At 34.1% G+C, this 72,089-nt stretch overlaps 3 protein-coding genes, 2 long non-coding RNA genes and 1 pseudogene across 12 annotated transcripts; all 6 read left to right on the top strand.

Annotated features, from left to right (window-relative positions):
- Nucleotides 1-2,865: 2,865 nt before the first annotated feature.
- Nucleotides 2,866-3,537, top strand: LOC145071713 (uncharacterized). Its single transcript, XR_013690726.1, has 2 exons — nucleotides 2,866-3,079; nucleotides 3,147-3,537. It is a non-coding gene; the product is annotated as an uncharacterized LOC145071713 (long non-coding RNA).
- A 4,191-nt stretch (nucleotides 3,538-7,728) lies between these two features.
- LOC145100342 (uncharacterized) lies at nucleotides 7,729-12,079 on the top strand. Its single transcript, XR_013704983.1, has 3 exons — nucleotides 7,729-9,893; nucleotides 10,375-11,291; nucleotides 11,703-12,079. It is a non-coding gene; the product is annotated as an uncharacterized LOC145100342 (long non-coding RNA).
- Nucleotides 12,080-12,710: 631 nt separating this feature from the next.
- LOC145100322 (disease resistance-like protein CSA1) lies at nucleotides 12,711-19,322 on the top strand. Of its 2 annotated transcripts, XM_079037648.1 has the most exons (7): nucleotides 12,711-13,386; nucleotides 14,106-15,231; nucleotides 15,312-15,634; nucleotides 15,709-16,599; nucleotides 16,685-17,252; nucleotides 17,507-17,572; nucleotides 18,913-19,052. In XM_079037648.1, exons 3-6 carry the CDS (start codon nucleotides 15,497-15,499, stop codon nucleotides 17,569-17,571), a joined length of 1,662 nt encoding a protein of 553 aa, XP_078893774.1. In that variant the 5' UTR covers nucleotides 12,711-13,386; nucleotides 14,106-15,231; nucleotides 15,312-15,496; the 3' UTR covers nucleotide 17,572; nucleotides 18,913-19,052. The 2 variants fall into 2 exon arrangements, with proteins under 2 accessions (XP_078893774.1, XP_078893767.1); XM_079037641.1 differs by lacking the exon at nucleotides 17,507-17,572 and having other exon boundaries at nucleotides 14,099-15,231; nucleotides 18,913-19,322.
- On the top strand, nucleotides 13,166-15,485 carry LOC145063199 (disease resistance protein RUN1-like). Its single transcript, XM_079010787.1, has 3 exons — nucleotides 13,166-13,386; nucleotides 14,106-15,147; nucleotides 15,312-15,485. The coding sequence occupies exons 1-3, from the start codon at nucleotides 13,166-13,168 to the stop codon at nucleotides 15,483-15,485; spliced, it is 1,437 nt and encodes a 478-aa protein (XP_078866913.1).
- Nucleotides 19,323-31,853: 12,531 nt separating the features above from the next.
- LOC145100278 (disease resistance protein RUN1-like) lies at nucleotides 31,854-39,669 on the top strand. 7 transcript variants are annotated; one of them, XR_013704950.1, is made up of 10 exons: nucleotides 31,855-32,034; nucleotides 32,916-33,588; nucleotides 34,376-35,504; nucleotides 35,600-35,923; nucleotides 36,000-36,887; nucleotides 36,973-37,603; nucleotides 37,741-37,806; nucleotides 38,609-38,822; nucleotides 39,343-39,405; nucleotides 39,520-39,669. XR_013704950.1 is itself a non-coding variant. In XM_079037622.1 (8 exons), exons 2-7 carry the CDS (start codon nucleotides 33,056-33,058, stop codon nucleotides 37,803-37,805), a joined length of 3,570 nt encoding a protein of 1,189 aa, XP_078893748.1. In that variant the 5' UTR covers nucleotides 31,854-32,034; nucleotides 32,916-33,055; the 3' UTR covers nucleotide 37,806; nucleotides 39,343-39,447. The 7 variants fall into 7 exon arrangements, 4 of the variants coding, with proteins under 4 accessions (XP_078893748.1, XP_078893754.1, XP_078893742.1 ...); XR_013704947.1 differs by having other exon boundaries at nucleotides 38,609-39,019; XR_013704960.1 differs by lacking the exon at nucleotides 38,609-38,822 and having other exon boundaries at nucleotides 31,854-32,034.
- A 1,577-nt stretch (nucleotides 39,670-41,246) lies between these two features.
- On the top strand, nucleotides 41,247-68,938 carry LOC145063190 (triose phosphate/phosphate translocator, chloroplastic-like; annotated as a pseudogene).
- The last annotated feature ends 3,151 nt before the right edge of the window (nucleotides 68,939-72,089 follow it).

Here is a 72,089-nt window from a genome sequence, read left to right as displayed (position 1 = left end):
ACATTCTAATATATTCTTATACATCCAAACTTAAATACAAATTCATAGATATTCTTACAGACTAAAAATATTATACATTTTAATATAATTATACATATTTTAAAAGAATATCAACAAAAATGAATAAAATTCTTAAAAAATAACAACATTCTTAAATTGTGAGTATGATCAAACTTTATTCATTATTCAAGTTATTCCGATTAGGCCTTCAAGTTATTCCTCCATTCATTCCTATCACAAATACAACAAAAAAGTAAAATACATTCTGACAAAATACATTATGGTAGAATACATATAATTTATTCTGGCAGAATACATTCTGACAAAATTATTAAAATACATTCAAAACTATCATATTTACTGCTAATGTAATTTTAGATTGCAAATATACAATAACAAGGGACAATAGAAATTTGAATTCAAAATCACAAACCAAAACAAAATAAACACCATAAAGTTGAATAACATTATGTGAGAATGCTTTTATAACATGCATTACTCGTTAGTATAACCATTTAAGCAAATATACTTGTTTTTAACAAACAAAGTACATTTATCGTTCGCCATGCTTTCTTTCTTTTCCATTTCATAATGAAAAAAATATTTCATTCTATGAGAATATAAAATATTATATAAAACATGTGTTGCTAGTAATTCTGACAGAATGTATACTGCATGGTTAGATTCTTAAATTCTCTTTCAGACATTTCAACAAACACTTGTTAGACATTACCATATAACAAATCGAACCTATAAAATATTACCGTATCCATACTACAAAAAACATTTTCGCAAATCCACATAACGTTAAACAAAAACAATTATAATGTTTGTTTGAAACTATTGATATTAAATTGATACGCTGTTGAAAACAAATTAACTATTATTGTTAATTTCATTTATTGTATGAACTATTTCTAAAATGATGAAGATGCATCAACACTTTCTTGATGTATCATATAAACCAAATTCATTATTATATTATAAGAATCCAGTTGCACATAACGAGGATTGAACAATTAAAATTCCTATACTAATGGTAAAATCAAAATCGCATATCAATATATACCTAACAAATTACATTCTTATACCCACATACAAAAAAAAATCGAATTTGAGAAGAATTAGAGAAGAATTTATAACAAAAACATATTTTCTGAATTAATTTTGTTTTAACATAAAAAAATAGACTTACTGTTGATGTGTTAATTCTTAATCGATTTGTTTGGAGATGGAGACCAGAGACGATCGAAGATGGAGCGGCTGTCATCAAAAATCACCAGGGAGATATAGTCGTAGCCAGCAATTGAACATAAAGAATGTAGACGTGATTTAGGGTGGCGTTGAATATGATTCTTGCCTTTTTAAATAATGGATGTGAATTAAAAATAATTATTAGTTTCCTAATTTATAGGATATAATTATTAATTTAATTTACCAATTTACTATACTACCCTTATTTATTTAATTAATGATTTAAAATTTTTTTGAATTCTTTTTGGTTCTTACAAGCACACAATAGTTGCTAAAACATTTGAACCTAGATCTCTCTCTTTCTCTTTCTTTCTTTCTCTCTCTCTCTCTCTCTATATATATATATATATATATATATATATATATATATATATATATATATATATATATATATATATATAGAGAGAGAGAGAGAGAGAGAGAAAAAAAAAAGAGAACCTAAAATAAAGGATATTGCATTCAAATAATATATAAAAAAGAATCATATATATAACTGATAGTCGCAATATTGATTTACATAAAATGTTATATAAATTCATTTGAGTTTGGGTTTTTACCAATTGGTGGTTTTGACCTTCAAACTAGGTGCGGATAACAACACCCAAAAGTAAGAAAATAATTTATAATTTCTTTTTGTTGAAAAAAAGTTTAAAAAATCTATAATAAATTATAAAAGAAATTGCCAAAAAAAGTAAATTTTCAAAGAAAACCAATGTTTAAAGTTATATAAAATTAAAGATAGAAAAAAAAAGATTTTGTAAAAGCATAAAAAATATCATAAATAAATGCATAGAAACAAAGATGTGAAAAAGTAATTTGGTAAAACAAACTTGTAAAAAAAACAAAATTGTAATAAAATATATAAAAATAAGTAAAATGTATTTAATTGAAAAAAAAAAAAACAAAGGTTTAAAATACATATATCAAAAATCTAAAATTAAAATTTGTAATTTTTCATTAAAAAAATTGTACTAATATCATAAAAACAAACAAAAGTCGTAAAAGTAAATGAAAGTTATTACCAATAAGAAGTTGTAGGTATAAAATTCTTAAAATAAAATAAAATGGGATCTAAAATCTAAAAAAAAAAAAAAAAAAAATTAAGGACTTCCATCTGGGTTTCGGTATTAAATCTTAAAAAATGTTAAAAATCGGGTTAAACCTATAAAAACGACATTGTACAACCAAAATTCGTGAATAAATTAAAATTTTAAGGTGAAAATGTAAAAAACTACTTATGACACCTGGATCCTGATCTGGGCCGGATATATGGGGCGGGTAAAATCCAAATACAACCCATGTAAAAAAAAATGGACGTACACTATGAAAAGAAAAGAGAAAAAGTCGAACATGTGCCCCATTATAAAACAGAATCCACAAGCACCTTACGATTCAGTTAGGATAAAGCAGCTAACGCCACTCTTCATAATATATTGGGAAAATGACCTTTGAGGGTAATAAAGTATTCGTCTTGTATTCATTAGGTCCCTTATCTTTTTTTTGTCTTTATTATACCATTGAACTTATAATCCCTGTTCACCAAAACCCTTGATACCGGTTGTTGTAGGTTACTACTTACGTGGATATTACGTGGCATTATGTGCCATAAACTGGGCTTATTAATTGGAAAGTTACAGTACTGCATCGTTCTTGCCCGTTCTTGCCCTAGATCGACATGTCTTCTTCTTCTTCTTCTATTTCTTCCAAACGAAATTTTGAATTTCAACCTGAAAACCCTTGTTACTGTGGGTTGCCATCTCGTGTACGAACTTCACGAACTAAAGACAATCCAGGAAAAAAATTCAGATTGTGCCCAAACTCCATGGTAAAGCAATTGTTTTTTACTTTTCGTTTAATCTTCTTTCTTTAACCAATTTGTTACTTTTTTCAAGAATGAAGGACCAAAATGCAAGTTCTGGGAATGGTTGGAGCCTGAAACCCCTGAAAATGAAGTCAATTCTGGGAAGGACAAAAAAGAACCGTGCAATTTAACCCTCAAAGTTTCTATATTGGAAAACGAGATCAGCATATGTAAGATGAAGATGGAACAAGAAAATTTGGTTGTTAGACAAGAGTTTGAAAAACTCAAATGGAAGCTATTTACTCATAAAGTTGTGATGATTGTGTTGTTTCTGTTGTTTGTGTTTAAGAAGTAGTTTAGCCCTTAATTTAACCCTTAGTTTAGCTGTATTCAAAGACTAAATGTAATCCTTAATGTTGTAATTTGTTTGATGTATTATGACTAAATCTTTTTGATTAATGATAGTTTGATGTTTTGAGTGCTTTCCAAGAAGTATTAATTTGTTTAAAAGGTTAATGAATTGGACATGATGCATGGGTAAAATGGTCCAGATTAAATTTGGCAGTGAATTGTTATTGTGTTGATGTGATCCAAGGGTAAAATGGTCCAGATTAAATTTGGCAGTCAATTGTTATTGTGTTGATGTGATCCAAGGGTAAAATGGTCCAGATTAAATTTGGCAGTCAATTGTTATTGTGTTGATGTGATCCAAGGGTAAAATGGTCCAGATTAACCACATTGGATACATCAAACATTTCTTAATGTATTAAGACCAAATCTTGGCATTAATCAATTGTTAATGTCTTGATGTGATCCAAGGGTAAAATGGTCCATATTAAATTTGGCAGTAATCAATTGTCAATGTGTTGATGTGATCCAAGGGTAATATGGTCCAGATTAACAACAACAACAACACCAAACTTTGCTTAATGTAGTAATACTAAATTTACTTGATTTATGATAGATAATATAAGATTAAACAATCTATATGCAAATAACCGTACACCAAAGCATATAGATAAAAGACAAAGTTGTAATATTCCATCAGCATGTGCACTATTACAAAAGCTGTGCCCACAGTTGTCCTAATATGTCAAAAGATGTGCCATGTGCCATGATTCTTAAATTTTTCCCAATTACATATTTATAAGACTAAAAGTTTGTCTTTCCAAATAAAATCATTCCAACACCATTGGGTTGTGTCCAGTGCTTCCTTCTTTCTTCAAAACCTTCCTTCTCAACCCTATCTTGGTAATTCTTTCTGAGTATTTTCGTATCCTCTGTCTAGTTGCAACTGGTTGAGCAGGGACATCAACATCTGGATGTGGATCATCTACTTGAACTGGATCCACTGGAGGAGCTGGTACATCAACTGGATCCATTGGATCTGCTTGAACTGGATCCACTGGAGGAGCTGGTACATCAACTGGATCCATTGGATCTGCTTGAACTGGTTCAACATGTGGAGCTGGTACTTGAAGTGGATCCACTGGATCTTCTTGAACTGGTTCAACATGTGGAGCTGGTACTTGAAGTGGATCCACTGGATCTTCTTGAACTGGTTCAACATGTGGAGCTGGTACTTGAATTGGATCTACCGGATCTGCTTGAACTGGATCAACCTGTGGAGCTGGTACTTGAACTGGATCCACTGGATTTGCTTGAACTGGATCCACTTGAACTGGTTCCACTTTACCTGCTATACAAATATGTAGCTAATGAGTTGGATGTTCCATTTAAATTATATTGTTTTAATAGCATACCTTTCTCTTTTTTACATTTTTTAGGTTTCTTGTTTTTTGGCCTTGAAGTGGATGCTACATCTGCTGGTCTAGTAGGACATGTTGATCTATTGTGGCCCCTTTCTCTACAAATAGTGCATCTATTAACTGAACCTGCTTTTGAGATAGTATGCCTTGTTTTCCCCTTGCTTTCCATCTCAGATTGATCTTTTTTCCTTTTAAGGGTTGGCCTTCCTGGTAACCTTCTTTTTTGAGGAGGCAATGGCTTCATGTAGGGAGCTTCAGGCCACATGGAACTACCATTAAGTGGGTTAATGGTATGGTTGTAACAAGTCAAGAACATGGCTGTATGGAACCATGGTGCAACATAATCCTCTGCATTCCTGTTAAGGTATGAAATGGCTGCCACTGCATGCACACATGGGATACCTGATACTTGCCAAGATCTACATCCACATGTGTTGTTGTTAAGGTCCACAGCATATCCATCATTTCCAATCCTAACTTCATATTGTTGTATCCCAGATGGTATAACACCCCAAAATCTGCCCAAAAAAATAAGAAGTTCTATTAATCTTATATATGAGACATATAATATTAATATAATAGAAGTTATATCATACCTTTGCTGTTTCTTTAGCTTTGATATCTTCAACCTTATAGATGGACATATTTTTAAATTCCCCCAACTTTGTCCCTCTTGCAACATTTTATACATCCTCTCCATTGCATAAATCCTTATCTCTTCCAACATGGTGATGAGTGGCCTTTTCCTAGCAAGATCAATAATGGAGTTGAAACTTTCTGATATGCCATTCTCATAAGCATCACAAGCCCTGTCCACTTCAAAGAATGCCCTGCACCAACTTTTAGGGTCCCTTTCCATGAGGTGTTCATAAGCCAAAGGGTCAATTTTTTTTATGGAATTCATTTCTGCCTCAAATTTTGGTTGAGTAGTACTAGCAGCTGCTGCCCAAAACAACTTCCTATATTGTTCACCTTTGAATCTTTTCTTGAAGTTAGCATATATGTGCCTAGCACATTGTCTATGCTCTGCTGCTGGAACCCTTTCTTTGACAGCCTCTATTAATCCCTGAAAGAAAGCATGAAATAGATGACATAACAAAAACATTCAACTTAAACAAAACAAAACAGAAATATACCTTGTGTTGGTCTGATATGAGGGTCAATCCATGACCAATTCCCATTTCAATGTCATCCAGAAGGAGGTCAAGAAACCACTTCCATGTTTCCTTATTTTCAACTTCCACCACAGCCCATGCAATAGGGAAGATGTGGTTGTTTGCATCCCTACCCATAGCTGCTAACAGTTGGCCTCTACATATACCCTTTAAAAAACAACCATCTACCCCTATTACCCTCCTACATGCTGCAATCCAACCATCCTTCACACCCTTAAAACAAACATACATTTTAGAAAAGTAGGTTGTGGAATCAGGCATGACATTCACATCTATCTTTACTGTTGAACCAGGATTTGTCCTCATTATTTCTTCTCCATAACTCCATACTTTACCATAATGTTCCATCAAACTACCCTCTATCTCATCCAAAGCATATCTCTTAGCATTTCTACATTGAGTGACACTAACAATCAAGTTAAACTTTGTACTCACTTTGGCCTTCATTTTCCTTATGCTCATTTTAGGGTTCTTCACAAGTTGATTCTTAAAATGCATTCCAATCCATTTATATGTTACAATGGAACCAAGTTTGAAGACTCTTGAACAGTTATGTTCATCAACTAATGACTTAATTTGGAAAGACCTTTCACTGCTCATCCAGGAAGCCCACAGTCTAAAAGGACAAGAGGGGTTCTTGTTCTCTTTACAACATCTCACTAATAACCTCTGACTATCATTTTTCTCAAAATAAAGGTTGTACCCATTCTTCACTGCATAGTTAGTCAAACAATTTTTCAATTCCATGGGGTTAGAGAATCTCATACCTAGAATTGGCACCATTTTGTCCCATTTCTGGTTCTCATTATGGATAGGGTACACTGGTTTGTCATCTCCATTCTTGGTTTCAACCTCATCAGTTTCAGCCTCATCATCTATATCCTTACACATACCTGACACCCGATGTAAGAATTCATCACCAATAGTCTTGTCAAGAGAAGGAATGTAATCATCTGCTTCATGCTCATATGGAACATCATCAGAAAGTTGTGAATCTATATCATCATCCAGGTCTTCCTCAGAATAATGCCCTTCATCATCTTCCATTACTTCCATATCAGCCCAATCAAGTACAGGTTCATTTTCGTGGTCTATATACACATTCATTCTTAGACCGGCTTCATCACTATAACCCGTTTCAATAAACTCAAAGTAGTCAGCATCATTCCTAATTCTCCTAATACCCTCTGCCAATGGTTCATTTCTAGTGCAATAATATACATTATCACAACTGCCTTCAATCAACTTTGCAATGAACAAGTTAAAGTCTTTGAAATCCATTGCACCAAAATCGACATCACGGATTGAAACAACAACAGCGTTCAAGTACACTAATGGTTTTCGTGCGAATAAACCATTATAATGTATATAAACTGTTAAATACTTACTTTGTTTGGAATCGGAGGCCATCTTCTTCACTATAACACTCGCATTCACCAGTTCTCTTCAATTTCCTAACCGTATGCTTCGATTGAACTTTTTCTTCCCTCAATTAAAACGAACCCTAACTGTAAGGTGAAAGAGAAACGGTAATTAAATGTGTTCTAATTCCACGTAATAAGACATGTCATCTCTAATTAAATGTGGTAACCGGTAAAACAGGTGATAACCGGTATCAAGGGTTTTGGTGAACAGGGATTATAAGTTCAATGGTATAATAAAGACAAAAAAAAGATAAGGGACCTAATGAATACATGACGAATACTTTATTACCCTCAAAGGTCATTTTCCCTAATATATTATGAAAAATCGTTGACTTCCTTTCTAGTCGCCGTTGGTTTGTCTTGTATCATCGCCGCTTCAAACCTCTTTGTTATCGCGTAGGCAGGTAACTATGAAAGCACATTTTACGTCTCATATATACTCATCTTCTAATAACCCTAAATTGTCTGTCTGCTGATGTTCCCATTGTGCAAAGCTTTCTGAACTGTTGAAGCCAGATTGTACGACATCTCAGTTTTCGTGAAGTACTTTTGGGTGTTGAAGCAGATCCTAAATCAGTGAAGTTATGGTCAAATTATTTGCAAATAAGTTGGATTAGTTTTTTGTTTTGAGCTACAGTAAGGGATTTCTTTGTCGATTTAACACCTACAATCTTGGAAGCTTTTTAGACTTTATCCGATTTCGAGTGATCCATTCAGTTTTGGTCTGTTTGATTTCTATTTCTGGGACTCCGGTAAAGATACTTTTTAGATCCACCACTGCTTTCAGATGCAATTATTTTGGACATTTTCTGGTTTGAAACTGAATGCTTAGAAATGGTGTGGCGTCTTAGTTTAAAAAATATATTATTTTAAAAAAGCTCATTAATGCTGTTGCTAGATCTTGTGATAAATAATCAAAAGTTTGAAAAGCTTTGTCTTGCGAAGTCTGGGATCTATAAGCAATCATGTCAATAAACTTATTCTTTTTGGTTTTAATAACTTCAATTTTTTATTTTAAAATATAAGGTTCTATTGTTGAGATTTAATTGTTTGACGAGACTTAAGTTGATGCAAAAGCATATTAATTCATACAACAAAGTACGAGGTGCATCTGTTTGGTTTATTAAACACTTCAGTTTTTATTTTGACAACTAGCTATAAGGTACTTTTATGGAGGTTTAAGCTGTTTGATGAGAATTAAGTTTAAGATATTAATAATTTTTATTTTATGTAGAATATAGAGCACTACAAGAAAAATCATGAATAGCTATGGAAAAGTGCTACGGAATCAAATTTTGTAGCTATTTTGCTACGTAATATACTACGAAATGATTTTCCGTAGATTTTTTGTTACAGAAATTTCTACGAAATAAAATTCTGTTACAAACTTAAAACTAATTACGAAAAATTGTTACAAAATTGTAATCCGTAGGTAGTTTGTTACCGAATTTGCTACGAAATTAAAATACATAGCTATTTTGCTACGAAAATTACTACAAATCTAAATTCCGTAGCTATTTTGCTACATAATAATATTCTGTAGCTATTTTGCTATAAAATTTAGTTACGAAAATGAATCTCATAGGTATTTTGCTACAGAATGAAATTCCATAGCTATTATGCTTCGGAATTTTGCTACGGAACTGATTTCATAGCTATTTTGCTACGGTGAAAAAATTCATAGCTTTTTTGTTACAAAAACTTCTACGGAACTAAATTATGTAGCTACTTTGCTACGAAATGAAACTTCGTAGCTATTTTACCTTTAATATATATTTTTTAATATTTTCGTTCAAGTTTTTTTTTTCATTTTAAAAAATAAAAAACACACTTTATATTAACCATAACCCCATCTATTTAAACAAGTAAATAATACTAAAAAATATTTATTATTTTATTAACGAGCCTAAGAGACCATTTTCTCTATTTATTGTTTTATTAATGAGCCTAAGAGCCCATTTTCTCTCCTTTTTGGAACTTCGTTTTAGATTGGGAAAATACACCCTGTATTCATATTAAGGGAAGGGTGAATGGGTAAAATCACTTGACCTCATTTTGCACTCGGTTGCGAAGCTATTCAATGAGGTTTACCCGATCAAACCTCTGACCTGCGGTCGATCGCCTCTCTCCCTCTTTCGACCACCGCCGTCTGGCTATTCCAACGAGCAGAAACACCGAATCCATCCTCATTATGTTCAATTTGGATTTTGAAGGTAAAAGATAAACCCTATCATTATTACCTTTTCAGTCTCTCCTTCAAATCTGAGACTTTGATCTTTTAAAATCCTTTTTCAATCCTTCAAATTCACACCTTAAATTTCGCTGTCTGTCTCCATTTACACCATTATCGATCGTACTTCACTCCTCTTGTTTGCTCTGACATTTGCCACCTGCTCCGTTAATCATGTTTGCTGTGTATTGTTCTACTCATCTTCGCCATTTTTTTCTCGATCGCCTTCGTCCCTACCAGGTAATCTTCTTCTCTGTTCTGTTTGCTTCTTAAAACCTACATAATTCACCACTAAGACCTACGTGAACCTCGAGGACCGACTCGAGTTCATTCATGTCGGTTTCTATTAAATTATTGCTTCCAATAGTACTACTTATGTCCTCTGTCTGAGATTTTCGTTGTAGAGGACCTAATTTCTTTGATTTCTTGAAAGTTTGCCCACAAGACCAGGAATTTTGTTAGAGTTTGACATAATAGGTATAGTAGTTGGATTCCATTATATGTTTATCTCTAGAGACATTACAAGATGATCATGCTCTCTGTAATGACTTAAATGATTTGTGTTGTGTCAGTGGTTGTTTGTGATGCGAGTACAATGATATGATCAATATATATCTCAGTTTATGTTTTGAGTATGTGTGTATGGTTGTGTGTGGTTTGAGTGCTTTTGTGTATGTGTATGTGTGTGCTGGAATTGACATTACTTTTCCTGTTTGTAAAGGCTTGGAGTTCTTTGAAGCATTATACAAGATTTTAACTATAACTCTACCTTTAATTTCAGGTATCTGATTATTTTAGAAAACACTTGATTTTTTTAGCTTGATTATTTTGCAGTTTGATCTCTTCTCTTTTCTCCATTCCAATTTTTTGCCTCTCACCTCTTACATCTTAATCATATAATAAGCCTCTCTAACTTCAGGTAAATCTGATTCACATAAGTAGTTATGCATAAAAAACATGCCTATATGTATACATATGGCAAAATATTCCTGATTCTATGAAGTATTATATAATTCTAGTTCCAATTTTCTTTTGTAGATTTAATTAACTGTTGAAACCCAATGAAAATTTCGAACAAATAAAAGGTGATCACTACTTCTTTTTTTTTTTTTTTTATCAAAATCAAGCTCAATCAAAAGTAAATAAGGAAATAGAGAAAATGGTAATTATTTTGTCTAGAAAAGTTAAAAAATGAAACAAAACGTTAAGTAAAGGATATGTTGTTATTTGAGATTTGACATATTTTGATATAGATCCTAATATGGTAGTTAAAAGGGAAAATGAATCAAAGCTGCTAGAGGATTATTCTGGAAGAAGTAATAAGGGCAAATCTGGAAAATGGCTAAGATATGTTATAGAGAGAGAGAGAGAGTAATAAATATGTAGGAATGATTTCATTTGTAGGCATTCAGATATTTTGGTGACAGTGATACTCTTGTATCGGCTCAAAGCCTTGTGGCTGTGAGAGAGGGGTGTCCTCTGGAACAATATTGTTTATCCTTCCCTTTACATATATCAACTGGATTGATGATTAGTTCCGTTTATGTAGATGGTTGATCCCATAAAATTTATGCTCCACTCAACTTCTTGAGACAAATTTTCTTAGCTTAGGTTCCAATCCACTCCACTTTACTCCAGGTGATAACAAAACCATCCTTTGTTTTCTACAAATGACAGTTTTACCCTTATGTCTAAGGTTAAATAAATGACAAAATTACCACATTATTTATTGATACTTTTCTTATCAAGATATTTTTACATTGGAAAATCGACCCCATTATAGCATTGTACTTTATCTTTTATACATACTAGGACATTATACTTCAAAAAATAGTTCCATTTTGAGTTTTAAAGAGGCTAATCCTAAAATTAAGTTGAAGTTAGTCCTTTATCACTAAAGTATTTGGATTTTGGATAAGAAAACATCGTTTGTTTCCAATTTATTACTAATTGTTAAATAACAATTTTACCCTTATGTTTTAATCTTTTTTTCTTATCAAAATATTCTACTTGGAATAATCTAACCAAATTATAACATTATACTTTCAGCTTTTGTATTTAGATCAGATTGCTACAATTGGGTAAAATTTTAAAGTAAAAAGTAGGAAGCTTAAAATAGTGCCGATAACGAGCGTGCCAAGACAAATGTTGAGATTGAAAAATTGAAGATGTTAGTTGAGACGCAACCAAACAATATGATGCTCAACAAAAATATGAGGATGCTCAACAAAAGAATGTGGAGTTTCAATAGAAAAATGTGGATGTTCAATCAAAATTTGAACAACTTGCACAACCAATGAATGTGATAGAATATTATGTATCGAATAGCATTTTATGTTAAATTTGTGGCGAATTTTGATTTTGAAATATGTATCATTTGACTTACTAGATATTTGTTTTAGCTTGTATAGAAATACTCTGTTACTTTTGGTTTTATATTAATTGTATTTTTATAAATTAATATAAATAATCGAATTAAATAACTGAATTATATCTAATACTGGTACGAAATAATTGCTACGGAATTTATTATAGAAAAATCGCTATAGAATTTGCTATGGAAACATTGCTACAAAAATTGCTACGGAAAAATCGCTATGGAATTTGCTATGTGAAAATAGCTATGGAATTGGTTACGGAAACATTGCTACGGAATTTATTACGGAAACATTGCTACGGAATTTGCTACGAAAACATTGCTATGGAATTTGCTACCGAAACATTGCTACGGAATTTGCTACGGAAACATTGCTACGGAATTTATTACGAAAACACTGCTACGAAATTTGCTACCGAAACATTGGTACGGAATTTGCTACAAAAATGCTATGGAACTCAAATTGCTACGAAATAGATGTCGTAGAAACCGCCATAGTAAAATTGCTACGGAATTATAATTTCGTAGCTAGACATTTTGCTACAAGAAATATAGTTACGGAGTCTAATTAGAAATTTACGTAGCAAATTCTGTAGTTATTTAGCTTTAGCTACGGAATTTTAGCTTTTTACTACGGAATTTTTCCGTAGCTAAATTCAAATTTTCTTGTAGTGGAGGGACATTATGTATGGGGATCTTGGATTGAGGCACAATTAAGGAAAGTGTGGGATCCAAAAGCTTCAGAACACAATATTTACTTTCTGATGATGTCTGGAGGAAACTGAGTTTCAGAGGTTATTGGGTAGGGTGAAGGCTCCTCATAATGTTTGAGCTCCATGAAATTTCAGAAGGATCTTCATCTTCTTCATCAACTCATGGTCGTGGATATGATGTATTTTTAAGTTTTAGAGGTGTCGACACTCGTAATAGTTTCACTAGTCACCTTTATAATGCTCTCATGCATGCCAATATCACTACCTTCTTGGATGATGAAGAGATTGAAGCAGGGGAAGATCTGAAACCAGAATCGGAGAGTGCAATTTAATCATCCAAGGCTTCTGTTATCGTGTTGTCCAGGAACTATGCTGCTTCAACATGGTGTCTTGATGATTTGGTTATCATCCTCGAGCAACGTATGAAATCCGATCATGTTGTGATCCGTATCTTTTATCATGTTGAGCCCACCCATGTTAGAAAGCAACAGAGTAGCTTTGGAGATGCAATGGATAGGCATAGACAGAAGATGGAGGCAGAGACAGATGAAAATAAAAAATGTCAATGGGCTCAAAAGATGGACCGATGGAGTAATGCACTTAGAGAAGTTGCTGATTTAAAAGGAAAGGATGCAAATGGCAGGTAACCACTTTCTAACCCATATTTTCTTACTCCTTTTATATTGATAAATTAGCACATGGAATTCAATAGCATCTTTTCCATATGCATTTCAATACATTTCTCCATAATCATCAAATAGTTATATTTTTGATGTATTTAAATTTGGATAAATCTTAAAGCAATGCTTGAAGTTGATTCTTGATTTTTCAATTATGTGATTAAATAAGTTAATTCATATAGGCAGGCGAATCATTTTGCTAATTATAACACATTTGTTATGCATTTATTATTTATCATTAATAAATTTATTTAGATAATCCATTTTAATTATTTTTATATGCTTTTAATTAATAAACCAAATTTTATATGGTTGTAATTTTTTTTTTTTCACTTTTTTATATCATTCTACCTTTAAATCAGATGATATGTTATTATGATAAACAAATGTTCTTCCTTGTCAGTAGTAAAAGTTAGCTTATAAATATTCACTTAGATTCATGCTAAACCACGTTGATATATTTAAGTGTGAGGGTTTTGTAAAAACACAATGAGCTATGACCTGGTCTTATATGGTTAGAAGTTCATATATGATGATAGTTATGATGTAATTAATTTAATAAAAAAAAAACAGCTTAATATGATATAATATTGATTTGTATCTTTGGAAAAATCTAAATCTCCAATATGGCATATTAGCTTTTTGGATTGTCTTTTGTGGTTCTTACTAAATAAGATGTCAGGCAAGAGGCGGCGTTAATTGAAGAAACTGTTAAGGACATATTCCGTAGATTACATATATCCTCAGGGTTTCCACTGCCACAACTTATTGGGATGAACAATTCCATTAAATTCGGCACTTCATGGTTGAAAGAGGCATCATCACATACAACAGATATACTCACTATTTTGGGTATGGGTGGTATCGGGAAGACATCGTTAGCCAAATATGTCTATACGTTACATTCTCATGAATTTGACACAAGTTGCTTCATTGAAGATATTAGTAGGAGATGTGATGGAAAGTATAATGGGATGATTGATGTACAGAAACAACTCTATGATGATATTTCAAAACCAAGTTCAGTTCAAGTTCATGATGTTTCCATATACACATCAAAGATAGAGAGTGCATTAGCTCGCAAAAAGGTGTTCCTAGTTCTTGATGATATTGGTAGTCTCGACCAGTTGGATGCGTTACTTGGAAACAAAGGTTTGCATCCAGGAAGTAAAGTCATAATAACTACAACGGATGCATGGTTGCCAAGAAGTTGTGAATTATTCAAATTGAATGGTAAACTAATGCACACAAAGTACTTTCTTGATGGCTTATTAGAGACCGAATCACAAAAGCTTCTGTGTTATCATGCGTTTATGTGCAACGATCCCAAGGAAGGTTACGAAGAGGCATCAAAAAAGTTAGTGAAGTATTGTGAAGGACATCCAATGGCTCTTAAAGTTTTGGGTAGGTCTCTTCATAATCGAGATATAACTTATTGGGAGGGGTACATAGACATGCTAAAGAAAGAAAATAATTCTCCTATAAATAATGTCTTGAAAATGTGCTTTGACTCTTTGCCATCAGACAATGATAAGGAGTTGTTTAAGCATATTTCTTGTTTTTTTGTGGGAATGAATATAGATGTTACTGTAGAAATATTAGAGGCATGTTCCTTAGAAACAAGAACTGGGATCACGAATCTCATCGACAAATGCCTTCTTAGTATTACATGGAATAAAGAATTGGCGATGCATCAATTGGTTCAAGAGATGGGAAGATTTATGGTACGTGAAGAATCACATTACAATCCATGGGAAAGAAGTTGATTATGGGGTCACGAGTCATTCAACGTGTTGAAACAAAAAAAGGTAAGATGCCATGCATTTTGTATTTCTACATACATGTTTATTGCATTTTAAAATTATTTTTGCATATCCTTTCTTTTTAGGGTACGGAAAATGTTCTAGGCCTCACCCTAGACATGGGAATGCTTGAGAAAGAGAAGTTACATGGATCACTTGAGTTGAAAACAGATGCATTGAGTAAGATGGATAGGCTAATCTGCTACAACTCAATTATGTGCAAATTAATGGGTCTTACAAGAAGTTTCCAAAAGAATTAAGATGGTTGTGCATGCATGGGTTCCCTTTGAAGTCTATACCTTCAGACTTACCGATGGAGAATTTGGTTGCTCTTGACATGTCATATAGCAACATTGAATCATTTGGCATTTATTATTGGTATCCACACCAACTTCCTAAGAGACTAAAGGTAACTTATCCCTATTTACCTCTTCTATGTTAAATTGATAAATTCACTACTATTCTAACTTTTCTCAATTTCAGCAATGGATTGGATCGTTCTCAAAAGACAAAAGGATGCTTGGATCGTTGAAGATTCTTAATTTAAGTTTTTGTGAACAGCTTTGTAGTCTTGGTGGCTTTGACCATCTCCCTAAACTTGAGAGGTTAATACTTAGAGGTTGCATTGGTTTGCATAATGTCTGTGAATCAATTGAGCAATGTCTTGAACTTGTTTTCGTTGATCTGAGCTACTGCAGCAAGCTTCAAAAAATTCCAAGGATCATAGGCATGTTAAAGAAGGTTGAAACACTATTGCTAGTTGGTTGTAATCTTGGTGAATCTCAAATCGGGATTGTAGATATAGATACAATAACTTGTTCATCTTCCATTCCATCTACCGTTCCGGAGGCTATACCAAGTTATTCAAAGTTCTTTACAATCTATTTACCGACATCTTTAGTAAGCTTGTCACTTGTAAATAACAATTTGTCCATTGAATCCTTTCCCATGAACTTTAGTTGCCTATCCATGTTAGAGGAATTATATTTGGATGAGAATCCTATAGTTTCTATGCCCCGTTGTGTGAGAAGCCTTCCTAGGCTAGAGAAACTTAGTATGGCAAATTGTAATATGCTGATGTCAGTCGAGCATCCTCCACATACACTAACATATTTGAACCTCTATTCACGTAAGCCTATGTTGCAAAAAGTTGTATTTGATCCTGAAATGTCCCCACTTCAGCTGCTCTCAATAGACTGTGATATCATAGCACTTTCATCGTCTGAGGTTCAAGGCGTGGTGAAAATCCAAGCAATAGCAGGTGTTCAGGAAAAGGTATTACGTAGTTTGGGCTGGAATAGGCCAGACTTCCTTAACAAAAGGCATGTGGTAATTGCGACACGCTTGAGAAAAAAGGAAGAATCTGAAATCCAGGTTTGATTTAGATAGTTATTTGTCATTGTGTGAATATGGATATATTATTAATGTAGCAATTTGTGAATGTGGTTGTATGTGGCAGATGTATTATGAATTTGGAATATTCAGCACAATTTATGTAGGCATAGAGATGCCGAGTTGGATTACAGATAGAAGCATGGGGCCATCAATATCATTTACCATTCCATCATCTCCTAGCAACCTCACAGGACTGAATTTCTGCTGTGTGCTGACGTCTCAGAGGATCAGATCTGTAAAGGAGGTGGTCATTTATTTGCCAGTGATCATAATTAGTAATATAACAAAGAACCGCACATGGGTATACCATCACTACCTTGAAAGGATATTTCTTCGTAGAAATTGTTTGATGTTTGTAAGCCATTGGATGTTTGGGATGAATGAGATGGAATTTGGTGACCATTTGAATGATGCAGTTACAAAGGAGTGTGGGGTGAGTTTTGTGTATGATGATGGGGAAGAAGAAGAAGACGATGTGTTGGGTTATTACAAGTCATGGAATCACATCATTGGTGGAGATCTTACAGGGTTTCAGTTAACAACAGGAGAATACATCCTAAGCAACTATCTAATTCTGCAGCCTTTGTTTTTAAAAAATTTTTATGTTCGTACAGCAGGTGCCACCTTTAAAGGTAAATTGTCATTCATATGTATTGCTTTTTACTTAAAGCTAACAATAAGTAAACGGTAGTGATTTTAGTGATATATATTTCAAGATTTGATTTTATGCAATCGTTCTGAAATCTTTTATCTATTTCTTTTCGGTAGACGAGCCAGTGTACTTCAGGGTAATAGTAATCGTGGCCACCAAATTCTATGATAAATAATTCATGTTTTGATTTTCTGCAAATCATTGTCAAATCTCTAATCTATTTCTTTTCATTAGATAAACAAGTGCACTTCAGAGCTTTCTCTCAAAGAAAGTCTGGCAAACTGGAGGATGGCCCCTAAGGTACTTTTATATCCCAAAAACAAATGTGACAAGCTCATTTCTAATATGTATTCTGTTAGTTATGTTTCTATATATTTTTTTAATGACAATGGTGGTACTTTAAATTTTATTTTTTTTATTGTCCCAAAGAGTTGCTATTTCTTGCGTTTAGACCTTAGCCAAGTGAATATGTAAACTTTTATGTGTTACTGTTAATGATTTAATAAAGAATACTGTCGTCCTTGTGTTAGCATCTGGATAAAAGAGATTCGGTACTTCTTTATGCAAAATTGTCACAGAGTATCTGTTCTGCCTGAGCTTGTCATCTTACATGATCTTGTTTTGTTCTCTCAACCAGATTTGCTTTAGGGTTTAGGGTCCAAATGCGCTTATAGATCTTGTTTATTCTCAAAGTTAATAGGCATTTTCTGCTTTATCTTGTTTTACTTTGGCACTTCCATCAACTATTCACTGAAAGAACATTATAATTTAGCTTACCATATATGTTACGGTTAAATGCAAGAAAAAGCAAGGTACTTTAATTTATGTGTATTTTAGCATTGTGCACTCATTTCTTCCAATTAAAACACCATACTTTTTTTATATTAAGACCTTGTATCTTGAAAATATACCAATTTTTATTATTACATCACACTTTGAAAATTCTACCCTTTTATACCACTGAGATATGCTTTGTATTTGATAACATTGGTATGATTTGGTTCATTTTTCAAATTACCATGGTGTAATAGGAAATAATAAGTAGGATTCTATGATAACAAATCGGTGAAAGTACGTTTCTCTTTCTTTCATTTTACCCTATTTTTACCTGGAAGTTCCAGATAAGATGGGGACTAAGGTGCATGCTACCATATATGAAAACTTAACATCGACTTGTACTGCAAAAATATGGGAAACATAACAAAAAAAAGACAATGTAAGAAGAGGTTGCATGGGGGGAAATTCACTTACTGGTATGTTAATAAATTAAGTAAACAATAAAAGTAAGGTTAAATGCGAGAAATAACAACAATCTTTCATTTATTTGTGTATTGTTGCATCCTACTTTCGTTTCTTTCTATCACATTTAAAAATCTACCGAGTATAGCTTGTACTTTTGTTGATCTTAATTGGATAGATTTTTCAAAGTATAGCAGTGAAAATTGATAAATGTTGTAAATGGAAGAAATGAAAGTTGCTTTGTAATTTGGATGGTGTTGCTTAATGCCTAAACATTGAATTCTACCAGTTATATCAGTGAAAATTGCTTTGAGATTGGATGAAACTGCTATATATGGAATTTGTTTCATTGTTGTGGTTTTCCTTTCTAAATTTTACATTAATTCCGTTCTTTTCTACAGGATTCAATCAAGCTCCAGCTTCAAATGAATTTGCTTCCAGACCCTTTATTCATATGACACCTCCAATGATGAGAAACGCCTACCAATCCCATCAGTGCTCCCACAATGCAGGGTTCTCACTAATGTGTCAAATGTTCCACCCTTTTATAATTGTTTTACTTTCAGTATATGTTGGCAGTAGTATTACTGATGAAAGTGAACAATTGGTCCATATGGCTTGTGAATTGTGAGGTATGGTCCTGGCTCTACCACACAAACACAAATGAATATTGATATTTATGCTTATTGGGAATCACATGTCATGCGTGGTAGATATTTTTTATGATTATTGTATTTAGATAGAAAAATGTAATTTACTTGTATATGATATAAATAAAATATTATTGTTACAATCATTAGCTAAAATAAATTTTCAAAGACAAAATTGCAAAAATGGTCCCTGTGGTTTGTCAATTTCTGTTGGTAAGGTCCAAAAAAAAGTTTATTAGCAAAAAAGGTTCTTATTTGATGGTTTTGTTGCGGTTTTGGTCCCAACCTCGTTAAGTTTAACAGCATGGCTGTTAACTTTTGGAAAATGACGAATTTACCCTTGGGACCATTTCTGCAGTTTTATATTTTTACCAAACCAAAAGGACCAATTATGCAATTTTTCTTTTTCATTTTATTGAATTATTATATATTAATTATTTTAGTTACTTTTTTCTTTTTAACCTTTTTCTTGTTGTATTATTTTTATTGGATTATTATATATTAATAAATATTATTTTTAATCTATAATATTTATATATTTATAAATATTACTTTGTTATTATTAACTTTTTTAATTATTTTTTTTGAATTTATTCTTTATTGTATTAATTCTTTTTTATTGGATTATTATATATTAATAAATATTATTTTTAACATATAATATTTATCTATTAGTAAGTGTTAGTTTTTTAGATTATGAAATTCATTTAATTAATTTTTTTTAAAAATTTTTTTAGTTCGTTAATTCTTTTGATTGGTTTATTATATATTAATAAATATTATTTTTAATATATTATAATTATATATTAATAAATATTACTTTTATTATTTTTTTTAATTGATTTTTTTTAAATATCTTCTTTATTGTATTATTTCTTTTTATTGGATTATTATATATTAACAAATATTATTTTTAGTGTACAATATTTATCTATTAGTAAGTGTTACTTTATTGGATTATTAATTTCATTTAATTAATTTTTTTATTTTTTATTGCATTAGTTCTTTTTATTGGATTATTAAGTTAAATTTATTATTTTTATTTATAATAAATAATATTTATTTAATTGTTTTTATTTTATTTTAATTTCTTTGTTTATTGTTTTAATTAAAGATATCGAACACTTTGTGTTAGCTCCTCCATTCGTTGCATTTTACCACCTTGCGTCATCGTATCATCTCGTTGGAAATCATCGATCATCGACTACAGTCAGCCATTCTCGATGAAAACTACACCAGTTGACTACCCACAAAATGTAAAATAAACCCTAGAAAACATACTTCCTCCATCCGACCATTCATTAAAAATACCACCATCGATGATGACAATGTTAGGTCTAGGGTTTTCAAACCACCATAGCCACTATAGGTGGTGACAAAGTTGTAAAACTCGTTTCGGTACTCGTTCAACCGACCGCCGAGTAGCAAATACTCAGATTTGGTAATTCATACAAAAATATTTTTAGGGAAATTATATATGTCAAAATCATAAGTTTATTGAAATAAATAACAAATTTAGATATATGTGAATACACAAAAACTAAAATACACACGATAATCTTACTTCGTGAATAATTACTGAACTTATATATTTATATATATAGTAATAGAGTTGGAGACGGTCCAATAGTGGTTTGTTGTGACTGAGTGATGGTGGTTGTGTTGTCCAAAATATGTTATCTTCCAAATATTTAAAATAAATTAGAGAATGTGGGGTGGGTATGACTTATTGGTATTTTTATTTGAAACAATATAGAAAGAAATTTAAAAAAAATAAAAAACAATTAAAAAAATATTATTTATTATAAATAAAAATAATAAATTTAAATTAATAATCCAATAAAAAGAATAATGCAATAAATAAAATTAATATATATATATATATATATATATATATATATATATATATATATATATAACTAATAATCCAATAAAGTAACACTTACTAACAGATAAATATTATATGCTAAAAATAATACTTTTTTAATATATATAATAAAAAAGAATTAATGCAAAAAAAATCAGTTAAAAAAATTAATAATAAAAAATGTAATATTTATTAATATATAAATATAATATATTAAAAATAATATTTATTAATATATAATAATCCAATTAAAACAAATAACAAAAAAATTAAAAATTAATTAAATGAATTTAATAATCTAATAAAAAACACTTACTAATAGATAAATATAATACTATATATTAAAAATAATATTTATTAATATATAATAATCCAACAAAAAGAATTAATACAATAAAAAAGAAATTCAGAAAAATTATTAAAATTAATTAATAATAAACAAAGTAATATATATATATATATATATATATATATATATATATATATATATTAAAAATAATATTTATTAATATATAATAAATCAATAAAAAAAAAAAGAATACAATAAGTAAAAAGTTAAAAAGAAAAAAGTAATTCAATTATTTAATATTTCAATAAAATGTGAAAGAATAATTGCATAATTGGTCCTTGTAGTTTGGTAAAAAGATAAAAGTGCAGAAATAGTCCCAAGGGTATATCCATCATTTGCCAAAAGTTAACAACCATGCTGTTAAACTTAACGAAGTAAGAACCAAAACCACAACAAAATCATCAATTAGGGACCTTTTTTGCTAATAAACTTTTTTTTGAATTTTACCCACATAAATTGACAAACCACAGGGGCCATTTTTGCAATTTTGTCATTTTCAAAAGAAGCAAAACTTTAAATAGATAGAAAAATGTAGAGTATGCGACAGAGTTGGTCCTGTGTTCTACTCAAAATTGCAAGTTTGGTCCCTTTTTTTAAAAGCTGGTAAAATATGATCCAACCATTCAACTTAAACTGAACTCAACACAAAATTAATGGGTTGGGTTGGAACTTTCAACCTGTTTAAGTTAACCAACTTCTTTAGTTAAATGAGATGGTTTGCGGTTCAATATTATAACATGATTTCAATCTGCTAAGCCATTTTTTTGTATGATAAGTACTATTATTTATTTTATTTCTGGGAAAAATGAATATAATTATAAAATAATGACAAAATTACAAAAATGGTCTACCAAATGTTAGAAACTTAGTCCCTGCTAATTTTTTTTGATGAAAATGGTCTCTGTGTTTTGCAAAAGTTGCACGTATGACCTTTTTTAGTAGCATCGTCAATATTCGACCATTAGGCCATATCACATGCCTCCCACTTGTGGCTATTTTTGTCATTTCAGGGACCATTTTTGAAGTTTGTTTAAAAAAGACAATTAAATGGCCAAAGGAAGGGAGCTAGAACACATAACCTCCACCCCCTTAAATTACCACGCCTTAACCAATTGAACTGAATACTCACTTGATTCATTTTTTTCCTAAAACTAATTTATATAATAACAAAATGTTAAACATAAACAATAAATAAATTACAAAAAATATTTTTTTACATAATTTTTTTTAAATAATACAAAATGTATTTTAGCGCATTATAAAAAAAAGTTTTTTATTATATGTATTTTTATGTTTTATTTTACGTAAAATATTTTTTTATGTCTTTAAAAATACATTTTCTTATGATATGTTATTACGTTATATTGGAAGGCAAAATCGGCCGAATATGTTTTTGGTTTGGTCCAATTGGTTTTCTAAAAACCGTTTTTCGCTTATATGTATTTAAAAAAACATAAAATACCTATTTGGTTATATATCTTATTTAAAATACGTATTTCATCTTAATCGCAAGTTCTAAATTATATGGTTAAAATGTAGATCGAAAAAAATAATGATACATAACTTTTTGAAGTAACAATAATTAACACTACTTTTGACATAAAAAAAACCATATAAATTATCATGATTAGTGTTAATTATCAATCATCAATCGGCCGAGCCATTTTTTCTGTATAATAAGTATTATTATTATTTATTTTATGTTTAGAAAAGATGAATACACATAACCATATACAACTTTATATACCCAACCATAAAATTACGTAGTTTTGGCTTAATATTAAAACCGCTGCTTTTTTTACGGAATCTAAAAATTAGAACTTCAGTATGCTTTCGATCCCTTCTTCTTCCTCACGACTCGCATCCCCGACGGAGAATAGTGAACGAAGAATGGCTCCTAGTGTAACGCCTGTAGATTAGAGCTAGTCAATTTAGAGACGATAACCATCAGAAAAACGACTTTTTGATAGAAGATTATTTAGAATGAATAATCTTAACTAAAGTTGTAGTATATGTCACAAGGTTTCCGTGCATATAAAGAACGCTGAAATCCGAGTTATAACGAAGAAGTTATGACCTGTCGAAGTTTCGCAACAGAACCGACACGATGCTGAATGAAGTAAAAAGTGAATTTACATTAGATTGATATTTAGCCTTAGCAATCTAAACAAAAGTCGTAGAGTTCGTTGAACCATGGGGTGCATAAAAAGAACGTCCGAATTTGACTTCGTATGAGGAAGTTATGATTTTTCTAAGTTTCGACTTAGCGGTATGCAGCCCGAATACTCGATTTGAGATCAAGCGGTTTTTAGCCGAACCAATCTAAACGAGAATCGGAGATCTTGTTGATAGTAATCCAACGGTAAAAAGACAGACGAAAACGGACGTTGGATAAAGAAGTTGTGAATTTATAACGGAGTTTTCCTATCCCGGCCTACTAAAAATAATATAATAAAAATAAAGTCAAAATTAGCCAATGGAGTCTAAATGAAAGTTGTAGAGCATAATCTCACCTACGCGTGGATATAAAGAACGTCGAAAACGGAGCTCGTATGCGAAAGTTATGAATTTTTGAAGATCGTGGCACGCATACCAAAGCTTATCCGAAGCGTACGCCCAAAGTAACCAAGATTACGCCCAGCGTACTTGGAAATTAAGCCCAGCGTAATCCCAGACCCAACAGCCTATAAATAGAAACCGAGATCAGCCATTTTCTTTGCTCATTTTATTTCTTCTCTCTAGTTTTTGCCTCGATTTGCATGTCAATTATATCCCTAAGCCTCGGTAACATTCCCGAGCCCCGAAGCAAGTTCCGAAGTCCCAAAGATCCCGAGAAGTGAGATTTCCAAGCCGAATCTACCCGCGAGAGGCCCGGTTTTTGTGAAGATCTTCCAGATCTACCCAAGAATACTACTTCTACAAGTCGTAGTGTTGTCTGATCATCTTCTGATCAAATAAGTGTATAGTTACTTTCGTCTTACACATAGATATGAAGTATTTTATAAAATATGTACTATGTGTATATATATTGTTGTTTATATGTGTGAGTGTGTGGATACTTTTTTCTAACACATAAATATAAAGTATTTGTTATGAAATACATGTTATGTGTTTATATACTGTTGTTTATTCGAGATAAGTGTGGAATAGATGTTTTAGTTGTTTTTAAATGAGTTAAACTGTATATGTATTTTTATATCTACTAATATGTTGGGTAGAACATGGGTAGATGAGATAGTTGGTATGTGATAAAATGATGAGGTAAATGATGAGGTATGTAAGATGATTAAGAATGATATTGGTAGATGCACCAATTAGAGAATATCGTAATACTAGCAGATGCGCTTAAGAATAATATTGGTAGATGCACCAAATAGAGAATGTCATAATACTAGCAGATACGCTTATAGGGTAATCATGTCAGATGCGCTTATAGGATAATGTCGGCATATGTGCCTAAAAGAGAATGTCATTAACCTGGCAGCCGCGCCTCATAGTGTATGACGTAATCCTGGCAGAGGCGCTTAAAGGATGATGTTGGTAGATGCGCCTTATGTAGCAATGGATTTTGTGTCAAATCCTTAGGTCAATCCTTAGGAATGAATGAATGAATGATAGTTGAATTCTTAAGGTAAAACCTTGAGAAATAAAGAAGATAATGGGGATAGGTAATTGGGTTGATTGTTTGATGGTTGAATATAATAATTATGTTATTGTGGGTCGAAAACCCTACATGCTCACCAGGCTCCCAAGCCTGACCCACTCAGTTTTCTTTGTATCACAGGTATCAATACGAAGACATATTTCACTGAGAGATTAAAGGAGATGTAAATCATTAGTGTAAATAAATGTAAGTTCTGTTTATACTTATGTGTCTGTATCAGAACGTGACATCCCGAGATTTTGTTATAAAATGAAAATACTTTTCTTTAAGAAATGCTTTGATAAATTCTTAATCATATTTTGTTTTGGGGACAAACTCCGCAACAATTTTCTTTAAACGATTACTCTGATTTTAAAAACAAAGTATAAACAAATCGGTCTTTTCCGAAGTCCCGAAGATCCCAAGAAGTGAGATTTCCAATCCGAAGCTCTGCCCACGAAAGGCCCGGTTTTTGTGAAGATCTTCTCGATCTACCCAAGTATACTACTTCTATAAGTCGTAGTGTTGTCTGATCATCTTCTGATCAAGTGAGTGTATAGTCACTTTCGTCTTACACATAGATATGAAGTATTTTTTTTAAATATGTACTATGTATATATATATATATATATATATATATATTGTTGTTTATATGTGTGAGTGTGTGGTTACTTTCTTCTAACACATAAATATGAAGTATTTGCTATGAAATACATGCTATGTGTTTATATACTGTTGTTCATTCGAGATAAGTGTGGAATAGATGTTTTATATGGTTTTTAAATGAGTTAAACTGTATATGTATTTTATATCTACTAATATGTTGGGTAGATGAGATAGTTGGTATGTGATAAAGTGATGAGGTATGTAAGATGATTAAGAATGATATTGGTAGATGCACCAATTAGAGAATATCGTAATACTAGTAGATACGCTTAAGAATAATATTGGTAGATGCACCAAATAGAGAATGTAATAATACTAGCAGATACACTTATAGGATAATCCTGTCAGATGCGCTTATAGGATAATCCTGTCAGATGCGCTTATAGGATAATGTCGGCAGATGTGCCTAAAAGAGAATGTCATTAACCTGGCAGCCGCGCCTCATAGTGTAGGACGTAATCCTGACAGAGGTGCTTAAAGGATGATGTTGGTAGATGCGCCTTATGTAGCAATGGATTTTGTGTCAATTCCTTAGGTCAATCCTTAGAAATGAATGAATGAATGATAGTTGAATTCTTAGGGTAAAACCTTAAGAAATAAAGAAGATAATGGGGATAGGTAATTGGGTTGATTGTTTGATGGTTGAATATAATAATTATATTAATGTGGGTCGAAAACCCTACATGCTCACCAGGCTCCCAAGCCTGACCCACTCAGTTTTCTTTGTATCACAGGTATCAATACGAAGACATATTTCACTGAGAGATTAAAGGAGATGTAAATCATTAGTGTAAATAAATGTAAGTTCTGTTTATACTTATGTGTATGTATCGGAACATGACATCCCGAGATTTTGTTATAAAATAAAAATACTTTTCTTTAAGAAATGCTTTGATAAATTCTTATCATATTTTGTTTTGGGGACAAACTCCGCAACAATTTTCTTTAAACGATTACTCTGATTTTAAAAACAAAGCGTAAACAAATCGGTCTTTTCTGGCCGTGAAATTGGGGATGTCACACCCAGCATCGACGGAGTCTCTAAGAAAATTTGATTAAAACCCTAGCTTACTTTTCTTGATGTTATATGCATTCGTTCATGGTCAATCCACAATTATCGAAATCAATTTTAGCAGAACTGAGAAGAATTCCACTATCGACAGGGTCTATGTGAAAAAACTTATGGTTTTGTACCCCTTTATTGGTTCAGTAGAGCATTATCAATGATTTCCTCAGGTAATGCTGACAACCGGTTTGTGTCTCAACCCACTTTTCATCAAAGTTTTGATTTTGTAAATTTGAGTTTCTATGATTCAATTTTGTTTTGGATCCCAAATGGATTTTCTTAAAAGTTGTTCGATTCTTTCATAATCGATGTCATCCTTGATTCTTAATAAGTTTAATTCATCTGGGTATTTGGTCTTATTGCCAAAAATTGGTAAGTACTAAGGGCCATATAATGCCTAAGAATAAGTTTCAATCTCAGATAAGGAATTTGAAGACAAGAAAGATGCATCCATGGATATAATTTCTGTTGGAGATGAATGTTCAAGGAAAAAAGTTATTGCTAAAACAATAGCTTCACATGTTTGAGAGATTGACCAGAAAGCAAGAAAGTTTTGAAAATAGTGAATATGATGATAAAAGGAAGTTGTATAGCCTCATGTCTTTCGTTAATTATTCAGGAGATATCAATATCTCCCAAAGAAGGCTAACGATATTTACAAGCTAATGGTGAGTTTTTTTTTTCAACTTAAATTCTTTTAAAGACTTCATTCTTATGATTTATGACTTTTGGGTAGTCCTTTTATAGTATGATAATGATCAGGATGCAACAGTGGAGTGATTTGCTGATTGTTCAGATCATAGGAGACCTTGAAGGCCCTCTTAATTGGGATGGAATGATAATCATAGAAACTTGGCTCTTTCTTTGGTGTATTTTTGTAGTTTATTGGCATACTGTTTTGTTTAATTTGTATAGGAAAATAGCAAAATATGTATAGGAAAAATAAGGAACTTTTGTTGAGTTGTAGAAAGTATCCCCTTTTATCATTATCAGTTAAAGATTAGACTTTTTTTACACAAAAATCCATGTACTTAATTACACATTTTGAGAAAAATAACAATTGATCATATTTTTTAGGGAAATTTTTAGAGAAATCACAATATTTTGATAAAAGTTTTGTGTTAGTCATAAATTGTTTTTTTAATAAAAAAAACCCATGTTCAACAGCTCATCTGCACATGTGGCATGTCAAGCTGGAAGAGATGTTGATGTGGTATGAATTATGACGTAGCAGAAAATGTGACATGCCATGTTAGCCCAATTCACAACCTTCATAAAAAAACAATATTTTTCATTAAAAAAATCAAACTTTAAAAATACATAAATTTGTCTTATGGTTATCTATTCCTTTATAAATTACATTTATTTTGGTTATCTTGATTATTAAATAAGGTTGCTGAAATTAGAATATAAATCATTTAATTTTCTTATTACAAGTTGTGAAAAAAATCAAAGAAAATAAAGACTGTTTTAATAAAAAAGCAACACAGAACAATAAAAAAAGCAACAAGTAAAACCACGCTTTCAACAAATTGTCGTCAGTAACAAATATGTCACATGGTGGTGTTTTTCATCGGTTATGATGCCCACTAGAAAGGTCGATGTCATTTCACAATCCATATTGTCCATTCTAATAACTATGAAAACTTGTATCTAAAATTTTTTATAGTCGCATGGAAAAAGTATCACTAAAAGTATTCTACAGCGGCACAAAAAGATATGTCAATAAATGTCATTTATGTGTAGTGATATGGCTAAAGTAGTTAGGTTTTTTTTTTTTTTTTTTTCGTGATTGATTCATTAGTTTATGTTCTATATGGTACCCATCACTAAATAATTACTATTAGATACAAAATTCAATTAGTTATAAGTGTTCATTCGAAAGTCAAAAAGTGCATTTCTATTTAGGACTAAAATTTTGTCTTTAAAAAGTTTATCATCCAAAGGATAAATTTGTGTAGTTGTATTAATGACTAAAATTCAGTTCCTAAATTTTTTCATACATAATCAAAACTAGTACAAGTCTATCAACGGCTGAACTTAATCCCTAATGTGTTACTCTATTCGAGAATAAAATTCAATCCATAATGTGTTTCACACCAAGCGTAAACTAGCATAAACAAATAAGGGACTAAATTTTACTCTCAAATAATTTTGGTTAGTCTCTCATGTTTCACACATTCAAATCAGTCCTAGATAGTATCCGAGACTAATTTATCAGTCTCAGATGAATGGTATCCAAGACTGATTAATCAGTTTCTGATATTTTAGTCACAAAAGCACATTTTTCTTGTAGTGCCTAAACACCATAATTTACGCACCGTCTAAATTTCTCAGAAACCCTAACGTAAGAAACCATAATTTAGAAATGTTTTACTTTGAAAGAGATTTTGACTAAAAGGGCAATTTGGTCATTTAGAAGAATTTCATGAATTAATTAGGTGTAACTTCATGAACCGACAACAGAAAAACTATTTACTAATAATGGAAAATCATTAAAAATGACACATGAAACAAAGATGTAGAAAACAGGAAAATAATGATAAAAATGGAAATACAAAAAAAATATAAGAATTTGATCTCATAATTTTTTTTTTTTTTTTGTGAAAACGATTTCGTTAAAAATAAAGTTGCAAAATATAAAAGAGTTTGTAAACCAAATTTTTGGGAAAAGAAAAGAAACAAAATATATAGTAATATTCTTTTTGTCTAAATTAAAAGAAAATAAACAATACTTGGATCAAATTTGAAATAGAAACTACAAATTGGGTCATAATTGTAATTAAAAAATGTTGAATGACACCAAATATGAAACAAAATATAGGCATGGGATGAAATATGCAAAATTTAGAAGTTGGGTGAGGCAAAAGATAAAGCAGGTTGGATTAGAACTTGTGTTGTCACTTTTATGATAAAATAGATATAACACTTGCAAAGTATTCATTTAATTTATCTTCCACAAAACAATAAATATAAACAAAATCGTAATTAATAAAATAGTATTAAAAATATTACTCATTTTGTCTATCAACCTTGATAATTGTATATCTTACTAGAATGTGCGTTGGGTGAAATTATAATATTAGTATTAGGTTTAATTATATAGATATATAGACAAAGATTATAAAGTAATTTCCATAAGGTGGCTTTGGCTATATACAATATGGAAATAGTTGTGATTTTTTAATTGAGCTTGTATAATCTTATATATCGACTCTATGCTAAATTGTAAACTTCTTTTAAACATGCACAAAACAAAGATATAAAAAATTATAAAAGAACTAAATTAACGAATAAAAAATCTTGTAAAAAGCAGTTTTGAAAACAAAGTTGAAAAAAGATTATATTTCTAGAAAGAAAATGTTGTGGAAAGGTAAAAAAAATAATTTATAATTTCTTTTTGTTAAAATGAAATTTCAAAAAAATCAATAATAAATTATAAAATAGATCGGAAAAAAAAGTAATTTTCCAAAGAAAACCAATGTTTATAGTTACATAAAATTAAAGTTGAAAAAAAAGATTTTGTAAAAGCATAAAAAATATTATTAATAAATGCATAAAACAAAGATGTAAAACAGTAATTTGGTAAATCAACACATGTTCATACACTTTGTATTTGATAAATTGATTTTCTTGCACCGGATGCGGTGGAGATTCTTAGTAGAGTACAACAAATCATGTATAGCAATGTTATATCTCTAAATCTATAGATGTAGTCTTCAAAAGAATTAGCTTTACCATACAAAAAGGTTTAGTGGCGCACCATGTTGCCCTTTTGCATTCTCATTCGTTGTACGATGATAACTAAGATGTATTAATTACACATGAAAAAAAATATTATGTTTTAATGTAAAACAAACTTGTAAAAAAACAAAATTGTAATAAAATATATAAAAACATGTAAAATGTATTTATTTGAAAAAAACAAAGGTTTAAAATACATATACAAAAAATATGAAATTAAACTTTGGAATTTTTCTTTAAATAAATTGTACTAATATCATAAAAACAAACAAAAGTGTTAAAAGTAAATGAAAGTTATTACCAATCAAAAAAATTGAAGTTGTAGATACAAAATTTTTACAATAAAATAAAATTGGATCTAAAATCTAAAAAAAGAAATTTAAGGACTTCGAACCCGTTCGGATATTAAATCATAAAAAATGTTAAAAATCAGTTAAACCTATAATAACAACATTGTAAAACCAAAATTCGTGAATGAATTTAAATTTTAAGGTGAAGATGTAAAAAATTACTTAGGGATCAAAGTCAACTGTTTTATATGGAGAGCAATGCAAAGGAAGATTCCATCCACGGTGGCATTGAAATGCAAAGGGGTTGATATAGAAAATGATAACTGTGGCGCTTGTGTTAACAGATTGGAATGCTCTGATTATATCCTGGTACAATGTCCATTCGCATGTGAAGTCAGGAAGATTATTTTCAATTGGTGTGGTTTACAACAGGTTGAATTCTCATCAGTTGGAGAATTAATCATTTTTGCAGAAAATTGGGGAAGCAACCCAAGAAAGGCGATAAGATTCCTCAACATATGTCATGGCCTAATCTGGAACCTCTGGAAACTTAGGAATGAGCGGGTGTTCAATGGAGTATTTCATACTCCCATTTATGGTGCAGGGGCAATTAAGTCGATGGTGTACTTCTGGACAAAGTGCAGGGGCAATGAAGGAATAGGTGATTGAGATAATTGGACCACGTCTCCATTTACACTTTAAGTTCATAATAATATATATCATTCCATGTATGTTTCTGCTTCGACCTTGTACTTCCGTTCCCCTGCTAGTTACTTGCTAGTAGTGGTTCGTTTTTATTAATATTATTCGCCGTTTCAAAAAAACTTAGGGACTTGGACCCAGATCTGGGCTGGGTATATGGGGCGGGTAATATCCGAATACATTATATTTTTTAATCCATGTAAAAAAAAAACGGACGTACACTAAGACAAAAAAAAAAAAAAAAAAAAAAATCTCTCACACGTGACCTATTAGCACAGAATCAACATTCAACAAGCACCTTACGATTGGATTAGGATAAGGCAGCCAGCGTTAATGTTCATCCTGCTTGATAATATATTAAGAAAACTTGTGAACCGAAAAACATTCTCGTCTCTTGTCGTCTCCCTTCCTCGTTGACTGGCCGTTTGCCTGAAGACTTACCGCCGTTCGCTTTTGTAATTTTCAGTCGTCTTCCTTTCTAGTTGCCGTTGGTTTGTCTTGTATCGTCGACGCTTCAGACCTCTTAATTTGTCATCGCGTAAGCAGGTAACTATGAATTATGAAAGCGCATTTTACGTCTCATATATTTACTCATTTTGTAGTAACACTAAATTGCCTGGTGATGCTCCCTTTCTATAAAGCTTTCTGAACTATTGAAGCTAGATTGTAAGACATCTCACTTTTCGTGAAGTACTATTGTTAGTAATTTGGGGCTCTTTAAACAATCATGTCAATAAACTTAATTCTTTTTTGGTTTTAATCACTTCAATTTTTTTATTTTAAAGATATAATTGTTGGACCAGCCCCTACAGCCCCTGAACAAAATGAAAGAAAGAAAACAGGTTCTCTTTGTTGCTGCAGCACACGAAAATAAAAGAGGACAAAACAGATGGAGACTTTGTTTTCACAGAAAAGCTACTCACATTAACCTGAGAACAAAAGGCTTTAAATAGCCTACAAAACATCCCACATGAATAAACAAACTCAATCTAAAACCTAGCCACTACTCCTAGAAAATAGGACACTACAAGGAAAAAGTACACCACGTTTTGATCTCTTGTTTTGAACTTGGTCAAACAACACTTATTCGAATACTAAATAAAACCAACAAAAGGCTAACTTTTTTTTTTTTTTGACTAAAGTCAGAATTAAACCCAACAATAATGTACTATTGTTGAGGTTTAAATTGTTAGATGAGAGTTAAGTTGCATACGGTATTGATATAAGCATATTAATTTAAATAGCCATATATATGCTCTTTGTTTCTGAATCATATTAATTCACACAACAATGTTGGAGGTGCATCCGTCTAGTTTATTAAACACTTCAGTTTTTATTTTGAAGACTATAAGGTGTTATTTTAGGGGTTTAAACTGTTTGATAAGAATTAAGTTGCATAAGGTATTAATACTTTTGATTTTATGTAGACTGTAGAGACATTACATATCTTGAGATTGAGGCACAAGTAAGGAAAGCGTGGGATCTAAAAGCTTCAGAACGCACTATTTACTTTTTGAGTTTCAGAGGTTGTTGGGAAGGGTGAAGGCTCCCCAACCCATAACTCATAATGGTTGAACTCCATGAGATTTCAGAAGGATCTTCATCTTCTTCATCAACTCATGGTCGTGGATATGATGTATTTTTAAGTTTCAGAGGTGTTGACACTCGTAATGGTTTCACTAATCACCTTTATAATGCTCTCATGCATGCCAACATCACTACCTTCTTAGATGATGAAGAGATTGAAACAGGGGAAGATCTGAAACCAGAATTGGAGAGTGCAATTAAATCATCCAAGGCTTCTGTTGTTGTGTTGTCCAGGAACTATGCTACTTCCACATGGTGTCTTGATGAACTGGTGCTGATCCTTGAGCAACGTAGGACATCCAAACATATTGTAATTCCCATATTTTATCATGTGGAGCCCACCCATGTCAGGAAACAACAAAGTAGCTTTGGAGATGCAATTGATAAGCATAGACAAAAGATGGAGGCAGAGACAGATGAAAATAAAAAAATTCAATGGGCTCAAAAGATGGATAGATGGAATAAGGCACTTATAGAAGTTGCTGATTTAAAAGGGAAAGATGCCAATGGCAGGTAACTACTTTCTAACCCATATTTCCTTTTTATATTGATAAATTAATGCATGAAACTCAATAGCAGCTTTTCCTTATGCATTTCAATATGTTTCTTCATAATCATCTAATTGTTATATATTTTGATGTGTTTAAATTTGGATAAATCATAAAGAAATGCTTGAAGTTGATTCTAATCTTTGCAATTATGTGATTACATAAGTTAATTCATATAGGCAGGTTAACCATTTTGCTAATTTTAACACATTTCTTATGCATTTATTATTTATCACATATAAATTCATTTAGATAACCCATTTCAATGATTTTTATATGCTATCAATTAATAAACCAAATTTAAAATGCATGTATTTTTCTTTTACTATTTTTATATCATTCTATCTTCAAATCATATCATCTATTATTATGTTAAATAAATGTTCTTGTAAGTACTAAAGGTTAAGTTATAATTATTGACTAGCATTTTGTTATGATTCATGCAATACTACATCGATATTTGAGTTTGGTGGTATTGTAGAAACACTGAAATCTTGGTAGCCCGTTAACGAAATCTTCTATTACATTGCTGGCTCTTGTCTTATTATAGATAATAATTATGACCTTGCATATTATGGGCTTATATGGTTACAATTGAAAATACGATAATCTTTATGATGTTAAAAACTTAATCAAAGAATAGCTTAATATGCTATGATTTTAATCTGGATATTTAAAAAAAATTAAATCTCCAATATCGCATTATGTTAGTTTTTTTGTCTCTTTTGGTTCTTACTAAAATCAAACTCCAGGATAGAGGTGGAGCTTATTGATGAAATTGTCAACGACATCTTCCGTAAATTACGAATACCCTCAAGGTTTCCACTGCCACAGCTTATTGGGATGGGCAATTCCATTGAATTCGTCACTTCATGGTTGAAAGATGCATCTTCACATACAACAAATCTACTCACTATATTGGGTCTGGGTGGGATGGGGAAGACGTCTTTAGCCAAATATGTCTATGCATTACATTTTCATGAATTTGACACAAGCAGTTTCATTGAAAATATCACTGGGAGATGTGATGAAAAATATAATGGGATTCTTGATGTACAAAAACAACTCTATAATGACATTTTAAAACGAAGTTCAGTTCAAGTTCATGATGTTTCTACATACACATCAATGATAGAGAATGCAGTAGCTCATAAAAAAGTGTTTCTAGTTCTAGATGATATTGGTAGTCTTGACCAATTAGATGCATTACTTGGAAGCAAAGGTTTTCATCCTGGAACCAAAATCATGATAACAACAAAAAATGGATGGTTGACAAAGAGTTGTGCACTTTTCAAAAGGAACATTAAACCCAAGTATGTGGAGCACAAGCTTGAAGGCTTATCTATGATTGGATCAAAAAAACTGTTGTGTTATCATGCCTTTATGTGCAATGATCCCAAGGTAGGTTACGAAGAGGTGTCAGAAAAGCTAGTAAAGTATTGTGAAGGACATCCAATGGCTCTTAAAGTTTTGGGTAGGTCTCTACACAATCGTGATCTAACTTATTGGGAGGGGTACATAGATGAACTAAAGAAAGAAAACGTTCCCCCTATAAGTAATGCATTGAGAATGAGCTTTAACTCTTTGCCATTAAAAAATGATAAGGACTTGTTTAAGCATATTGCTTGTTTTTTTGTTGGAATGGATAAAGATGTTACCGAAACAATATTAAAGGCATGTGATATAGAAACCAAATCCGGGATCACAAATCTTATTGACAGATGTCTTCTTAGTTACAGAAGGAATAATGAATTGATGATGCATCAGTTGGTTCAAGAGATGGGAAGATTCTTAATACGTGAAGAATCACTTGATAAGCCTGGGGAACGAAGTAGATTATGGTGTCACGAGGAGACATTCAAAGTGTTGAAACAAAAAAAGGTAATAGGTCATGTCTATTTGTTCTAATCATTTTGTATTTTTATATATATGGCTATGACATTCTAAAATATTTTTGCATATCCCTTTCTTTTTAGGCTACAGAAAATGTTCTAGGCCTCACCCTTGACATGAGAATGCTTGTGAAAGAGAAGTTACATGGATCACTTGAGTTGAAAACAGATGCATTGAGTAAGATGGATAGACTGATGCTTCTACAACTCAATTATGTGCAAATAACTGGCTCTTACAAGAATTTTCCAGAAGAATTAAGATGGTTGTGTATGCATGGGTTCCCTTTGAAGTTTATACCATCGGACTTACCGACGGAGAATTTGGTTGTTCTTGACCTGTCGCATAGCAATATTGAATCGTTTGGCATTTGTTGTAGCTATCCACAACGACTTCATAGGAGGCTAACGGTAACTTGTCTCCATTTATTACTTTTCTATGTCAAGTAGATAAATTCACTACTATTCTAAATTATCTCAATTTCAGCAATGGATTGGATCGTTCTCAAAAGACAAATGGTTGCTTGGATCATTGAAGATTCTTAATTTAAGTTCCTGTGAACAACTTCGTAGTCTTGGTGGCTTTGACCACCTCCCTGTACTTGAGAAGTTAATACTTAGAGGTTGCATTGGTTTGTTTGATGTTTGTGAATCAATTGAGCAATGTGTTGAACTTTTTTTCGTTGATCTGAGCTACTGCAGCAAGCTTCAAAAACTTCCAAGAAGCTTAGGCATGCTAAAAAAAGTTAAAACACTATTGCTAGTTGGTTGTAATCTTGGTGAATCTCGAATTGGGATTGTAGATATACACACATCAACCTGTTCATCTGTCGTTCCATCTACCGTTGTGGAGGCTATACCAAATTATTCAAAGTTCTTTACAATCTATTTACCGACATCTTTAGTTAGCTTGTCACTTGCTAATAATAATTTGTCAACCGAATCCTTTCCCATGGACTTTAGTTGCCTGTCAATGTTAAAGGAATTATATCTAGATGAAAATCCTATTGTTTCCCTCCCCAGTTGTGTGAGAAGTCTTCCTAGGCTTGAGACACTTAGTATGAGATTTTGTAAAATGCTGACTACAGTCGAACATCCTCCACATACACTCACAAATTTGAACCTCTATTCTGATAAGCCTATGCTGCAAAAACTTGTACTTGATCCAGAAAGTTCCCCACTTCAGCTCTGGATACAATGGGATAGGCTACCACCTTCACCTTTTGAGCTTCAAGGCATGGTGAAAATCGAACCAATGGCAGGTGTTGAGGAAAAGGTATTACGTAGTTTGGGCTGGACTAAGCCAGATATCCTTAACAAAAGGCGTGTGGGAACTGCGACAATCTTCGGAGAAAAGGAAGAATTTGAAATCCAGGTTTGCTTTAGATAATTATTTGTCTTTGTGTGAATATATATATATTATTAATGTAGCAATTACTGAATGTGGTTGTATGTGGCAGATGTATTATGAATTTGGAATATTCAGCACACTTTATGAAGGCGAAGAGTTGCCGAGTTGGATTACGGATAGAAGCACACGGTCATCAATATCATTTACAATCCCATCATCTCCTAACACATTTAGAGGATTGAATTTCTGCTGTGTGCTGACATCTCGATTTGTTCTGGATGAGGGTCTTGGTTCTGTAGGAAATGTGTTCATATATATTCCAGTGATCATAATTAGTAATATTACAAAGAACCTCACTTGGATATACCACCATTATATTGACGTAGTCTATCTGGGTGGAATGTATTTGACGTTCTCAAACCATTGGATGTTTGGGTTGAATGAGATGGAATGTGGTGACCGTGTTACTATTACACTGAATGAGAGTCAATATGATGATGGTGATGCAGTTATTAAGGAGTGTGGGGTGAGTTTTGTGTATGATGATGGAGAAGAAGAAGAAGATGAAGATGTGTTGGGTTATTACAAGTCATGGAATCACATCATCGGTGGAGATCTCACTCCATTTGAGCCAACAACAGGAGCATACTTCCTAAGCAAAAGAAGATTTTGCAATTCTTTCTTTAATATGGTTTCATTAGGATATGATTATCAGTTAGGAGAAGGCGCCAATTCCAAAGGTAGATGGAATTCCTATGTATTATTTTTAATCTAAAAAAGTTGATAATAACTAAATTGTAGTGTTTTTGTTATAAAGATTTCATGTTTTGATTTTCTGCAATCACTGTAAAAACTTTAATCTATTTCTTTTCACTAGATGTTCGACTGTACTTCAAAGCTTTATCACAAAGGAAGTCTGGCTTACCAGAGAATGCCACATAAGGTACTTTTATATCCCAAAAACCCTTTTTCCATCACATAAATAAATAATTTCCAGCTGGCAGTCAATGCTAAGCTTTGTCACTCAACAGACATACACTTGTGGCTCTACAACTTTGTGATTCTAAGAAGTCTTTATTTATTTATTTATTTATTAATGTTTTCTAACACTAATGAAAGGTGATTTTATTTTGGTGGTGTTTTGTCCCAGTGAGTTGGATCTTTTTTAATTTATACATATTTATCTACTTTGCCAAAAACACACAGCCAATTACACAACAGGATTGATCGCATCAATGACACATATTTTTGTTAATAAACTGACCTTATTGTATATATATTTCTTAAAAGGAAAGAGAAAGTAACACATCAACATCTTGCATAAATTATCATCCAAAACACCATTGTAATGCCCCCCTTAAATGTAGGTTAAAAATCACCATCCCCTGCCTTTTGCTCTGTTTTTATCTATAATTTGTGTGTCTTAAAAAACCCATCATCTGTCTCCCATACTTTGTATCATATGTCTGCAGAAATTCCTCTCAAGCTCCATACATATGCTTGATGCGCTTTATATTGACAGAAACTTGTCAAGATTCAATGAAAAAATGGATTTGATAGCTTTTCAAAATAACTGGAAAGATGAATGTTATCCTTCATGTTTGTATAGTGATTTATGTGCTTGTAGAAAAATAAATAAATGCACAAGGGGATGTCTTAATATATCAAATATTTCCATGAAAGAATATGTTCGATGGTTCTTATAAGCTTAATTAACCCCTAATGTATTTTTAAATGAATTTCAGAATGCAGGCAGCACCATGAAAACCATTACTGTTGAGTTTGTATGCATTGAAGACCAGACCTCTATATTAAACATTCAGCACTGAGTATCTGGATATATCTGTATATAATAATTTGTTTATAAATAAATTCTTAGCTACTAAGAAAAACCTCAAGGAGCAAATAAAGAGAAGACATGACTTAAGGAAGTGGTCCAAAAAACAGACCTGGGACAAGGTTAGTGCTCCCACATAACAAAACAGCCAATAGCAATCATAATTCCTAAAAGACCAATATACCCCTGTAGCAAAAAAGATAGAAGTTACATTACACTTTGGGCTATTCTTGGATTTATTGGATTTATTAACTATGTTGGAAGAATTTATTGGAAGTTCATTTCTTTCCTACATTTCAACCAAACAAGATCATGGAATGTAAGTGGACTCATTACATTCACCTTTCATATTCCGCCATCCTTTTTGTTCCATCTTGTTCCTTCGTCATTCCATCCAACCAACCAAAAAAAATAATAATAACAATAATAATAATAAATCACATATAGGTTGTGTTTAACTATGTTTTATTAATTAGAGAATTTTCAGTGTAAGCTGCTGCCAAAATTTTAAGTGATCAATAACTTAAATTTTTTCATGTGATATTTCAGCAATTTAATTAATCAGGTGTGCCTTCTTAAAAAGGATTTTTTTTTTTTTTTTTTATCATTTGATGATAATATTTTTTTTCCCTTTAACGACAGTTTGCACACAGGGATGAGTGGACTCTGCTAGGTGATACCCATGCTTCTAGACACATTACTTTGGTAACACATTAGCAGCAACTCATATATATATATATATATATATATATATATATATATATATATATATATATATATGGTTAGGTTATTTTGTTTTTACTAACTATTGTGTGCCAGAATGCACAGATCTGGACCATCGGATGGAATATAATCAAAGGTCATGATTTGAGGGTCTATGATAGTAGAATAGGATAACATGTACCATATAATCACACAAATTTCAGCATAAGGGCATTTTAGTCAATTAACCTATATTAAAAAAGGAAATTTTCGGATTTTTAGGGATAGTTAATTCTTTTCTTTTTTAAAAATATGAATATTTTAAATTAATTCAAATTTAAAAATCCGATTTTATTCTGTCAGAATGATAGAATACCAACCAGAAACTAGTAAATATATTTTTCGATTTTATTCTGTCAGAATGATAGAATGTCAACCATAAACTAGTAAATACATTCGGAAAGAATACACAAAATCGATTCTTGAACTAATAATATAACAAATAATTTCATTGTATGATTGTGATTCATTGAATAATAACAATATTCTGAAAGAAATGATTTTTAAGCAACACTTTATACATTGTAGCATAACACATTCTGGTATAATACACTCTCGTTCTATATGTTTTCTTCCTTCTCCACATCAATGTTAACCTCTTCAAAACCTAAATCCACAAAGAAAACATAATCAAGTTCAAAAATTACACAATTCAATGCATTCTAATAGAATAAAAACTATAAATTCTGACAGAATGTATTAAAGACTATAAAGTTTGACAGAATATAGTAGAAAAATAAAAACTATAAATTCTAACAGAATGTAGTAGAGATTATAAAGTCGGCCATAAAGTATCACAAATTCATTACCAGTTAAACAAATATACTTGTTGTGAGATTGACATTTTGTGTATGTTTGACCTCTAAGCCACTTTAAAATATGCTAGCATTCTATGAGATTGATATTTTGTGCGATTGGCATTCTGTCAGAATTGTATTGTATTTTAATGATTTTATACAAGGAGCTGCAAAAAGGAGATAAACATGAGCATGATTTTATACAACATACATTAGAATAAGTAGCATAATTTGAAGTGAACATTTTATCAAACCAACATATTAGATTTCATTCTAACAAAATTGGAATTCGTGATTCCATTCTGGCAGAATTACCCTCATCATATTAGACACTAAGACGATTTTGCTACTGCTACTAATTGAAGATTATTCCTTTGGTGCTTGATATTCATGAGGAAGATAAGAAATAAAATTTTCACCAATGTCTTTTTCAAATATTAAGTTCTACAAGATAGAATACAAACATGATAAAGTAATTGTTTATAAGTTATCTGAAACTATTCTAAAATTCTATGTGCTTGAAGTCAGATGACTTCACCATCTGATTTTTTGATGTACTGGTAAAATTCAGGTTGAGCAAGTGAATCATTGACTGAAGACTTCACCATCTTTATATGATGGATCTAAAAAAATCAAGAATATAGTATCAAATGGGTAAATAAAATTAGGAAAAATCAAACACCTACATATAGTGTTAGAACAACTTCCATGAAAAAGCCCCTGAATGCAGTTCCAATGGGTTCACCAGTGGTTGAACAGATCGCAAGGAAGGGAGATCTAATCTCCGGCAGGCTTCCCTTGGTTCACTATCTCCGTCTCCGTCAGCCACCAATCATGGAAAGGAATGGAACGGAGGCAACAATGTTGCCGTCAAGTGGCAACGACGATTGCTCCTTCTATCCGACAACAATCACGCAGGGAGGGAAAGACTTCGATCCTCAGTTGATCAGAGAAGAAAGAAACACATAAACATTCCGAAAATGGCCGATGACTCTTAATCGATCGCAAGGAAGGGCTGCAATCGGCGGTGGGAAGTCGCTGAATTTCTTCTCTGTAGTGGTGATGTTCCAGGCAGGAAACGAAGGTGAAGGATTAGGTCAAATATATTTACTTTATTTCCATAATTGTAGGATTTCAATTAAATGATTTCCTTAATTAAAAGTACAAAAGATCCAAAATACCCTTTATTGATTTATTTAATTATTTATTATTTCTTGAATTCTCATTGGTGCATTTAGGCACACAATATTTGTTGAAAACATTTGAACCTAACTCCCTCTCTCTCTCTCTCTCTCTCTCTCTCTATATATATATATATATATATATATATATATATATATATATATATATATATATCATGGTTGTAAAAGTCAGCCTAGGTGGCCGATTAATCGGCGCCTAGGCGCTTGGCGGGCTCCATCCGCCTACGAATAAGGGTTAGAGGGTAAAATAATTAGCCTTGATCAATATCGGTCAGAACCGGTCCAACTCAGTCCAACTTGGACTCCCAATTGTGCCAAATCGATCCAACTAACCATGGGCTCAAAAGAACCAGTTAGCCCACCGAGTAGTTGGGTTTGATTTTTTTAAGGAACCTAAGTCTCCTTTTATTAGATATGTGTGCCTTCATTTTTTTTGTCCCACCAGCGATGTGGGATGCCAAACTTGTAACCTTCATTTTTTGTTCACAACTCCATTGATGTGGGATGCCAACGGTGAAGCATGGGAATCCGAATGCTTTCTTATGAATTAAAATCACTCGAAACGTGAAATCGTGGTCTGCTTTCTTCTCCAAGTTGTGGACTCGTCTTCTTTGACGGACGATGCAACAACTTTGGTCTGAATCCTTTACATGACCGCTTTCACACAAGTTTTCTGCTCTCTCCTTTTTCTGATTTTAGTAATTGATTGAAGGTTATCACAGTTACAACATGGTTATGCCGTTTTTAGGTCAGAGGTTTATTTCAGCAGATTTGGTGTTCCACCCTCTAGTGATTGTTGACCAAATAAAAATCCAATCTCCTCTGTATATGATAACCAAAATGCTTATTATCGTAAATGCTTAGTATACAATGCTCCTCCTAATCCGAGTTAGGAGAAATTGGAATCTATCGATGTCAATTCCAATACAGTGGAACCTAATAATCTCAAATCAATCTGTCCAAATGACAACAAGACATGATTCCAGTGGATTGATTTTTGGTTTAAGAAGTAACATCACAATTATTGAATCGATACAATGTTCGATGCGACGATGCACACCATGTGCTCAATTAAGGGGGTGTTTGGATATGGAAAAAATAGGTTGCTTATTGCTTATTGCTTAATCCCACTGCAATAAGCAAATTTAAGTGTTTGGATAGGAGTCTTTAAAAATCAGCTTATTGCGGTAGGAATAAGCCAAATAAGCTGATTTTAATAAGCAAAAGGAGGAATGCTTATTGCTTATTGGTCATTTTACTCATATAAGTAGTTTTGTTTGCCAAACACTTAAAATGCTTATTGCTTACTGCTTATTCCCACCACAATAAGCTAATCCAAACACATTTAAAAAAAAATGTTTATTCTCACCGCAATAAGCAAATAAGCAATAAGCTAATAAGTTAAAAACTATTTATCCAAACACCCCCTAAATGTGTCTGTGAAATAACAATGGAATTGTTGTTGCTGCTCATTCTACACACATAACTTCTTTTGGTGGAAGAAAGATAACTGAAAGATACCAGCCAATAAGTTTTAGCTATACCAAGCATTATTCTGATGTTCTTTAAGGTTGTCTAATGACCTACATTGATGATTTCTTAATCTGCACGGGTTTAACACAATGCACATAACTAATAACAATTACTCTTAAGATATTTAGAGAAAATTGATTCAAGGATTATTGTTATATTTAATATATTCTTAGGATTAATGTTATATTTATTAATTTTTAATATATTTTTTAATAATGAATGATCCCCGATTAATCCCCGCCGAGCCGATTAATCCCTTGACCCAGTCCACCGTCGAGCTAACGTCGAGCGATTTCTACAACCTTGATATATATATATATATATATATATATATATATATATATATATATATATATATATATATAACTATATTATTAAACATATTGCCCATGTCTTGAAAATTAAGAGGTATACATTTTATAACACCATGTACAATCTATTAAGCTTACAATGTATACGTATACACACACGTATCATTGCAATGTACGGTCGTAGCTTCTCGTGGAAAACCGTAATACCCTCTAGACACCATCAGCCATCGTTTCCTCCGAAAGCTTCTTCCAAATCTATTACGTCTACCTCCTCACTTTCTTCAATCTCCGATTGGCTTCCCTTACCACCACCCTCCTATAGTGGTCGCTATTGCTACCCTGCCGACGTTGTCGGTACCTTCAGTTGTCGTCTGCAGCCCCGCTTCTACCTAGAAACCCTAACTCTATCTCGCTGCCACCAGCGGACACTATTAACTGCAAGCCCTAGCGCTATAGTGTCCCCTCCATCGCCACCAGACATCGCACACCATAAACAAGAAAAAGCCCTAACTCTTCTAGCTGCGACTGAGGACTTCTCTTCAACCTTCATCTCTCTATCTTAGAGCTTGTGATTTAGATTGTTCTCCTCAGCTCCTGCTGGTATAGCATATTCTATTACCTGAATTTTATGTTGATGTTTTGATAGGTCGACCTAGATTTGGGTAATTATGAACGCTTCTTAGACGTGAGGCTTACTAGAGATAACAACATAACCACTGGAAAGATCTATTAGGTATCATTACCATTTACCAAAATTTGTGTTGTATCATTTCTATACTCTGTAGTAGTGATTAGTGCTAGATTCTTTCAGTAATTTCTTCTCATTTTCCAAGTCTGTTCTTGAGAAGGAACGAAAATGAGATTATCTTTGAAATTTCGTATTTTTTAGACGGAAGCCATGATGAAGGTAGGGATTTAGGGTCGGAAATTTCGTTGGATAGGGATTCACTAGTATGACTGTGAACAGATTTGGAGCCATTCTTCAGTGCTGCAGCTTCTCAGTTTGTTTTAGGGCACCAGATTCCCTTTTCACTATGGCTGTCGTTGGCCCCTGTTGTTCTAGGTATATGTTTGTTTAATTAACTTTAACGAAAAGAAGTATAAATTTTAATGATTTAATGACATAAATGTCTTAGGTGTATCAATGGCCTCATTAACCGAACTTTCATTCAACTGGCTTGGATTCACAAGCGCCATGATTTCTAACATTTCTTTCACTTAAAGAAGCATATATTCAAAGAAAGCCATGGTAACATCGATATTTTGTTAATTATAATCAGCGAATTATCTCGAATATTAACCAATTATAAATCCGTTTGGTTTTTATTTGACAGACAGGTATGGATAGCACGAATGTGTATGCTTACATTTTGATAATCGCACTTTTATTTTGCCTCCCGCCAGCAATACTTGTAAGATGTCACACCCCGAAACCGACGGCGGAAACGTTCGGGTGGAGGACGTCATGCGTAGTATCACAACCAATGTACATAACAAGCATAGTAAACACAACCATTACATTACATAAGATTATTTACATTTGTTTTCAAGTGTAGAAAGCATAGATTAAATACATCAGTTTAAAAGAAAAAGTAAAGACGAGACTTCTGAATACTCCGTCTTCTCCAAAAATAAGCGGGATACTTGTCTAACGAGAACCTGAGAATACAAGCAGTTTTAAAAATATCAGCATAAAGCTGGTGAGTTCATAAGTAAGTTTGTTCTTGTGAAAGAAGATGTTCCTTTAGTTTTATGAAAAGTTGTTACCCAAGAAAATCCCATATTTTCTTATAAAAGAAGTTTAGTTATCCATTTGTTAAACATCAGGTTTATGAAAAGTAAGTTATCCCAGGAAAATCCCTTATTTTCCTTAAAAGTTATTGTTTGGTTATCGATTTGGAACGTAATGTACAAGTATCTACCATACTTGCTTAGTTAAGTAAAGTTTCCTTGAAAGTTTGGTTATCCTTGAAAAGTACATTAGTTTTAACACATATATAAAACTAATCAGTAGGTAGTGAACTAATAGCTACAGGTATTACCGATACCCTCTAGTATTCAAAACGGTTATTACTTTGAGGTTAGTTCACTAGGTTCGTTATTACTAAAAGTAAATCTATGTTATCTAAGTTGTGAGTTCTATAACCATACGATAGACTAGATATGACTCGAAACAAGGTCAGTATCGAATTTATGACTTTGTCACCCGTAGACCCGTTGGTCTGGCTGTAGCTAGCAGCGAGGTGCGGGGTAGTCAACCCCGTATAGATCTATACACAGAAGTCACGTTCTCCCTCCAGGAGATTCTGGTTACAGGGGTAGTTGTGACAACCGTCAAAATTCGAGTCGGTTCTAGCTTTTACTAAACTTAGTTTCACATATAGGCACAACACATACTAGACTTAGTAACTAGAAGCTAAGTTCTAACCTACTAGAAACTTGGAAACAATTAGAAACAATGGATAGTGTACTTAGATTTCACATTGATATGTGAATTCTACATCTACTTAACTGGAGTGACTATCCACATTCGGGTCATTCCTTGACTCGAACACCTTTTCATGAATCATATACACACATCATGCACTTGACCTAGTAGTAGAAATTAGGTCAAAGTATCATAGAAACTTAAGTCAAAGTTGAAGACTAGGGCTAGTATGCTTGATTCCTCAATTTCGTTGGATCTCGGAATGACTACATAGAATGCCAAAAAATCTATAAAAATAAATTACAAACATTATTTATAACTATATAAGAGTTATAATACCATAAGATAATTTAAAGTCTGAAATATTCTATTTATTTTGATATCCAAAGATTTACAAACTCTCAAAAACCCTTAAATGCCCTCAAACCAAAATTTATAAAATTTAACCTTAAAAAGTCTATAAAAATAGTTATGAACCTTATAATATGTTCTTATAATAATTAAAATTATGGAAATGAATTCAAGGAAAATAAAATTCAAACTATCAACATTTATTCCTAATTAACAAATTAAATCAATAATTTAATTAAACAAATCATGGCTTAATGCATACTTTATAAAAAATGGGAAAATTTATAAAAATTAAGGGAAAATTATATAAAATAAATGGAAGAGGTGGGGAGTCTCTCTCCTCATTGAAAATTCGGATTTCCCTCCCCATATCTCTCCTCTTCCCAACACAAAATCATTCTTCTTCTCTCTCACACTCCATCTTCCCTCATTCTCTCTTATTTCTCTCTCACACTCTCACACACATTTTCTCTCTTCCTCCCACTATGAACCATGGAATTTTACAGCCAACATGTCCAAGAAAACTCAAGATACTCAAAATCTTCATCACCTAGTGGTGTTCATTAAGGTAGAACACGATTTCCTTTAATTTTCCTTCAAAGTTTTCATGGATTTTCTTGCATTTCTTTGTTCTTCTACACCATTCTAATGAAAGATCATGAACACATAAACATACACACACAAACTCACGGTTTTGATGATGATGGTGGTAGGATTTCACCCAAAAACAACATGCATGTTGTTAATGGTAAAATCCAAGGACCTAAACCTAAGTCAAGATCATTAAAATACACTTTTCTACAAGTTTTGGTGGAAAATCAACACATGCACTCTAAGTTTTCTTTCAAAAACGAATTTTTGAACATTTCAAACTCATGAATGGTATTTAAACCACCATTCCTAGATTCCCATCAACAAAATAAGATGCTCTGTAAATTTCCAGAAAATAATTCATTTTTCTCGAATTATTATAATTATTGCAACAAAATAGGGCAATAAATCATATAAAATACTTTCTGAAGTATATAAATCCTAGGTAAATTCATGGATGACCCCTATGCTAAATAATGACATCACATTAAATTTCAACGATTTTCGTTACTGTTTAACATGGTTTTGAATTTTCTTTTTGTTTGGATCCAATAAATCATAAAACCACTTTAGAGAAGGTTAAAGGGCTGCCTAGAAATTTTCACAGCTTCATCCGTATGTTAAAGACTTATAAAAATATTTTCAGAAATTTTCATAGTGCATTCCTATTTTTCCCCGATTTTTGTATTTATAATGGCCTAAAAACAGAAAAAATAGTTCTGCTCATCCAAAAATTATGAAAATTTACCAGAACACATTGTAATACATTAGGAGACTACATAAAAGTTTTGATGATTTTTCTCTTCTGTATAATATTTTCTCCTATTTTCTAATATTAAATACACTTAAATACACAAAATCGGATTTCAGTATATAAAAGCCACATTTGGTATTTTTCCCAGATTATTTACACAGTAAATGAACTTTACAAAAAAATTTAGTAATTTACTTTAACTATTTAATAATTATTCTCCAATTAATGATTATTTAAGAGGATAAAACAAAGAAAAATAGAAAGACTAATTGAAAAATACCTTTTATATTTTTCACAACTTCTACATGTATAATAAAAGTGTTACGAAAATTTTGGGCAATTTTGGAAACTGTTTTCTATTTATCCCCATTTTTATTAGAATAAATGCATAAAAATCATAAAATTTGGGTTAAACAGTTTAGAAACCGACTTGTATATTTTTCCCAGCTTAAGTATGTGCAATGACATAACTATAAAAAGTTTGGGGCATTTTCTTAACTGATTTCTATTTTTCATGAATTTTTATATATTTAGAGAATTAAATATATGAAAAATGGCTATGCATATCAATAATCCATGAAAATTTATCTAGAAGTCTTTTAATACATTTAGAACCAAAATCTGAAGTTTGGTAATTTTTATTAACTGTTTAGTATTTTTCATGATTTTACGGTTATTCAAGAAACTAAAATGGTGAAAAATAGTTAGACAAATCAAAAGTTCAAGAAAATTTATCTTGAGGTCTTTGACTTCAATTAAAACTGAAATGCAAAGTTTGGGAAATTTTAGAACTAACTTGATTTATTTTTTCAATATTAAAACATTGGAACACGTAGGGTTGTAAACGAACTGAACGTTCGGCGAACCGTTCGTGAACTGTTCGGCGGGAAGTTCGTTTATGTTCGTTTATTTAATAAATGAACGAACATGAATAAAAATTATCGTTTGTTTAGTTAAATGAATGAACATGAACAATAGTCTCGTTCGTTCATTTATGTTTGTGAACGTTTGTTTATGATGTTTGCTTACGTTCGTTTAAGTTTATTTATATTAATCTATATTCAATTATTTTTTATTATATTGCTATATTATATGTTTGTTTATGTTCATGTATGTTCAATTGTGTTTTTTTATCTTTATTCGTTTATGTTTGTTCGTTTATGTTCGTTTAGCATGTTCATGAACATAAATGAACGAACATGAACAAAGTAATTTGTTAAACGAACAAACATGAACAAGAAAATCTCGTTCATTTATCCGGTCGTGTTCGTTTGTTGTTCGGCTAACTTAAATGAACGAACATGAACAAGACCTTGTTCGTGTTCGTGTTCGTTTGGTTCGTTTACAGCCCTAGGAACACGTCTTAAAATGTTAAATATTAGCATTTCAATAATGTGAATTTTCCAATTAAATTGTTATATAACAATTGATTCATTGAAATTAAATTTTCATAGAAAAATGTTTATAACTTATCAATATTAAATTTTGACACACTATTGGCATAATCATATCCTAGTAGTAAGTATACTAGTGTTACATTTCGATTAGAGACTCACTAGTGAATACCATTATTGTAGGAATCGATAGTGGTACGAGTGAGCGTAGATCAAGGCACCATTTGCGTCATCTCAATGCATTGTAAGTATTCACGCACTCCCCTATTTTCGGGTTTTAAATGTTTTGGGGTGGAAAAGCATGTCCTAAGCTATTTTTATGTTTATTGTATTTATTTTGACTTGTATGAAACTTGGTTGCTATATTTCGTATGTATGTGTATGTTACTTTAATTCATGAGGACTGTATTGCGGTTAAGTCCCTGGAATCTCTAGACACAACTCATTAACTCTTTTGAGCCTATGGTTATTATGGATAACGCTATCAGGAGGTAGACAACTCCTCACTCTCACGATTCGCTTGAGTGCATTTTACCATTTTATACACTATGTTTGCGATACACATAGTAGTCAATAGGGCACGATTTGGTCATTAGGCTTGGGTTGTGAACTCATGAATGGAAACTTGAGGCACATACGAATCTTTATGCACACATGAAACTTGTACTCTCATGTTAGCAACAACACTTGTATACTTATTTTGGCAATGAAACTTGTATACTTATTTTAGCAACGAAACTTTTATGCTTATTATAGCAACGAACTTTGTTTCTCATTATAGCAACAAACTTTTATTACTGAAAACTTATATACTTCTTTTAGCAATAAAATTGTTTGCTCCTTGTAGCAACGAAATTGATTGCCCATTTTAGCAATGAAACTTGTTTACTCGTTTGAGTAACGAAGTTTATCTTCCATGAGAATATGAATGTTGCATCTTATTTGGGCAAAATACTTTATATCTCATGATGACAAAGAACTTTGTTTTTACAAACTTATTTACTTATTTTAACAATATACTTTTATTATTGGAAACTTTTATCAAAACTTTGATTTCAATTCATGGAACCAATATTATTTTATTTATCTGTGAGTACTCACCAACTATTTTTATAGTTGACGCTCGTTTTACATGCTTTTTCAAGAATCATCGAGTAAGTGGCACTTAGGGACACTTCACTTTAGGAGCATTCGCATGTGTTGTATTTCAATTTACATTGTAAATTCTTTTAGAAGTTGTTCAAACCCATTGTAAAATTGTAATTATTTTTTAATACTATGGTTGGTGTTGTCTTTTAACTTTTTCTATGAAACCCTTTATACTGCCACGCCTCGTGTTTCTGCTTTAGCGGGGTGTGACAGTAGTCCTACACTCTCGTACCCGGGGAGTGTTACCAAGGACATGTCTCCAATCGTAAGAATAACAGATTTACAAGTAATAATATGGAAAATCCATTTTAGGAATGTCATAAATCCCTTGTGAAATATAATATATAATATTTTATAATGAGTTTCACAAGTATCCTTGTTTTAGTTTTGAAAACCAAGTCCACTGCTAAGTTCAAAGTTGGTTGGTAAAACGGTTATCAGTGTAAAAGGCATACAAAACATGTAAATATTTCATACAAAATAAAAAGTTTTGAGTACAAGTTCCCTTGTACTCTTGCTTGTATTCCCCCCTGAAAACATGAAAAACACGGAAAAGGTGCAGGGGTATTAACTCACAGTTTGACATAGGGTTCGAGTGTCAACGGATGCCCTGAATGCAAGTGGTCCCTATTATTCATGTGATAACACATACACGAGTTAGAACTAGGGTTTTTGATGACTAAACATGATGGGAAATCACTCTTAAGGCTTGGAATCACTAAGAATAAGTGTCTCATGTTCCAAACTTAGTAATCTATGCAAGTTTAGGGACAAAGATGGGCATTAGAGTGGGTGTATGGTCATCCAAGTGAGTGTGCGGTTGGGGAATTCATACAGGCTTGTGTGTGAGGCTGCACACAAGAGTGTGCGGCCGTACACTCCTTATTTAAGTCCAAATGTTGATTTTTGAAGTGTTTTCTCTTCACTAAGGGGAGTTTTGAATGTGTGCCGCCACCATATGAAGGTGTGCGGCCGTACACCTTCAAGGGAAAAAGAACATGATGAACATGAGAGTTTTTAAGCTTAGATTCAATTGTTTACCACTATAACCAACTAGATGATGGAGTAGTTCACGATTATGAGGCCTTCAAAGTGTTCTTGGTTGATGATTTTAGAGAGAGAAAGTAGAGCGAGGAAAAGGTGCATTCAAGAGAAGAAAGGAATGAATGAAGGGGTATCCACCAATATATAGGGTTGGGTGTGAGGCTGAGGGGTGTTTGCGGCTGGGTGTGTGGCTGCACACACGGGTGTGTGGCCGTACACACCTTCTTTGATGTGTTTGACCCGATTTTGTGATGCTAAACACTTTCTAACCCTTCCCAAGACTCATATCTAGATTATAATAAGCCTATATCACCCATATGGAACCACAAAATTCGGTAAAAGATGATGAATTCAAGCTTTAATACCAATACACGGATCAATTACATAGGATAGAAGTTTTGGGTTGTCACATTATCCCCCCGTTAAAGGGAATTTCTTCCCGAAATTCAAGAATACAAATACAATTATGGATCTTAGAAAAGGTGGGGGTACTTCTTTCTCATTGAGTCTTCACGCTCCCAAGTAAATTCCGGATCTCGCTTGGCATTCCATCAGACTTTCACTATTGGGATGCGGCTTTGTTTCGTACGCTTGACCTCCCGATCCATGATTTCGATTGGTTCTTCCAGGAAGTTCAAGTTTTCATTGATTACGATCTCATCAAGAGGGATCACGAGGGTTTCATTGGACAGGCACTTCTTAAGATTAGAGACGTGGAATACCAGATGGATGTTGCTAAGCTCTTGGGGTAATCGGAGTTTATAGGCTACGGGACCGATCCTGGTGAGAATCTCGAAGGGTCCTATGTACCGCGGGTTAAGTTTTCCACGCTTTCCAAAATGTATCATGCCTTTCCAAGGCGAGACCTTCAACAGGACACGATCTCTAACCTGGAATTCCAAAGGTTTTCGTCGTTTATCGGCGTAGCTCTTTTGTCTATCTCGGGAGGCTTTTAATCGTTCTCGGATTTGAATGCTCTTTTCGGTGGTTTCACGGATGATTTCAGGACCAGTGAGAGCATTGTTGGGGAGTCGACTCTTGGCTAGCTGCGTGTCCCCTACCTTGGCCCAACACAGAGGGGATTTTCACTTTCGACGTAGAGGGCGTCGAACAGGGCAACCTTGATACTGGTTGTGGTAACTGTTGTTATATGAGAACTCGATCAAAGGTAAATGGGTGTCCCACGACTTTCCGAAATCGATGACACATGCTCTCAGCATGTCTTCCAGGGTTTGGATAGTTCTCTCACTTTGCCCATAAGTCTGAGGATGATAAGCCGAGCTCATGTCTAGTTTAGTTCCAAGAGCTTTCTGTAGGGACTGCCAAAATCTCGAGGTAAACCTGCTATCTCGATCAGAGATAATGGACACAAGTACCCCATGTAGTCGGACTATCTCTTGAATGTAGATTTGCGTGAGTCTTTCCATCTTGAATGATTCTTTAATCGGAAGGAAGTGAGCGGATTTTGTCAAACGATCGACAATTACCCAAATGGTATCGTACCCACTCGGAGCTTTGGGTAACTTGGTGATGAAATCCATGGTAATCATCTCCCATTTCCATTCAGGTATCTCGGGCTATTAGAGCACACCCAAGGGTTTCTGGTACTCGACCTTTACCTTGGCGCAAGTCAGACACTTGCCCACGAAGGTAGCGATTTCGGCTTTCATGTTCGGCCACCAGTATAACTTCTTGAGATCCAGGTACATCTTGTCCGAACCTGGGTGAACAGAGTATCTGGTCTTGTGAGCTTCATTCATAACAACTCCCATGAAACCTCCGAACTTTGGGGTCCAGATTCGATCCATGAAACAATAGACTCCATCACCTCTGATCTCAAGTTTCTTATCCATTCCCCTCAAGGCTTCGTTCTATACGTTCTTTGGTTTTAGGGCTTCTAACTGGGCTTCTCGAATCCGTATGGATAAGTGGGAATGGATGGTCATTGTCAATTACTTCACTTTGTGACTTGAACTCTCCTTTCGGCTAAGGGCATCTGCTAGCACATTGGCCTTGCCGGGATGGTAGCGGATTTCGAATTCATAATCACTGAGTAACTCTACCCATCTCCGTTGTCTAATGTTTAATTCTTTATGATCGAAGATATGTTGCAGACTTTTATGGTCAGTGAAAACTGTGCACTTGGTTCCGTAAAGATAATGTCTCCAAATTTTCAGTGCGAAGACCACTGCTCCTAATTCCAGGTCATCAGTTATATAGTTGACTTCGTGTGCTTTCAGCTGTCTTGAGGCATAAGTAATAACTTTTCCTCGTTGCATAACGACACAGCCTAAGATCTGATTGGACGCATCACAATAGACAACGAAATCCTCCGTCCCTTTGGGAAGGGACAGGATAGGTGCGCTGCACAAGGCTCGCTTCAATGTTTGGAACGCAGTGTCTTGCTTTTCACTCCAACAAAAGGGTACACTTTTCTGTGTCAGAGTGGTTAGGGGTTTGGCGATTCTAGAAAAAAATCTGGATGAATCTACGGTAATAGCCGGCGAGACCCAAGAATTGTCGGGTTTCTGTGGGTGTCTTCGGTTCCGACCAATTTTCTATCGCTTTGATTTTGGAAGGGTCCATGTGTATACTTTCCTCGCTTACCACGTGGCCAATGAAAGTTACCTTCCGAATCCAGAATTCGGACTTGGAAAATTTCACGAACAGTTTCTCTGATCTAAGCATTTCCAGCACTATACTCAAGTGTTGTTTGTGATCTTCTTCGCTTCTGGAATAGACAAGTATGTCATCAATGAAAACGATAACGAACTTGTCCAAAAAGGGGCGACACACTTGGTTCATCAGGTCTATGAACATCGCTGGTGCGTTAGTTAGACCAAAGGGCGTCACTACGAACTCGTAGTGACCATATCGAGTCCTGAATGTTATCTTTGAAACATCACTCTCATGAACTCGTAGTTGATGGTACCCTGATCTAAGGTCTATCTTTGAGAAGTAACTGGCTCCCTGAAGTTGATCGAAATGGTCGTCTATTCGAGGCAGGTAATAGCGGTTTTTGACAGTTAGCTTGTTCAATTCGCGGTAGTCTATACACATCTGAAAGGATCCATCTTTCTTTTTCACGAATAATATCGGGCTCCCCAGGGTGAGGAACTCGTCTGATGAACCCTTTACTGAGCAGCTCATTAAGTTTACTGGATAACTCCTGCATTTTTGCTGGCGCTAAGCGATATGGGGACTTGGCTACGGGGGTAGCTCCAAGAATTAGGTCAATGCGAAACTCAACTTGATGTGCGGGAGGAATTCTCGGGAGATCTTTGGGAAAGACATCAGGAAAGTTGCAGACTATGGGGATGCTCTCGAGGTCTTTAACTTCCTGTTTCTCATTTATCACATGGGCTAGGAATGCATGGCACTCCTTTCGCAAAAGCTTTTGAGTTTTGATGCGGGAAATGATCCAAAGATTGAACTAATTTAATCACCATAGAGCATGACGGTTTTACCAGAAGGGAGATTGAGACGGATAGCTTTTTCATAACAAAGGATATCAGCACGGTTGGGGCTCAACCAATCCATGCCAATGATAACATCGAAGCTTTTTATAGATATTGGCATAAGGTCAATGGGAAAAGTATGTTCATTCAGGGTAAGGGTGCAACCTATGAATATATCGTTAGCATTTTCTTTCTCACCGTTAGCCATCTCGACGGTAAATGTTTTGATTAGTGGTTGAGGATTATGTTTAAGGAGATGTTTGAACGAATGGCTAACAAAACTTCTTTCAGCACTAGAATTGAAAAGGATGCATGCATAGGAGTTGTCGAGAAGGAACGTACCTGTGACAACAGTAGGATCGGCGACTGCCTCCTCTTGCCCCATCGTTAGAACTCTCCCGGTGTTGTTGGTTGTCGTTGCCTTGGGGCAGTTTCGCTTGAAATGCCCGACCTCACCACAACTGTAACAGGCTTGACCGACACCTGCTCCATAGGCTTTATTGGTTAGTTGGGCTGGTGTTTTGCAGTTTCGAACAGTGTGGCCCTTTTTTGCCACAGTTGCTGCAGATCATCTCACGGCATGGGACGGAAGTGAGATGATGGTAGTTGCACTTATCACACCTAGGGAGGGTACCATCATATTTACTGGCAGGTGCTTGAGTGGTTGGAGTAGTAACAGGGATAGTAGCAGCGTGGACTGGTACAGTTTGCTGCCTCTTTGAGGGCTCCTGCGAAGACTGACTCTTCTTCTGTCTCCAAGATTTTCTTTTCTCGCCACTCCTTCTTGCCGGTTCAAGAGTGGTGGCCACTTCATCTGGATTGTCTCCATGATCAATCAAAGTTTGTGCCAGACATTTTGTGCTGTCGAAAGTATCTGGTATAGCAGCCAAAACATTTCCCTTGGTTGGCTGGGTCAGCCCCCAGATAAATCTTTCAACCTTTTTGCTTTCCGGGGTGACCATTCCCGGACAGAGAAGCGCTAGGTCTTTAAACCTAGAAGTGTAAGCAGCAATATCAGAACCCTTCATATTTAGGTTCCAGAGTTCGTGTTCTAATTTCTTCATCTCGCCCCGTGGGCAGTACTCAGCAAGCAGAAGCTCCTTCATTCTCTCCCAACCCATAGCATTGGCTACTGGTAGGGTGAGGGATTTGACTCAGGCCATTCCACCAAGTCAAGGCTTTGTCGGTGAAGGTGCAGGCGGCGAACTTCACCTTGTCAATTTCAGAACATACACAGATTTCGAAAATAGATTCGATTTTCTCGAACCATCGAGTCAGAGCAATAACACCTCCAGTGCCATCGAAAGGTGTGTGTAACAACAGCAAAATTCAGGTCAAAATTTAAAATTTTATAAAACCGTAATTAAGTATACTAAGTGGTAGATATTGTAACAAGGTTTTCATACATATAAAGAACACTAAAATCCGAGTTATAATGAAGAAGTTATGACCATTCTAAGTTTCCCGACAAAAACCGGCAATACGAAGTTACGTAAAAACGCAAAGTTTAAACAAAACACTTTTTGACCTTAGGTGTCTAAATGAGAGTCATAGATATCGTCAAACCATAACCGTACATAAAAAGAACGTCCAAATCTGACTTCGTATGAGGAAGTTGTATTTTTTCTAAGTTACAGATATAGCAGTAGACAGCTAAAAACTCGAAATAGAGATCGAGAGACTTTTAGCCAAAACAACCTAAATGAGAATCAAAGGGATCAACAATTCTAGCGCAACGGTAAAAAGTCTGACGAAAACGGACGTCAGATGAAGAAGTTATGGAACTTTAACGGACTTTTCCTGTCCCGACCTATTAAAAATATAATATTAAAAATAAATTCAAAACTAGCCGACGGAGTCTAAACGAAAGTTGTAGATCGTAGTCTCACCTTCGCGTGGATATAAAGAACGTCGAAAACGGAGTTCGTATGAGAAAGATATGAATTTTGAAGTTTGTTAATTAATTTAAATATAAATTAAATTAAAGCCCGGTATTATCCGAAGAAGGAGTCACCGGTCCGATCCCTCGTACGCCCAGCGTACCGTCGTACGCCCAGCGTACTCGGATGCTAGGCTCCGGTTCGTCCACGTCGCTCCAAAGTTTCGACCGAGGATGCGCTCATGCATGACGCATGAGTACGCAGCGCGTACTCTAGTACGCCCCGCGTAACGCAACCTCCCAGACCCCTATAAAAAGGATGCGAGGGTGCCGGCCAAAATTGCTAATTTCCTTCCTTTCTCGCGCCAAAGCTCTGCGTTTCAACCCTCAAAATCATCCCAAAGGCCCGTTTTTCATATCCAAGGTAGGAAGAAAGTTTTACACTCCCGAGACTCCCGAGATTTCCCGAGAATCTCGAGAGATCCGCTTTCTCGAGTAGAAGTTATGCTCGGTTTTCGTCACGCTTTCTTCAATCAATCAAGTGAGTTCATACCCCTTTCAAACACACTTTAAATACATTTTAAATGCTTTTATACTCTTTTAAGGGGGGAATACAAGTAAACATACGGTTATTATCGTGTATTTTATAAAGTTTCACTTCACTTGTTTTATCGAATAAATCACTTGGAACTCATTACTACTATGGAAAACTCTTGTCATACTTTGCGTGCATTAGACTTATGCGGAGTATATAATGATCTTTCATTGTTAAGTCGTTTTATACATTCGAAAAACTTATGATTTTGCTTTGTCAAACATTGTGAAAAAGGATAAACTTTGCATACAAAACTATCACTTTAATATAAACTTAATTGAGAATCCATGAGACGTGTACATCTTCAAACGTTACTTTTCTTTATTAGAAAGTAATGCTGCAAGTCTTGTCTATAACCAGAGTCTCCCATTCGGAGAACGTGTCAAATGTGTATAGATCTATACGGGAAGTCATGATCCCACGCCCTGACTGTTAGCTACAGTCCGCCTTTTGGGGTGACAGTTGCATAACGCTGCGACGCCTGAAGAACGTCGTTACAGGCATATTATGTTTAGTATGGTTATAAAACTCATCGGATATACAGTTATTATGGTATTATGCTTTTATGAACGAGTAGCTATTAAAACTATTCTTCATCTAACAAATGCGATCTTCGTATAGTTTTATTATATAAAACTATGACACAACTTTTGAGAACGTCGGTTTCTTGAGATTTTCGGTCTTAGAGACTGCCATTTATGTTAGGAAAATAAGGGTTTTTCCTGCATACAAACCAAACAACTAATAGGAAAATAAGGGATTTTCCTGGTGCAATTATTTACAACTTATAACACGAACATTCATATGCATTTCATACTTTTATAAGAAAATAAGGGTTTTTCTTGGAAAACACAACAACTCGTATCTCAACCATTAGGGAAAATATGAGATTTTCTGGATCTAATACATTTACTTTCAACACAACAAATCACAACTCTTTACATTTGAAATGCTGCGTTTTCTGGAAAACATACACCCATTTTGGAATGGCATCCAATTTTTTTTAAACTACTTATGAATTCACCAACTTAATTGTTGACACTTTTTCTTTGAATTAACTTGTATTCTCAGGGAACCGCTAAGCAGGTTTGGGAATCAACTTTTGGGATTAACGCGCTGGCGTTAATTACTTCTTTTGAATGATGTTTATGTATTTATCATTTGAACATGTAATGAATACAATTATGTAAACATCTTGGAAACTTTAATATATATGGTGGTGTGTACTTTCCTTTCTATGAACTGTTATGATACTGAATATGACGTCCTCCGCCCCCGAACGTTTCCGCCGTTCTGGTTTGGGGGTGTGACAGATTGGTATCAGAGCATTGTTTATAGTGAATTAAGTATATCAAAACCATTTTTGGTATACAACTATAAACGCAACTGGGCAAAAACACTCTGAGTAAGAGTCATACTTTTAAAATTAAATTTATTTAGTTTTTGTAAAGTAGGCATGCATTCATTTCATATTAATAACATGGTCAGTGTCATAATTAAAACAATATAGAAGTATTATATATAAGTTGTGCAGTGCAGGTATGCCTTGGGACATGTAATCGGAACTGGGATGAATGTAGCCTGATCAACTATATTTGTCCAAGGGCCGGCTAATGTATGCCAAGGAGTGCATGTAATGGACAACAAATTTAAAACTTACCAAAAGCATATCGTTAAAGAATACTAAGGGAGTATTCGAGTGCCTTCAACCCTTAAACTTAAGAGTAAATTCCACGTGCTTTAGCTTATAGTCGATTCTTAACCCTATTCTCGTACAGACTCAATGGCAGGATTCCATCACCCCAATGACCCCTACTACCCCAACCAAGGTAATGGAGAAGGGATAGAGAATGATCCTGAGGAAGGAATGCAAGAAGAATCAGACTCAGATCCAGAGAACAATAACCTACCCTTAACGGCTCCAATTCAAAATCCTAATCCTCGAACGGAATTTCATGGCTCGACGCCCCTTTGGACAACTAACCTGAATAGGTGGAGCCGCGAACAGAATCAACCCCTTCCATTCAACGGAGACTGAAGCTTCTACAACCTAAGCGAGGGGGGCTCAGCAGACAGAGCCCTTCCTATATTGGTTCGTCGGATTTCTCACATTTATGAACAAGGACGGACGACCATCCATCGAACTGAGGAAAATGATGCGAACACTGGAGTCAACACAGCTCGCATCCGACAGTTAGGATTAGCTCACGGGAGAATCGTAAATCGAAATGAAGCGTTGCAGAGAGAGCTAACGGCAACTCAAACCAAAGTGATAGAACTTCGGGCACGCCAGGCAAGACATGAACAACGTATGCTCGAGATGGAGCGTCAGTTGTCTGACTTTCAAAATTTTGTCATAGCATAAGACCTCGGATAAAGTCCTTACTTTTCTTAACCTCGTAATCGGAGACCATTAGATAGGTCAAATTTTCCTAACTACAAAATGTAATGCACCATGTTTTATAATATGATGTATTTCCTTTATTAAACCCTTTTCATACCTCTCCAATTCATGAGTTTATCTACTCTCCTTATAAGTCGAACTCAAAACCCTATCCAGGGGTAAACCAAACTTCTGATATAACAAAACACTAATGCGCGAATTTCGAATCATTAAAACTTATAGTTCTTCTTGTTATTTCCTTATCAGAATCATGTCGCCAAAGAAAAACGATCAACCCATCAACCAAACACCAATTCTTCAGATTGATGCAGCTACCTTTCAAGCTGCAGTCTCGGCTGCTGTATCAGCTGTTCTGACCCACCTTAATGCTAACAGCTCGAATGTTAGCGGGATTGTTAACAATAACTCCAATCCAAGTAACAATCAAATACCTCAACGGGCAACAAATTACCACGAAACCCCGAATCCCAAGCCCAAGAATAACAAACGAAAGCTCTGGGCTAAAGCTAAAGGAAAATCACCCCAAGGGAGGAGCAAAAGACGACAACATGTGGCAACCTTCGCAGCCACGACATCTGTACATCCTACTACCATCCCTTCTGGTATCCCAATTGTCCCTACACCAGCTAGGCAGTATGCTGGAAACCTACCGGAATGCAATAAGTGCGGCTTCCATCATCTAGGTAGTTGTCGTCCGTTACACTGCTTTAAATGCAACAAGAACGGACATACTACCAATTGCTGTTGGATTCGGACCCAACACATTACCTCAAACACTAATGTCGAAATCTATCGAATATGCCATCTATGCGGCGTAATGGGACACTTCAAGAGGGACTGTCCAACAGAGAAGGACGACGGCGAATCCGGAGGAGTTTGACCTCAGAATGGAAAGAAGCAACGAAAGAACCTACTATAGTATACGTTCACTTCCAATTGTCAGTATTATGTATGTCTTTTTAAAACATGTTTAAAACTATTGCAACTAGAGTCTTATCTCTTGCGGGATCCCGTCGGTATAGGGATGCTCGTACTGCGTATACTTACCTTTTGTAGTATACCTTATTCGCAGCAATAGTCCTATAGTAGTCTAAAGTGTTGTAACTCTGTTGATGGTTGCACGGTTGTGTTTTGTCTGTAAACATCTTACGTTCAAATCTAATGTCTTTAAGTTTCCTTATGATTCCGACATTATCATATGACTTGATTCAATTTGATCCTCACAAAAACAGCTTCATACGTACATCTCTTCCTCCGAAATTCTCTTTCTAGCAAAGCCGTCATTCTAGAATACCAAAGTACTCGTGCATAGAGCACTTATTGTTTCTCATCCTTTCCAAAGAAAAATTCAACAAACCGCCACGAAGTACCACACGTGTAGTACGTCGAGTTCAATCCAAAGACCCACAGTTTCAAGCCTATTTATATACGGCTCATATACTTGAGACTATGATTGATGAACCTGGTATGGTTTCTACTATGAACTCCAGGACGGAGACTTCCCAAGACTACGAGTGATCGTGCTGCCATGCAAATAAACTTAAAAGCCCAACGCATGCTCTTTCTATCGATTGGGACAAGTAAGACAGATAGAACAAAAGTACCTATCCTTTTCCCTTAATTCATGAGTAACCATACTCCTACATCCAAAAGGTCGTACAACGGCAACCAGCCTAAATGCAAACGATGCAACTTTCATCATCACGGACCCTGCCGTGAAATGCATTGTGTTAAGTGTAATAGAAAGGGACACACCATCCGCCACTGTAGAGAACTAGCCCAACCAACTACTCCAGCCACAAATATAGGAATAGACCGTGCTTGTTATGAGTGCGGAGTAGCGGGACACTTCCGAAGGGACTACCTAGAGTCAAACATCATGAATGCTGGTGGAGGAGGCCGAGTATTCGTAATAGGCCAAGAGGAGGCTATTGCAGACCCCGCGGTTATTCTGGGTACATTTCTCCTTGATAACTTAGTTACGTACGTTCCATTTGATAGTAGGGACGCAGAGGAGTTCCGTGAGTCACAAGTTTAAAAAAAAAATCTACTCGAACAAACACCCCAACCATTAAACAAAACTTTCATAGTAGTAATAATGGAGATAGACTAAAAAGCACTAAAAACACACACGTAGAATGCACTATTTCACTAACGAACGTCTTACAATGAGAAGTACCGACATCAACATTCGACGTGGATTGGTGTAGCCCTACCCATACCAGTTCCATGTGTTATAAAAGACCCTTTCACCTTAACCATCGACTAACGAAACTCGATCGATTTATAATGACAAACCCGACACAAACACCAATTGGTTTCTACTTTCAAAACCCCGAAGTACTCATATGAGGAATCTTTACAACTTTCCCGTAGTATCCCCCAACAGATCATTTAGAAAAACCACGCTTACAATAAGTCAAATCCAAGCTCAGAAACTAGCAGTGAATCCAACCATGAACTTCAAAACATGGCTGCCCTAATTCTTCGAGTGAATATGCTAACATTTAGGAGAACATAAGTAAATAAACCCAAAAACCGCACGATCCCGATCGGTAGGCGGAGAAATGAAGGTCGGTTGAAACACGCACATTAGGATCTAGATTCATAAAGGAACAAGAGGAACAAATGGACCATAAGCACTCACGCCTGCCTGCAAGTATTGGAGTCCCAGTCAAAATGCGAATTTCGGGACGAAATTCTCTCTAACGGGGGGATAATGTAACAACAGCAAAATTCAGGTCAAAATTTAAAATTTTATAAAACCGTAATTAAGTATACTAAGTGGTAGATATTGTAACAAGGTTTTCATACATATAAAGAACACTAAAATCCGAGTTATAACGAAGAAGTTATGACCATTCTAAATTTCCCGACAAAAACCGGCAATACGAAGTTACGTAAAAACGCAAAGTTTAAACAATACACTTTTTGACCTTAGGTGTCTAAATGAGAGTCATAGATATCGTCAAACCATAACCGTACATAAATAGAACGTCCAAATTTGACTTCGTATGAGGAAGTTGTGATTTTTCTAAGTTACAGATATAGCAGTAGACAGCTAAAAACTCGAAATAGAGATCGAGAGACTTTTGGCCAAAACAACCTAAATGAGAATCAAAGGGATCAACAATTCTAGCGCAACGGTAAAAAGTCTGACGAAAACGGACGTCAGATGAAGAAGTTATGGAACTTTAACGGACTTTTCCTGTCCCGACCTATTAAAAATATAATATTAAAAATAAATTCAAAACTAGCCGACGGAGTCTAAACGAAAGTTGTAGATCGTAGTCTCACCTTCGCGTGGATATAAAGAATGTCGAAAACGGAGTTCGTATGAGAAAGATATGAATTTTGAAGGTTGTTAATTAATTTAAATATAAATTAAATTAAAGCCCGGTATTATCCGAAGAAGGAGTCACCGGTCCGATCCCTCGTACGCCCAGCGTACCGTCGTACGCCCAGCGTACTCGGATGCTAGGCTCCGGTTCGTCCACGTCGCTCCAAAGTTTCGACCGAGGATGCGCTCATGCATGACGCATGAGTACGCAGCGCGTATTCTAGTACGCCCCGCGTAACGCAACCTCCCAGACCCCTATAAAAAGGATGCGAGGGTGCCGGCCAAAATTGCTAATTTCCTTCCTTTCTCGCGCCAAAGCTCTGCGTTTCAACCCTCGAAATCATCCCAAAGGCCCGTTTTTCATATCCAAGGTAGGAAGAAAGTTTTACACTCCCGAGACTCCCGAGATTTCCCGAGAATCTCGAGAGATCCGCTTTCTCGAGTAGAAGTTATGCTCGGTTTTCGTCACGCTTTCTTCAATCAATCAAGTGAGTTCATACCCCTTTCAAACACACTTTAAATACATTTTAAATGCTTTTATACTCTTTTAAGGGGGGAATACAAGTAAACATACGGTTATTATCGTGTATTTTATAAAGTTTCACTTCACTTGTTTTATCGAATAAATCACTTGGAACTCATTACTACTATGGAAAACTCTTGTCATACTTTGCGTGCATTAGACTTATGCGGAGTATATAATGATCTTTCATTGTTAAGTCGTTTTATACATTCGAAAAACTTATGATTTTGCTTTGTCAAACATTGTGAAAAAGGATAAACTTTGCATACAAAACTATCACTTTAATATAAACTTAATTGAGAATCCATGAGACGTGTACATCTTCAAACGTTACTTTTCTTTATTAGAAAGTAATGCTGCAAGTCTTGTCTATAACCAGAGTCTCCCATTCGGAGAACGTGTCAAATGTGTATAGATCTATACGGGAAGTCATGATCCCACGCCCTGACTGTTAGCTACAGTCCGCCTTTTGGGGTGACAGTTGCATAACGCTGCGACGCCTGAAGAACGTCGTTACAGGCATATTATGTTTAGTATGGTTATAAAACTCATCGGATATACAGTTATTATGGTATTATGCTTTTATGAACGAGTAGCTATTAAAACTATTCTTCATCTAACAAATGCGATCTTCGTATAGTTTTATTATATAAAACTATGACACAACTTTTGAGAACGTCGGTTTCTTGAGATTTTCGGTCTTAGAGACTGCCATTTATGTTAGGAAAATAAGGGTTTTTCCTGCATACAAACCAAACAACTAATAGGAAAATAAGGGATTTTCCTGGTGCAATTATTTACAACTTATAACACGAACATTCATATGCATTTCATACTTTTATAAGAAAATAAGGGTTTTTCTTGGAAAACACAACAACTCGTATCTCAACCATTAGGGAAAATATGAGATTTTCTGGATCTAATACATTCACTTTCAACACAACAAATCACAACTCTTTACATTTGAAATGCTGCGTTTTCTGGAAAACATACACCCATTTTGGAATGGCATCCAATTTTTTTTAAACTACTTATGAACTCACCAACTTAATTGTTGACACTTTTTCTTTGAATTAACTTGTATTCTCAGGGAACCGCTAAGCAGGTTTGGGAATCAACTTTTGGGATTAACGCGCTGGCGTTAATTACTTTTTTTGAATGATGTTTATGTATTTATCTTTTGAACATTTAATGAATACAATTATGTAAACATCTTGGAAACTTTAATATATATGGTGGTGTGTACTTTCCTTTCTATGAACTGTTATGATACTGAATATGACGTCCTCCGCCCCCGAACGTTTCCGTCGTTCTGGTTTGGGGGTGTGACAGTTTGGGTTTCGTGTTCATAAAATCTTTGTAGGAACACTCCTTTCGGTGTCCCTGACTACGTTCCTGGTTTTGAGGCTGAGTACCACCTCCTGGCCCACCTGAACCACCGGGTTCATTTGTGACATGGCGGCTGCCACTGCGGCAGTGACAGCTGCCTGAAACATAACAGGATCAAATTGAGGAGGAGGTGGTGGCGGAGGATTGTTGTTCTTTGAGTTGGGTCTATTTCTCAGAGGCATCTTGATCTAAAATGATAAGGAAAGGCATGATGGTAAGTCCTCTGGATTGAATCAAGAGATATGAAACAAGAAATATCTCATTATGGCGGATAGAGTGTTCTACTATGCCATAATACAAAGGAAAACTACTAAATCAAGAGAATTATCACTAAAGGGAATGAGTAGCAACACTTAAATGAGGATTTCTTAAACGATTTTGACTCTAGAAAATACTCCCACAGTATTTTATGTTTTGTTGCGATGATGAATTGATGTTTGGATATCCGGTAGTTTTAGGCCTACTGTGCACCACAGTCACTCCCAAGCACATGTTGGCCGTGTCTCGAATGAATATAGTTGATCAAGCTATATTGACCCTAGACACAACTACATAACTGCCCAGGTTTAACCGCAATGCCCAACACCCAATTACTTTTGTTTTGTTCTACTCATGGTTACGGATCCTGGAGTTTAGATATTTTTGTATACTTTTTGAAAAATACTTGTATTTTTAAGTATACTTTTAGTTCAGAGCACTTCGGCCCCTTAGTGTTTATATTTATGTACCATGTAAGGTTCGGTATACTTAGTTCACTATAAACAAGGGCTCTAATACCAATCTGTCACACCTCGAAACCGACGACGGAAACGTTCTGGGGAGGAGGACGTCATGCGTAGTATCACAAACAATGTACATAGCAAGCATAGTAAACACAACCATTACATTACATAAGATTATTTGCATTTGTTTTCAAGTGTAGAAAGCATAGATTAAATACATCAGTTTAAAAGAAAAAGTAAAGACGAGACTTTTGAATACTCCGTCTTCTCCAAAAATAAGCGGGATACCTGTCTAACGAGAACCTGAGAATACAAGCAGTTTTAAAAATATCAGCGTAAAGCTGGTGAGTTCATAAGTAAGTTTGTTCTTGTGAAAGAAGATGTTCCTTTAGTTTTATAAAAAGTTGTTACCCAAGAAAATCCCATATTTTCTTATAAAAGAAGTTTAGTTATCCATTTGTTAAACATCAGGTTTATGAAAACTAAGTTATCCCAGGAAAAACCCTTATTTTCCTTAAAAGTAATTGTTTGGTTATTGATTCGGAACGTAATGTACAAGTATCTACCATACTTTCTTAGTTAAGTGAAGTTTCCTTAAAAGTTTGGTTATCCTTGAAAAGTACGTTAGTTTTAACACATATATAAAACTAATCAATAGGTAGTGAACTAATACGTAAGGGTATTACCGATACCCTCTAGTATTCAAAACGGTTATTACTTTGAGCTTAGTTCACTAGGTTCGTTATTACTAAAAGTAAATCTATGTTATCTAAGTTGCGAGTTCTATAACCATACGATAGACTAGATATGACTCGAAACAAGGTCAATATCGAATTTATAACTTTGTCACTCGTAGACCCGTTGGTCCGGCTGTAGCTGGCAGCGAGGTGCGGGGTAGTCAACCCCTTATAGATCTATACACATAAGTCACGTTCTCCCTCCAGGAGATTCTGATTATAGGGGTAGTCCTACACTCTCGTACCCAGGGAGTGTTACCAAGGACATGTCTCCAACCGTAAGAATAACAGATTTACATGTAATAATATGGAAAATCCGTTTTATGAATGTCATAAATCCCTTGTGAAATATAAAATATAATATTTATAATGAGTTTCACAAGTATCCTTGTTTTAGTTTTGAAAACCAAGTCCACAGTTAAGTTCATAGTTGGTTGAAAAAAAAAGTTTTAAGTACAAGTTCCCTTGTACTCTTGCTTGTATCCCCCCCTGAAAACATGAAAAACACGGAAAAGGTGTAGGGGTATGAACTCATAGTTTGACGTAGGGTTCGAGTGTCAACGGATGCCCTAAATGCAATTGGTTCCTATTATTCATGTGATAACACATACGTGAGTTAGACCCAGGGTGTTTCATGACTAAACATGATGGAAAATCACTCTTAAGGCTTGGAATCACTAAGACTAAGTGTCTCATGTTCCAAACTTAGTGATCTATGCATGTTTAGGGACAAATATGGGCATTAAAGTGGGTGTATGGTCATCCAAGTGAGTGTGCGGTTGGGGAATGCGGTCAGGCTTGTGTGTGAGGCCGCACACAATAGTGTACGGCCATACAGAGGGTGTGTGTGGCCGTACACTCCTAATTTGAATCAAAATGTTGATTTTTGAAGTGTTTTCTCTTCACTAAGGGGGGTTTTGAATGTGTGCTGCCACCATATGAAGGTGTGCGGTCGTACACCTTCAAGGGACGAAGAACATGATGAACATGATGAGTTTTTAAGCTTAGATTCAAATGTTTACCACTATAACCAACTAGATGATGGAGTAGTTCACGATTATGAGGCCTTCAAAGTGTTCTTGGTTGATGATTTTAGAGAGAGAAAGTAGAGAGAGAGAGAGGAAAAGGTGCATTCAAGAGAAGAAAGGAGTGAATGAAGGGGGTATCCACCAATATATAGGGTTGGGTGTGAGGATGAGGGGTGTTTGCAGCTGGGTGTGTGGCTGCACATACGAGTGTGAGGCCGCACACACCTTCTTTGATGTGTTTGACCCGATTTTTGTGATGCTAAACACTTTCTAACCCTTCCCAAGACTCATATCTAGATTATACTAAGCCTAGAGCACCCATATGGAACCACAAAATTTGGTAAAAGATGATGAATTCAAGCTTTAATACCGATACACGGATCAATTACATAGGATAGAAGTTTTGGGTTGTCACATAAGATAACTTATTAAGTTGTTTATATTCGTTTTCTTCTTTTCTTGATTCATTTTATTCTTTTCTTGATTTAAGAATTAGGAATTTTTTGTGTTTTTTTTCTTTTTTAGATACAAGGACCTAAATTGATGCAATACGGGTTTATGGACGCGATAGCGAAAGTTGGAATGGTTAATTTCGTATTTGATTTCTTCTGGATTGGAATGTTCTATCATCTATACAACCAGGTAAATCAAAACATATGATTCGAATGTTAATTTTCATTATTAGGGTTTTGGGTGATTAATTATTTGTTTTCCTTGTTTGTCAAGGTTGCAACCAACACTTTGGAGAGGGTTGTGCCGCTTACGCACGTTGTAGGAATGGAGGTAACACTTTGGAGAGGCAGGCAGTAGGAGCAGTTGATCGGACAATGCAAGACATCACAAATGAGAAGCTCCCTTTCAGTGGAAAGATAATGGTTATGGGAGGTGACTTTAGACAAGTGTTACCGGTCGTGAGACGTGGCACTCGAGCACAAATTGTCGGCTCTATCTTACGAATGTCACCTCTATGGGCTTCATTTAAAAGTCTTCGATTAAATATCAACATGAGAGTGGTAAATGACCCATGGTTTTCTGATTTTTTATTATGAGTCGGTGATGGAAACGAGGAAACATTGGACGAGTCCTAGATTCCTATACCTGATAACATGTCCATTCCATACACTGATAAAACTAAATCAGTGGACGCTCTGATTGATGCAATATTTTCTTCTTTGCAATCCAACGATGCTGATTCAAAATTTATAATTTCGAGGGCGATATTTTCAACTAAAAATGATAGTGTTGATGAGATTAATAATAAGTTGATCGAATGATTTTTTGGCGAGCAAAAAGTTTACTATAGTTTTGATGAAGTGGAAGATGACAAAAATAACTTATATCTGATGGAATATTTGAACTCGCTAAATGTTAGTAGTGTACCCCCTCATTATCTTCGGTTAAAAACTAGGTGCCCTGTAATACTTTTGCGAAATATCTATCCTTCAAATGGGTTATGTAATGGCACCAAATTGATATGTTGAGCTTTCCAACAAAATATCATTGATGTACAGATAGTTGTTGGCCAACATGTTGGAAAAAGAGTGTTTTTACCAAGAATTCCTCTATGTCCATCTAACGATGAGATGTTCCCATTCAAACTTAAGAGGAAGCAGTTTCCAATTCAGCTTAGTTTCTCTATGACAATCAATAAAGCTCAAGGACAAACAATTCCAAATGTAGGTGTTTATCTACCAGAATCGGTATTATCACATGGCCAGCTTTATGTGGCGTTCTCCAGAGGAATATCACGTGTCAATACCAAGGTATTAGTAAAGACGGAAAAAATGTTTGATGCTGATGGAATCTACACATCAAACGTTGTGTACAAAGAAGTGTTACGTGATTAACAAGGTACAATCAACAACTTATTATTTTACAATTTCTTCAAATATTCGTCCTAAATGCTTATTTGATGTTTAATGCAGGGCTAGCAGATGAAGCAACATGCTTGCAGATTGGTGTAGTTTATATATTGGACATGTTATAACTATACAAAACTGTCACAACTAGGAATTTTGATGCCTTGTAAACATTTAACAATGATAACAAATGTGAACCAACAATGTGAAAGCATGTAGGATACTTATTCAATAACAACAGAACTTCAATCAAACACTTCATACAAGCACTGCAAATAGTCAACAAAGAATTGAAAACCCTAGCAATCCTGGTTAAGTCCATTTTGGACTAGGATTTCCTTATTGAGCCCAAAGGGCGAATAAGCTTCCAATTGGACTATATTGGGCTCAGAACTCTTAAATGGGCTCTAATTGGACCCATTTCCATTTATTTTAATATTTTGGGCCATATTGGACCTAGAATGAAATAAAATACCTTAAGGGACCTCATTGGGCCATAACTAACCTAATTAGACCTAATGGGCCATAAAAATCATTTCTATATTAATTTTGGGCCAAGAGTCATTTAGCCATAATATGGATTAAACACCCAAGGCTCAAAATTCCCTTCTCTTTCTCTAATTCTCGGACCAACCTCAAGCATGAAGAAAGGAGAGTTGACTTTCCATGCCACCTCATTTTTGCGTATGGGTCTTCCATACAATCCATCCCATGTCTCCATGCACACATCACTTCAACACTCTTTCTTCCCCTCTCTTTTCTATCTTCGGCTGAGGGCAAGAGAACACACACACACACACACACACTTCACTCAAAACTCTCTCAAAGAAACTCTCTCCATTCCTCTTCAAGTTTTCAAGATTTAGGCAGCTTTTCAAGGAAATCAAACCACAAAACTCATCATTTAAGGTAAGTTCATGCTAGGATCTATGATCCAGGTTCTTTGTTTTATCAAAAACCTCTTCCTAATCAATACAAAATCATGATCACTCTCTTAGAAATCATCTAAGTTCGAGATTTACCAAGAGGACTTGCTAGGATCGAAACTTCTTCATCTCTTCCTTCAAAAACCGAAACCACGACTGAAGGTGAGATTCATACCCCTCTCTTTTTAGTTTTTATGTGTTTTATGGGGGGGGATACAAGAAAATGTGTAGATCTATGTGTATGTGTATGCTATGTGTGATTCTATGCATGTATGTGTGTTTTTATGTGTTTCTATGATGAACATGTAACCAACAAGGGGTGAAACTCGAGATCTATGACATGGGAAAGTAAACAAACATGATCTAAGTTATTTTACACTAAACTAATCAAGAATGATAACTTATAAGATTACGATGAAACATATTTCCAACATAAAACCCATTTTTGGGCTTAAATTGTCAAAAAATACTAAACTTGGGTTAAAAGTTGCCAAGTCACGGTTTCTTAAAGGTCACAAGAGTCAAAACAGATTCAATAATTGTTTTTCTGAATATTTAAATTTTCATAGGACTAAAAATGTAAATTTTTAGCTTAATGGGCTAATTTTGGACTTTTCAGCCCAATAAGCTCAAAATTGCAATTAATGTCATTTAAACGAGCTTAAATGAAACTTTCTTCAAGTCAGGGGATAATTAGTGTAACAAAACTATTTAAAGGGTCAAAAATGCTTCTCATTCCCAAAAAAGGATCGAAAATGTAAAGTTTTTGAATTTTGGGCTAAAAGTGTAAAAACTGCAAAAATTGGGCTTAACCAGAAAAGCACTATTCTGGAAGGGTTGAGACTGTTAACAAAATAAATTTTGGGCTAAAATATCATTTCAACAAATCTCTGATGCAAAAGTGTCAAGAAAAATGTTCTAAGGGCTTAAAAAGACTTTTCTCTTATATAAAGGACTAACATTGTTATTTTATAAAAAGAAAAGGGATTGAAAGGGACAAACTACATATTTTAACCAATTATTTTATTTGTAAAATATTGAGTCTAAAATAACAACCTACGGCTTACCAACAATCGAAAGACAAATACACGTATAACTCCAAATCATCGTTATAAACGAATCGATCGGTCTCGAGTCGATACAAAATAACAATCGTTGAATCGAACTCTCAAGTAGATACACAATACCTAAGACAAGTAAACATTTGACACTTGGGCTTGAAAGTTTCAAATCATGCTTGTTGGTCCTTGCAAGCCCATTAACATGATCTTTGGGCCCAAGGGATAATGATTATATGTTATTGGGCCATCTATGACCCGCTTTTATGTAAAGGGACCTTAAATTGCTTTTTAAATACTATTGGGCCCTAGTGATCCATTAGTGTTGTCATAAGGTCAAAGTAATCAAATGCGAGATGGGCCAACGTGTCTTTCGCATCCCCAATAGCCTAAAATAACTCACGGAAGTAGCAGGATCTCGTACTCCTCTTTTCCTCGTTTCTTAGGCTTATGAGTAATCAAAGTAAACAGATTCAGGTCGTTAATCAATAGTAATCAAGGTTGTTTGGATTAAGTGATTAGCAATGGACGACGCCTCTAAGGATCGTTCGTAAACTGTAGTTATGAACTAGTCATTACTAATGCATGATTATAACAACTCACAAACCTTAATTAATCCAACACCTCCCGAGTAATCAAGGAAGAGTAGTCAAAATCATTCATTGTGGCGGTATAACAATTTGGGAAATCACTGTATTTTATGTATTTGGAAAAAATCAGGTTTTCCGAGGAAGTTCAACATTTTCACTTGAAAGATCAATACTAAGGTTCTACAGTTATACCTATTTTGAAATCATCATGCATATATTTACAGATCTTCAGACTTTTTATAAACAATGGTCTTTTCAGAAAATATCGGATTTTCTGGGTTTTACAAACTACACAAAAACACTTTATCACAACATTGCTTATGAACTCACCAACATTTCATATGTTGACGTTTTTTTTTTCTTTCAAAATAACTTGTATTCTCAGGTAACAGGTAAGCCGAAGAATAAGTACCAAGTATGTCAGGGTGCTTTGCTTATGATATCTATCAAACAATTTATGTCATGATGGTGTAATATTTAAAACTACGTACTGGATGTAAACAATAACAGTTGTACTATATTAATGCATGGTGATGTTTATGTTATGATTCTTGTATATTCATTG

This window comes from Lactuca serriola, chromosome 1 (genome assembly GCF_051521515.1).
Source record: "Lactuca serriola cultivar US96UC23 chromosome 1, Lser_US96UC23_V15, whole genome shotgun sequence".
Classification (NCBI taxonomy): domain Eukaryota; kingdom Viridiplantae; phylum Streptophyta; class Magnoliopsida; order Asterales; family Asteraceae; genus Lactuca; species Lactuca serriola.
This window is presented reverse-complemented; position numbering and strand designations above follow the sequence as displayed.

What these genes read in the sequence shown, in the direction of transcription:
- LOC145063199 (XM_079010787.1), top strand. Translation starts at nt 13,166, where the DNA reads ATGAAATCCGATCATGTTGTGATCCGTATCTTTTATCATGTTGAGCCC. An exon ending in GGAAAGGATGCAAATGGCAG is followed by an intron (nt 13,387 to 14,105) that starts GTAACCACTTTC and finishes ATAAGATGTCAG; the next exon opens with GCAAGAGGCGGCGTTAATTG. An exon ending in AAGAGATGGGAAGATTTATG is followed by an intron (nt 15,148 to 15,311) that starts GTACGTGAAGAA and finishes CTTTCTTTTTAG; the next exon opens with GGTACGGAAAATGTTCTAGG.
- LOC145100322 (XM_079037641.1), top strand. Translation starts at nt 15,497, where the DNA reads ATGCATGGGTTCCCTTTGAAGTCTATACCTTCAGACTTACCGATGGAG. An exon ending in AACTTCCTAAGAGACTAAAG is followed by an intron (nt 15,635 to 15,708) that starts GTAACTTATCCC and finishes TCTCAATTTCAG; the next exon opens with CAATGGATTGGATCGTTCTC. An exon ending in AGCAGGTGCCACCTTTAAAG is followed by an intron (nt 17,253 to 18,912) that starts GTAAATTGTCAT and finishes TCTTTTCTACAG; the next exon opens with GATTCAATCAAGCTCCAGCT.
- LOC145100278 (XM_079037622.1), top strand. Translation starts at nt 33,056, where the DNA reads ATGGTTGAACTCCATGAGATTTCAGAAGGATCTTCATCTTCTTCATCA. An exon ending in AAGTGTTGAAACAAAAAAAG is followed by an intron (nt 35,505 to 35,599) that starts GTAATAGGTCAT and finishes CTTTCTTTTTAG; the next exon opens with GCTACAGAAAATGTTCTAGG. An exon ending in GACTTCATAGGAGGCTAACG is followed by an intron (nt 35,924 to 35,999) that starts GTAACTTGTCTC and finishes TCTCAATTTCAG; the next exon opens with CAATGGATTGGATCGTTCTC.